Below are 72,089 nucleotides of genomic sequence, written 5' to 3'. Positions count from 1 at the left end.
TGGTAGTTTAGGGGAAGGCCTAAAATTTAATTTTCAAATATTTATGTTATTAGTGGTCCTATCTTAATAAAAATTGGTATGCAAAGTTGGCGAATTAACCACTACAATCTAGGGTGTACATCATTTTATTCACACTGAATTAAATGGTAGTTTAGGGGAAGGCCTAAAATTGAATTCTCAAATATTTGTGTTATTAGTGGTCCTATCGATAAATACTACATAGCCAAAGTTATACAGAATCAAATTTCTGACCATTGTCTTATACATTTTTACCATACTGGCTACAATAACTCAGATATTCATGAATTTGTGTTTTAGTTGCTAAGTCCATATCGACGCCGAGCCAAGAGAAAAGGGGGTAACAGAATTTAATGAAAATCGGTGTATAGAGTCGGGGAATAAGAAACTACAGTCTAAGCTATAAACAATTTTATTCACCTTGGATGAAATTGTAGTTTACCAGGTGAGTTGGCCGTGCGGTTAGAGGCGCACAGCTGTGAGCTTGCATCCGGGACACAGTGGGTTCGAATCCCACTGTCGGCAGGCCTGAAGATGGTTTTACGTTGTTTCCCATTTTCACACCAGGCAAATGCTGGGGCTGTACCTTAATTAAGGCCACGGCTGCTTCCTTCCAACTCCTAAAACTTTCCTATCCCATCGCCGCCATAAGACCTCTCTGTGTCGCTGTGACGTAAAGCCACTAGCAAAATAAAACCAAAAAATTGTAGTTTAGGGGAAGGCGCCTAAAATTTAATTTTTAAATACCTATGTTTTTGGTCCTATCGAAAAGTACTACATAACAAAAGTTACAGAGAATACAATTTCCGATCATTTATGTTTTATTCAGTTTTACCGTACCGACTACGATGAGTGGTATTTCATATTCGGAAGAAAACTAAATGTGAAGGCCTACAATATCGAAAGCGCATAACATTGATCAACAATAACATTACATTAACCATTGTTTGTTGTGATGTTATTTGTTTCTAATGCTGCCTCTCAACTCTGATAGATGGGATTACTGCTGCGTACCGAGTATAACAGCCTGACAGAATATTGGCATGAAATAGCCGGGGAGTTAGAAAACTTTCTTCTTTAGCATGTCATTCCTCTGGTCCATACATTTTCTGATACGGCTGGTACGTAACACACTGGTTCTTCATAGTATTCCAGTTATTCAATCCCTACTCTGATGTGCTGTTTTGAATGAGCAGTGTGCATACTTAAGGCAGAGACTGACTTAGTAGTAGTAGTAGTAGTAGTATAGCCTGGTCTAGAATAACAAATTAGGCATATTCCAAGTTATAGAGTTTTGTCTGTACATTACTCAGAATTTAAGAAGGATGGTATTTCTGTACCAGTTGTGACCACAGAAACAAGGAAATGCACTTCTTACTTTTCCGTAATTTCTGTCTGTCTGTCTCTGTGTATGTATGTATGTGCATCACGAGGAAACGGCTGAAGAGAATGTAATGGAAATCGGTATACAAAGTCGGGTAATAAGTGGCTACAATCTAGGTCATAAATAATTTTATTCACGCTGACTGAAATGGTAGCTTAGGGGAAGGCCTAAAATTTAATTCTCAAATATTTAAGTTATTAGTGGCGATATCTTAATGAAAATCGGTATACAAAGTCGGGGAATAAGTCGCTATAATCTATACCATAAATAATTTTACTCACGCTGAGTAAAATGGTAGTTTAGGGGAAGGCCTACAATTTAATTCTCGAATATTTGTTATTAATAGTCGTACCTTAACAAAAATCTGTAGGTGAAGTCGAGGAATAAGCCGCTACAATCTAGGCCGTAAATAATTGTATTCACGCTGAGAAAAGGTATAATCTAGGGGAAGGCCTACAATGGAATTCTCAAATATTTATCTTAATGAAAATCAGTATGCAAAGTCGAGGAACAAGTCGCTATAATCTAGGCAATAAATAATGTTATTCACGCTGAATGAAATGGTAGTTTAGGGGTAGACCTAAAATTTAATTCCCAAATAATTATGTTATTAGTGATCATATCGATAAAGACAACAACATTTTAGTTATGTAATATTATATTTCCGATCATTTATGTATTATGCATTGTTACCATAGTGGCTATGAACAGAGATATTCATGAATTTGGATTTTTGTTACTAAGTCCTTACCAGCGCTGAGTCACGAGAAAATGGGTAAACAGGATTTAATGAAAATCAGTATGTAAAGTCGGAGAATAAGGAATTACAGTCTACACTATAAATAATTTTATAAGATGCCCTAATACCACAGAGTCGAAAGAAAACTAAATGTGAAGGCCTACAATATAAAAAGCTCGTAAAATTGATCAACAATAACATTACATTGACCACTGTTTTTTGTGATGCGTTTTGATTTCTGTTGCCACTCATCTCCGATAGATAGGGTTACTGCTGCGTTCCGAGTACTTTTTTTAATTTGCCTTACGTCGCACCGATACAGTTAGGTCTCATGGCGACGATGGGATAGGAAAGGGCTATGAATGTGAAGGAATCAGCCTTGGCAGCATTTGCCAGGTGTGAAAATGGGAACCCACGGAATAACATCTTCAGGGCTGCCGAGAGTGGGGTTCGAGTCCACTATCTCCCGGATGCAAACTCACAGCTGCGCGCCCCTAACCACACGGCCAACTCGCCCAGTCGTACGAGTGTAACAGTCTGCCTAAATAATGGCGAGAAGTAGCTGTGGAATTAGGTAACTTTTTTCTTTAGCATGCCATTCCTCTGTTCCATAAATTTCCCGATACCACTGGCACGTAACACACTGATTCATCATAACATTCGAGCTATTCAATCCCTATTCTGAGGCACTGACTTTAATGAGAAGTGTGCATATTTAACGGAATATTAGCAGAGGAGTGTTCACGGCTGCCTGCGGCATGATCATTCCAGCTCTGGAACTTTGGACTGTTAGATTGGCACCATAGTATTGTTTGTTAAAAGTGAGAAAATGTGTAGTTTTTCATTTGATCGAGTATTTTATGCGATAACATTGCTTTTAATCGCTACATTCCTACTGACGTTTTTGTAATGACCTATGTTGACTTCAGTTAGGAAAACCACAAATCAGTCTCTCTGAGAATCCCGTAGCGAAGCACGGGTACATCAGCTAGTATTAAATATAAATCAAATAAATTGCTTTACGTCCCACTGACACAGATAGGTTTTATGGCGACGATGGAATAGGAAAGGGCTAGGAGTGGGAAGGAAGCGTCCACGGCCTTAATTAAGGTAAAATGGGAAAACACTGAAAACCATCTCAACAACTGCCAACGGTAGGATTCGAAACCACCATCCCCCGAACGCAAACTCATAGCTAAGTGACCCTAACTGCATGACCAACTCACTTGGTCATCTAAGAAAATATGTCTTTTTCTATCAGCAGAGGATTTTTTAAATCAACATATTTTGTATAGGCTACCTGAGATGTACAGTAGCTCACTGATTATCTATATCAACATCTTTTTATTCAAGCTATTGCATCAGTCAGCTCACTTACTCACTGTCCACATACACCAGTGATCTTGTGATTCCATTATTGAACTATTGTGCAATCATGTGACATAATATTCATATTATGAACTGAGAGAATACTGAACGGTTCTTCCCAATATGAAACAGACAGTTTTGAGTGGTCATGGGCATGACTCATAGTCATAAGGTAGGCTAGAGAGCTGAGTTGAATTAATTGTCGACTGTAAACTACAGTAAGTTATATTACTAAGATTCATTGAACTAATAAACAGAATAACCTAATAGCCTACCTACTTACTGTCGGTCCCATGGTGTAGGGGTAGCGTGCCTGCCTCTCGCCCGGAGGCCCCGGGTTCAATTCCCGGTCAGGTCAGGAATTTTCCTCTCGACATGAGGGCTGGTTCGAGGTCCACTCAGCCTACGTGATTAGAATTGAGGAGCTATCTGACGGTGAGATGGTGGACCCGGTCTCGAAATCCCAGAATAATGGCTGAGAGGATGCGTCATGCTAACCACACGGCCCCTCGTAATCTGCAGGCCTTCGGGCTGAGCAGCGGTTGCTGGGCAGGCCAAAGCCCTTTCAAGGGCGTAAGTGCCGTAGGTTTTTTCCCTACCTACTTACTAGCTAGGTACTTTGGAATTATGTTTTGACTATCTTTTTAACAATGCAAATACATCCATCTATTGTTTAAACCTCCCTGTAAGAAGAGGACAGTGAATGCAAATGGGTATTACCTTCAAATGACTGAGAGCGAAAATCCGTTATAGAATATGATTCTTTCAGTATGCCATGATTCTGTATGTCTCGCTGCAGTGGAAGTTCGGCTCCCCGCCAATTTCCAGTGTTAGGCAAAGATATCAAGGATAATTTAATATCCTTGATATCTTTGCCTAACGTCATCTTCAATACAGAACAATAATGAGAGTCGTTACTTGTAATTTCCAGTGTACCGATAATGAACCATGTGTGTGTTGTGTCTCACTGATCCACGATTGCGTACGATTGTTTCAGTGTGCTATGACTCTGAATGTTTCAGTGTAGCAGAAGTTCGGCTCCCCGTCAATGTCCAGTGTATGGATAATGAACCGTATATGTATTGTGTCTCACTGATCCGTGAGTGCGCTACTCAGCACTGTCTACTGCGAGTCAGCTGAATCCTGTGCCGTCAGCTCGTCGTTCCCGTGAACCAAATCATGCACTCAGTAGCGAACACTACTCAGGAGAGCATCAGCGACAAAAGAGTCAATAAGATGGTCTCGTTTACACTTATTTCAGCATGGCACTTGAGCAGAGTTTTTGGGCTTCGTTGTGCCATGGAGTGAAGTGCTCCGGGGATGACACTGTACTGAAAGATGTCCCTTGAACAGCAAGAGCTCGATGTGTTGGACGTGCTGGAGGGCTGTGTGGCCAGCCAAGTTAGCGAGTACAAACTGCAGAAACAGAACACTCAAACTAAAGAGCAATTGTAATAACTGTACATAAGTCACTTGTAGTAACTGTTAAGTTAGTAGTTTTAATAAATTGAGTTAAAAGTAAATATGCTACTTCCCTCAGATGTAATTTTGGTTTTCAGGACCCTGATAAATTGTGACAGTATACATAACAGCTAATTCCTCTGTCCACTACCCAGATAAAAATATTTCAACCGGGCGAGTTGGCCGTGTGCGTAGAGGCGCGCGGCTGTGAGCTTGCATCCGGGAGATAGTAGGTTCGAATCCCACTATCGGCAGCCCTGAAGATGGTTTTCCGTGGTTTCCCATTTTCACACCAGGCAAATGCTGGGGCTGTACCTTAATATAGGCCACGGCCGCTTCCTTCCAACTCCTAGGCCTTTCCTATCCCATCGTCGCCATAAGACCTATCTGTGTCGGTGCGACGTAAAGCCCCTAGCAAAAAAAAAAAAAAAATTTCAAAGACTAGAAAGACTAGAAGGCTTAGAAAGCTGCAAGTTTGCATGCAGGTAGCCCCTAATTTGCACGGATGTCAAAGTATTGGGTAACCAAAAAATTCACATGGCAGTTCCAAAAAGGGAGAGTATTTTGGGGATAAAAAAGACAAAGAAAAAAGGACTGTGTACTTCTGCATCATGTACGAGCAGTCTTTTAAACAATTATTTTTTGCGATGAGCCCCAACAACTAATTCATCTTTATCAAACATTTCCTTAGCAGCTGTCTTCTGTAATGGCGCTTCATAGTTTTGATAACTGATTGGTCCATTGGTTGCACCAAACTCATTATGTTGGGCAGTACGAAAAGTGTATGGAAATGTCCATTTTCTATTCGAAGAAGATTTTCTATGGGGTGGGTGCATTATCAACTATTAATAACACGTTATTGCCTTCTTTACTGAGGGCGTTTGGATGTTTCTTTACTTTTGGTATGAAAACTTCATTGTAGTATTTGGTAAATAGAGCAGCAATCAACCAGGCCTTTGACTGATTCTTGTAAAAGACAGAAGTCTTTTCACATTTCTGAAAATGCTGGTGTTTTTCAATTAGATTATCAATAGAAGGGGTATTTTGTGTTTTCCCATAGAGTTAGCACAATTTAGCAGGTTTACACAGTCTTTACTAACCTTATGACCAGCATTAGATTCCCTTTCAAAAGCTAAAAGTTGTTCTAAGCCAAGCCTTCCAAATAAGGCCTGTCTCATCTGCATTATATATAAATTCAGGGTCATAAGATTTTGTTTCATTTTTTAATTTTTAAATCAAGTTTTCTGCTGCTTTAGGGTCTGCTGATAGCTTCTTGCCATGTAAGTCTAACTCTCACATAGCGTGCCTTGCCTTAAAATTCTGAAACCACCCATTACTCACCTAAGACAAACCTATTTTCTCAGCAATAAGTTTTGCTTTCTTCTGAAAGATGATTTTCCAGTTCTCGCTACTGCAAAAACCACCTGAAAGCAGCCTCTTCCAGTTCTCTGTTGCCAGGCTGAGTGGCTCAGACGGTTAAGGCGCTGGCCTTCTAACCCCAACTTGGCAGGTTTGATCCTGGCTCAGTCCGGTGGTATTTGAAGGTGCTCAAATACGATAGCCTCGTGTCAGTAGATTTACTGGCACGTAAAAGAACTCCTGCGGGACTAAGTTCCGGCACCTCGGCGTCTCTGAAGACCGTAAAAGAAGTTAATGGGACGTAAAGCAAATATTATTATTATTATTATTATTATTATTATTATTATTATTATTATTATTATTAGTTCTCTGTTTGGACCATTTTCATAGCTTTTCTCAAAGAAATTGAATTAAACGTTCCTTGGAACAACACTACGCGCCGAACTGTTAAAAAATCCTTCAAAGATCTTAGTCACGGAGAAAATGTACTCATAACTTTTCTCAGAATCTACCAATTTAAGTAGTTATTACCTCAAAAGAAAGCGCTTAATCCACTAATTGTTTTTAGACCAAAACGAACTGTGTACCTGAATTAGAACGAAAGATATAAGTGCTTCAATGAGAAAAAAAGTTGAAGAAATGAGATGTCAAATTGAATGTGCACTCATAACTTTCCTCAGAATCAACCAATTTGAATAGTTAAGAGTTGAAATGAAAGAACTTGATCCACTGAGTGTTCTTAGGTCAAAATGAACTCCGTACCTCAATTAGAACCATTTATAGGCAACGCAACCTATGGTGTTCATCACATAAGTGTACTAACCACAGGGACTCATACTATCCCATGGTGTTCTTCATATAGTGGGTACTAATCATAGGCAAGCCAGAACCATGGTGTTGCTTATGGTACTAATCACAGGTACTGTAAACGCTGACAGCACACTCTGTTGCTACTAATCACAAACCTATTTTTTACCTAACATAGTGGTACTCCACGCAAGTAAAAGTGACCCATGTTATTCCCCGCGTGGTGGTACTAATTACAAGTAGTCTCATGGTTCTAATTCGATCATCATTTGGTCACCTCATACGACAGGCAGGGGATACCATGGGTGTATTTTTCGTCTGCGTCCCCCACCCACAGGAGGTACAAATAGGTCTTATGGCAATGATGGAATAGAAAAGGGCTGGGAGTGGGGAGGAAGTAGCCGTAGCTTTAATTAAGGTAGAGCCCCAACATTTTTCTGATGTGAAAATGGGAAACTACGGAAAACCATCTTCAGGGCTGCCGCCAGTGCGGTTCGAACCCACTATCTCCCCAATGCAAGCTAAAAGTAGCGCACCCATAACCGCACGGCACTAACTCAGTCAGTCCGATTCCTTAGCTTTGTACATAGGCTACTATATAACGGCTTCCCTATAATCACACATTAAATACAATAATCCTTCTAATAACAATTAAGAACACTGCCACTACAACTTCAAACAATACAGGAGTACTGTGGTATATATATTGTAACACATTGTCTCAAAACCCAAACGAGGCTACAAGGCTAAAAATTACATATATCTATTCCCTCACTGGAAGTATGTGCGTGAGATGATGGGTATCTGATAAGCCTTCCAAAAACAGTATGAATTCATGATCCACACGTGTGAATCAGTCATGCACTTAGATGCCATTACTTAGCAAATGCATAGATTAATATATTGCATCACGCGCCCACACAATTATGCAAAACGCACTGCTATTTATGAAGTAATGAATTAAAATTTGCCAGAATTGTCTCCAAATAGCTCCTAAAATCTCTAGAAAAGTCACTAGTTGCTATCTTTGAAATTGTCACTAAATCACTAAAAAAAGACTCCAAATCTAGTGACTAGTCTCTAGAATCGACTAGACTAATGTGAACGAATACGAACATAGCACATAAGAACGAGAGATTGACAACATATGCGTCGCAATATACAGGTATCAATAAATATCGCACATTCGCGCACATTTCTCATATTAATAAACTTGATATTTCATTTGAAAACGCCAATGAGCAAAGGACTTCCGGCCACTGGCGTACAAAGCTGAAATGGCAGGATTTGAAAACAAATGAAGTTCACCAAAAAAGTAAGCTAAAATCGGGAGAAATAACAGAATAATTGGGAGGCGGGAAAAACTCTTGAAAATCAGGAAAGTTGGCAGGTATCTACTTACATCATAGGCCAATGATTTGTAGATGAACATAACAATCAAGAAGAAAATTCTTTAATCCATGTTAAACAGCAGCAGGCATGGTGAATAATAGTTTGGAGCATACATAACAGGACTTCCTTGATAAATTAAGTAGATCTTGGTCTTCAAAATAGAAATAGGCTCCAGAGATTCATTGGACATGCATGATCTGAACTCTGTTCTATTTTTCTTCACAAGGCTGAAAACATGTTCACATTCTGCAATGCTATGGGGTATGGTAAGAATAGAGAGCATTACTCTAGAAATTTGGTTTTACTTAAGAAGTCCATCGGCTCCACGAATTCTTGATATTTGTGCCCAACTGGAATCACTTGCAGCATCTTGATTTGTAGCCAAATTGTCATCTACCTGAAGAGCTGTGATCTGCCTCTGAAGGTCATTCATCACCCGATCTGTAGTTTCATTCTCTTCCTTGCATAACATGACAGGAAACTTTTCCAAGAAAAACTGAATGGAAGAAAACTGTGCATCAGTGGAAAGTTGTTGATGATGTAGCCACAGGCAGTACAAAAGCGTTTCCCACTAATGAAAAGAAAAGGGATTTATCTGTATCCTGGAGATCATTTACTATGCTCAAAGTCTGAATGCCATTAACTAACTCATCATCACTTAAATCGTTTCTTCCACCATGTGCAATATTAATATCACACCCACATACCATGCAAAAGGCAAATTTTTTTCCTTTTTTTGATTTTAATATGCATGGAAAATAACAGAATATGATTCTTTAAATGTCTGGAAGTACCGTTTCTTATTGGATTTATTCATGATAATCTACAATAGGAATGTAGCGTAGGAAAATGTCGAAGAACAAATGTCTCGATATGTACTGAAAATCGAAATTGACCTGGATCACTGAAAGTCACATAAAATTATAACAAAAACACTCAAGGCAGTCAAACACTTCATTAAAACATGTCAAAACACACAAAGTCTTAAACCACTAAATGAACACGACGCCAACCTCGTGAATAAAGAATATGCACGTGGTAAAAAGCATACACACACATGGAACGAATGTAATTCTTCTTCATCTTTATAACTTAATAGGCTTCGCTAATAGTGGTATACCCAGTCACTGGAACGAATGTAATTAGTCCAACGAATACAGGAAACTGCGAAGCACGAAGTTATAACACAAAAACTCGAACACTTCATTAAAATATGTTGTAACCTTAAAAGGCCAAAACTTTCGAGGAACGCAAACTTCGTGAACAAAGTACGTCAAAGAATATAGGTTAAATCACAACAACCAAACGGAGCGGAACAAAGAATTTTCGGAGCAAAGCCTGTCGACACCTAAGATTCACACAGAAGAACTGTTATCCCGGCTTTAAATTCAATTCCAATAACAACACAAACTGTCACAGGTGAAGAATGCATTGGAAGTGGAAAGTATGTTTATTGAAGACTTTATTTGTAAACCTTCCGCGTAGTACTTACTGTATGATCTGAAGTGTGGTGATAGAATATTTTATTTGTATTCCTGTCAGGTACCTAACCTGTACAGTGTAAGAAATATTGTTGTACATAGGTTGGTTGTAACTAGTAGATTACATTTCTATATTGACTGGAACAGTCCAGAAAATTTGTGAGGCAAATTTTTGAACAGGGTTTGTTGCCTTTTGTTGGTTATGTATTCTAGAAAGTATTTTCTGACTGTTCTGGAAATGGAAGATTTGCGATTGTGTGTATTCGAGAAAGTATTTGAAGTTCGCGACTGAAGTAGGAGTTATGATTGGTGAATCTGGGTGGCGATATGCGGACTCATGCATTCTGACTGGCTACTCCAAGGCCAGGGTTTCCCTTATAAAGAGAGCGAGGCAGCATTCGTGGTCTGTCTTGGTCTGTCTGTGGTCAGTCAGCTGTCTATCTGGTTGTCGGAAGTTTTCACGTCGTCTCGCTACCGGGATGGCCCACCTTGTGGGTAAGCACTCTTGATTTCCGTTCCAGTTTAAATTTCCTGTAATTTGCTTTTTCATATAGGAGTCTGCCCTAACCTCACCTAGATTCGCCACTTAATTATTTATGATGCCTTAGCTTTTCAGCTGGGCTTGCCTATTTGTTTTCGAGACATTCCCCGTTTCTTGTTTCACTAAATATGTAAATTGTAGTTTAATACATTTACCTTGGGGTTTTGCCTCTGGTAGTTCCGTGTCACTTGATGTACGCTAGAGTTTGAAAAGTACGTTTAACTTCAATGTAAATTGTAATAGCGTATTACGTTTCTTCTTACCTACTAAATTGCATTGTACAACTGGATTTGTAACTAGATGTATACCTTTGAACTTATAGGAAGCCATTATCAAAGAACATCGAATAGTTGTGTGTATCACTAATAATAATGTTATTTTGCTTTACGTCCCACTAACTACTTTTACGGTCTTCAGAGACGCCGAGGTGCCGGAATTTAGTCCTGCAGGAGTTCTTTTACGTGCCAGTAAATCTACCGACATGAGGCTGTTGTATTTGAGCACCTTCAAATACCACCGGACTGAGCCAGGATCGAACCTGCCAAGTTGGGGTTAGAAGGCCAGCGCCTTAACCGTCTGAGCCACTCAGCCCGGCTGTGTGTATCACAGAACATGTAGTTCGTAATTCACAAGTTGTGTGTCGGTACCTTCCGCATGACTGAAATTGTTCAGAATTCATTTGTAAAGTCCATTTGTAAATAATATTTCTCAAAATTAAGGATCACGGTTGATTATTTCTGAAACTGCAACCTAAGCCATGTCCATGCCCTCGGTAGGTTCCAGCCCCTTCCCACCTTCCTGGTTTATTGCCATCTAGTTGGCCCTACTGATATTTACTAAAGTTGTTATCTGCGGAGATCCGCATAGTTTCAACTGATGTTTCACTGAGTGTGTAGTGGTTTTTGGTACTGTGTAATTGCACTTACTTTCCTCTCTTTACTGTGTTTAGTCTTTGTTTAGTGCAACTGGTGTAGTAACGGTTACACAAACATCACACGGTTAAAAATACCAGCGCATACCTTGCTGAGGCCTGGACTGTCTTACTCAACCAGTGCGTGGCTCAGGCTAAGATATCAGAGAAATGGAGCTACTCCATCATAAAACTCCTATACAAGGGCAAAGGCAAGACGGATGATCCAAATTCTTATCGAGGTATAGCTTTGGAGAATACGGGGCTCAAGCTCCTGTCCACTCTATTACTTAATCGACTAACAGCTCTAACGGACTCAATGATACCTGATGAACAATTTGGCTTCCAGAAAGGGCACTCAACCACTCATGCTATTCAATGCCTAATACGAAACATTATTGAAGCTCTCCGTCTTCCCAAAGGAAAACTTCATGTATTGTCAATAGACTATGCTAAAGCATTCGACTCTCTAGACAGGAATGTACCAACAAGTAAACTAGCACAACTTATAGGTCAGGATCACTACCTATACAGGATAATTCATTCACTCCTATCGAAAAATTTTATATACATTGATGACAACCTGTCTAGGTCAGAGGCAATCCAGCAGACGACGGGAGTGTTGCAGGGAGATCCTTTAAGTCCGATATTGCTCAACATTGCCACAAGGAACGTAGTTGAATCAATCACCAGTGAGGAGGTGTCCATTTACATATATGCTGATGAAATGGCGTTAGACTAAACATCACATAAAAAGCTACAGGAATCGTTTGATAAACTTATTACTTGGTCGAATACAAACAGTCTAAGTATTAATTTAGAGAAAACAGTCCAAATGACATTTACAAGAGGTGGGAAACTACCAGCTGCATAGTGCATAAAATTCAAGAATAAAGATCTTGCCAGGGTCAATTCCTACAAGTACTTAGGCATGACTTTACAAACGGAAAAAGCTTCACCAAGCACATCAGAGACAAAGCAACCTCAGCAGTCGCAGCAATGAATGACATCAAGGTTCTTCGATAATTATCTATAGAGACAGCAATAGCCCTATTCCACATCAAGATCTCCCCCAACATGACATACGCATTAGATATTATCCGGGAGTACCTAACAAAGGACAACCTAGTTGTACTAGAACGAGTGAAGGCCATGTATCTCAAGAAAGCTCTCTGCCTGACAAAGAACGCTCCTTCGAGGTTAACATATGAGCTGACAAGACAACCCTTCTATATAGAAGATCTACGATTAAGATTATCATTGCCTTCCACGACACAATACTAAGCCTTACTTCAAGAGCTACAAGATAAAAAAGGCAATATTTGGATAGATTTCTACTGAACAGATGCCATGATCACATCCGAATGGAAGAATTCCAGCTATAACCTGCAACACACCATGACACGCTTTGCGGTCCATGGGTTTCACTACAAAATGGGCAATAGAAAGTACTTCCACGAATCAGATGGAGAATGTGTTTGTGAACTGTGTGGAAAAATTTGCCAACTGTATCATGCAGAGCTGTGCTCCAAAAGAACAGTATCTCTAGTTGAACTATGCAATTAAGATAATTTATCTTTCCTATATGCACATTGTGTGCTATCCTCCTATAATAAAAATACCAATCATATCAAAGAATGAGTTATTAACTATCGTGGACTTGCCTTCGACCAAGACCGAGCATGCTTTGACCCACACAAACAATTGATTGTACAGAAGTGGAGCGAATATTGAATGTTAACGTTTCAAATTTCTGTCCGTGAAGTCGTAAAATGACACCATTTTATGGATAAACCGTAAAATGTATACAAGAAAACATTTATTATTTTGCCACCTATTCAATACAATACAAAATGTTAACATATAAGTTAAAACATTGTTAAAATATAATCATATAATGATCACCAAAACAACGGAAATCTGGTGACTTGGTTCTCCATGATGTGGCCATCTGCTTGGTTTCTTCTTTCTTCTCCATGACGGGGGATCATTATATTTTAACAATGTGTTAACTTATATGTTAACATTTTGTATTGTAATGATTTTCATTACTTGTAATAAACCGTAAAGGTTGGCAGGTATGCTAATTACATTGTGCATACTAATTTTGACTTACGCACCAGTCACTTAATATCCAATGCCTAGTTTTCAGCAGTAAGCGGTGAAATGTACGTGCTAACCGGACATCAAGATGGAGAAGAAACCAAGCAGACGGCCACATCATGGAGAAGAACCAAGTCACCAGATTTCCGTTGTTTTGGGAGACAACGATACGATGGCCTAACTTAACCATGTAGCAACTCGGAGGGGTCGCAGTGGTCAACATGGTGCTGATCAAGTTAAACTGTTTTATATGCATGAGGGCCTTGTAAATTACAGTAATTGTAAATAGTAATGTTGAATATTTAGCCCTCGAGGCAATTTCTTTTCATTTCATTCCTTGTATAATTTGATTTAAATGTGTTTGGGCCCATAGTAACGTTCTTCAGTGATTTATTTATTTAATCGTATGATGATTATAACTACAAATTTATAAGTCCAGGTCCAAGTGTTACAGCCACTCTACAGCACTTTCTGAAAGATGAAACAGGTCGCTGGGGCTTCCGGAGTAGGCATGAAGAGGGCAGCGCAGGATGACATGGTCTATGGTCTGCTTCTCTTCACTGCATTCACACACTGAAGAATCCATCCAACCCCATTTATGGTATAAGAAATTGCAGCGTCCATGCCCAGTTCTCAGTCTGTTGAGGCGACACCATAGTTTTCTTGAGAGGACGAATCCCTTCATTTTCTGGGTTGGATTCAGGTCATGAGCATATGTTCCAGATGTTGAAATTGACCACTCATACCGCCAGCTCGCATTTAGATTAAAATTATCCCTCAAGAGTCGGTCAGCAAGTATACTAGCTGGTCTCCTAGATCAAAGTCGTCGTGGCGATGGGTAACAATATTCCTGGAGAACTGGTAATGAGGGAGATGACCAGATCTTCTATGCTTCTCTCAGCAGAGCTTCCGCTCTTCTCAGATGGGGTGGTGGGATATGACTAAGTACGGGTAACCAGTGGTGAGGTGTTGACTTTACAGTACCAGTTATGCAGCGCATGGTATCATTCAGCTTAGTATCCACTTTATGCACATGTGCACTTTCCAGCCATACCGGGGCACAGTATTCCGCTGCAGCGTAGACAAGACTGATACCCGTTAATCGTAAGCAGTCAGCCGAGGCTCCCCAGGAACTGCCACAAAGCTTGTGCAGGATGTTATTCCTTGTAGCGATTTTGAGAGAGAGCTTGGTGAGATGTTCTTTGTAGTTCAGAGTTCTGTTCAGTGTGACTCCTAGATATTTCGGGAACGAGTTATACTTTAGTTTTACACCAAGGAAAAAAACAGATGGCTCGTAGTTTGCGAGTCGGTTGCTGAGATGAAAACATGAAACCTCAGTCTTAGAAGCACTTGGGATCAAACGCCAAGACTTGAAGAATGTTGCCATTTTGACCAAATCTGCTGAAAGAATGCTTTCTCCATCCTCAAAATTTCTGCTTTGAGCTACCAGTGCAATGTCGTCTGCATAACTTACTAGCTGTGGTTGATGGTAAGTCATGGATGTAGAGGTTGAAGAGAACTGGGGTCAATACTGATCCGTGTGCAGACCATTATTTAATTTTCTTTTGCGACTTTTAGAATCACCTAGGAAAATTACAAACTCTCTCTCACAGAGCATGTTGGAAATTAGGTTTGCAATTTCCAAGCAGGGAATTACTTCCAGCACTTTAAGAATTAGTCCATGTCGCCAGACAGTATCATATGCACTTGTCAGATCAATAAAAACAGCTGTTGATTTTAACTTCTTTTGGAAGCCTGCCTCGATGTGAGTGGTAAGAGACAAAACTTGATCAGTGAAGCTACGATTTCTTCTGAAACCAGCTTGCTCTGGGGGGATTACAGCGTCAATGAGTGGTGCTATCCTAGTGAGGAGGACTCGTTCCAAGAGTCTCATAAGTGCAACTGAGAAGTGCTATTGGGCAGTAGTTTTCAGGTCTCTGCTCCGACTTTCCAGGTTTAAGAAGGGCGATCACCTTTGACCGTTTGAACTGCTTCGGCAGGTTGCTAATCTGAAGGATGTAAGTAAAAAGAGAAGTGATCCAGTTCATGCTATGTGGACCCATATTTCAAAGGAATTCGTTGAAGATATTATCAGGGCCAGCAGCCTTACTGGTTCTCAGCATTTTGATAGCAGCTTCAACTTTCTGAATAGACAATGGTCTAGACAGTTCTTCATACTTCTTTGTTCCATGTCTGAGCTCGGTGAGCTTACGTTTCACATTTTTCGTATGGCATTTCTCTCTCTTGGCTCAGGTGACTTCAACCATTCTATTTGCAATGGCATCTGGGCTCAAGTAAGTGCACTGCTTTTTAGAATAATGTTTTCCAGTAAGTCGATTTAACCCATGAACGCCTAGCGTTGCATATGTGCAACGGCATGCAGGAGCTCTTTTCTTTCAATGTATGAAGTTGTTTTCCAGTAAAAGAATGAAAATTGCGCCCATGTTCGTTAAAGGGGAGTGTTGTGCTTTGTTACGAGTTAGTTAATCGATAGTCACCGCTTGATTGTTGACGAGGTGTATGTTCGAAGTTCGCCGTGTGTTCCAGCTATCACAATGGCAAACTGTAATCAATCAATCAATCAATACTGATCTGCATTTAGGGCAGTCGCCCAGGTGGCAGATTCCCTATCAGTTGCTTTCCTAGGCTTTTCCTAAATGATTTCAAAGTAATTGGAAATTTATTGAACGTCTCCCTTGGTAAATTATTCCAATCCCTAACTCCCCTTCCTATAAATAAATATTTGCCCCAGTTTGTCCTCTTGAATTCCAACTTTATCTTCATATTGTGATCTTTAATACTATTATAAACGCCATTCAAACTTGTTCGTCTACTAATGTCATTCCACGCCATCTCTCCGCTGACAGCTCGGAACATACCACTTAGTCGAACAGCTCTTCTTCTTTCTCTCAATTCTTCCCAACCCAAACTTTGCAACATTTTTGTAACGCTACTCTTTTGTCGGAAATCACCCAGAACAAATCGAGCTGCTTTTCTTTGGATTTTTTCCAGTTCTTGAATCAGGTAATCCTGGTGAGGGTCCCATACACTGGAACCATACTCTAGTTGGGGTCTTACCAGAGACTTATATGCCCTCTCCTTTACATCCTTACTACAACCCCTAAACACCCTCATAATCATCTGCAGAGATCTGTACCCTTTATTTACAATCATATTTATGTGATTACCCTAATGAAGATCTTTCCTTATATTAACACCTAGATACTTACAATGATCCCCAAAAGGAACTTTCACCCCATCAACGCAGTAATTAAAACTGAGAGGACTTTTCCTATTTGTGAAACTCACAACCTGACTTTTAACCCCGTTTATCAACATACCATTGCCTGATGTCCATCTCACAACATTTTTGAGGTCACGTTGCAGTTGTTCACAATCTTGTGACTTATTTATCACTCTATAGAGAATAACATCACCCGCAAAAAGCCTTACCGTGATTCCACTCCTTTACTCATATCATTTATATATATAAGAAAACATAAAGGTCCGATAATACTGCCTCGAGGAATTCCCCTCTTAATTATTACAGGGTCAGATAAAGCTTCACCTACTCTAATTCTCTGAGATCTATTTTCTAGAAATATAGCAACCATTTCAGTCACTCTTTTGTCTAGTCCAATTGCACTCATTTTTGCCAGTAGTCTCCCCATGATCCACCCTATCAAATGCTTTGGACAGGTCAATCGCGATACAGTCCATTTGACCTCCAGAATCCAAGATATCTGCTATATCTTGCTGGAATCCTACAAGTTGAGCTTCAGTGGAATAACCTTTCCTAAAACCGAATTGCCTTCTATCGAACCAGTTATTAATTTCACAAACATGTCTAATATAATCAGAAAGAATGCCTTCCCAAAGCTTACATACAATGCATGTCAAACTTACTGGCCTGTAATTTTCAGCTTTATGTCTATCACCCTTTCCTTTCTACACAGGGACTACTATAGCAACTCTCCATTCATCTGGTATAGCTCCTCTGACCAAACAATAATCAAATAAGTACTTCAGATATGGTACTATATCCCAACCCATTGTCTTTAGTACATCCCCAGAAATCTGATCAATTCCAGCCACTTTTCTAGTTTTCAACTTTTGTAACTTATTGTAAATGTCATTGTTATCATATGTAAATTTTATTACTTCTTTGGCCTTAGTCTCCTCCTCTATCTCGACATTATCCTTGTAACCAATAATCTTGACATACTGCTGACTGAATACTTCTGCCTTTTGAAGATCCTCACATACACACTCCCCTTGTTCATTAATTATTCCTGGAATGTCCTTCTTGGAACCTGTTTCTGCCTTAAAATACCTATACATACCCTTCCATTTTTCACTAAAATTTGTATGACTGCCAATTATGCTTGCCATCATGTTATCCTTAGCTGCCTTCTTTGCTAGATTCAATTTTCTAGTAAGTTCCTTCAATTTCTCCTTACTTCCACAGCCATTTCTAATTCTATTTCTTTCCAGTCTGCACCTCCTTCTTAGTCTCTTTATTTCTCTATTATAATAAGGTGGGTCTTTACCATTCCTTACCACTCTTAAAGGTACAAACCTGTTTTCGCATTCCTCAACAATTTCTTTAAACCCATCCCAAGGTCTGTTTACATTTTTATTTACCGTTTTCCACCGATCATAGTTACTTTTTAGAAACTACCTCATGCCTGCTTTATCAGCCATATGGTACTGCCTAATAGTCCTACTTTTAAGACCTTCCTTTATATCACATTTATTTTTAACTACCACAAAAACAGCTTCATGGTCACTAATACCATCTATTACTTCAGTTTCCCTATGGAGCTCATCCTGTCCTTCGCATGACCAACAAATGGCAAATAAGTCAATATGGGAAGGACAGCTGATTCAGAAAGTAATTTTATGAGTTAGAAATAATTACCCTCATTTAGGAAATCCAGGAAGTAAATTCATCACAGTTTGAATGTAGCACGATTCGTTTAACAATTAATAACTCGTGGGTGAGTGAGATCCACATATCCCCGGCGTTGCATATTCGCAACGCTAGGTGGATCCGTTGTCAAATCACTTCCTTATGTACCAATTTGATATTGAAGGGTTTGTTATTGACATAACAACCCTCTGTTGCTGTGTATGCAATTCAAACACATATACCAGTTTTATGATGCTTATTATTAGGCTATTATTATTATTATTATTATTATTATTGGTGGTAGGAAATTTTATATCGCATATATGAGGAAATAGTAGTTAATTAGCACCATTTATTTGATTCACATTTATTTCAGGAGCTTGACATCAGCAGAAATTCTCAAGGAGGTAGGGAAGTGAGATGAAGGAGTAGATACTATTTATATAGAACCTCCAGAGCCTACACCCCTTTCGGGTGAAGACTTGGCAGATGAGGACGAGGGAGGGCTTATTGACAACCTAAGTCATAGGCAGCTTGCTGCGGGAGCTGAAGTTGTTCTTTCCAACCAAGAAAGACTGGAGGAAGATTGCAATGATGAGTGTGATATTGTCGCGCCTAATGATAGTATTGCTTCTGCAGCTGCTCATTGTGTTTCTAATCCAAATCCGTTCATACCTCAAGTTACACGAAACTGGACTCTAAGAGACTTTTCACCCCCTTCCGTTATCTTTCCTGATAGTGACTTTGCGAAGTATAGTGACTTTTCCCCTGTTGAACTATTCGAATTGTTCTTGGAGGCGTGATAGTACGTCAAATCCTATGGCACGGAGCTCAGGGGAGCGGGGCGCCGATCGCTCTTGCGCGCGGGGGAAGGTCGCGTACATGAAGTTGTATGGTACGACGGGCGAGACCATCTTGTGATGTATATCCCAGACAATAAAAGAAGACGGTGTGCACATGAAAAATGCTCTAGCATAGTCCGTACAGTGTGTGTAAAATGCGACGTTGGGCTCTGCGTAAGTTGCTTCATTCCGTTCCACACAAAGGGATATACAGATCAGTGAGTCTTCGGAGAAACCCACAGCAAATGATCACACCAGTAAACTGAAAAACTCTGAATACCGTGTCAGTTTTCAATATAATTTCCCAATAAATATATTTATTTTGATTACCATATATATATAAGTACTGTAAATAATGTTTTATAGTATGTGTGTTTGAGTCATCAGTCCATAGACTGGTTTGATGCAGCTCTCCATGCCACCCTATCCTGTGCTAATCTTTTCATTTCTACGTAACTATTGCATCCTACATCTGCTCTAATCAGCTTGTCATATTCATACCTTGGTCTACCCCTACCGTTCTTACCACCTACACTTCCTTCAAAAACCAACTGAACAAGTCCTGGGTGTCTTAAGGTGTGTCCTATCATTCTATCTCTTCTTCTCGTCAAATTTAGCCAAACTGATCTCCTCTCACCAATTCGATTTAGTATCTCTTCATTCGTGATTCGATCTATTCATCTCACCTTCAACATTCTTCTGTAACACCACATTTCAAAAGCTTCTAATCTCTTTCTTTCTGAGCTAGTTATCGTCCATGTTTCACTTCCATACAATGCCACGCTCCACACGAAAGTCTTCAAAAACATATTTCTAATTCCTATATATCAATGTTTGAAGTGAGCAAATTTCTTTTCTTATGAAAGGTCTTCCTTGCTTGTGCTAGTCTGCATTTTATGTCCTCCTTACTTCTGCCATCGTTAGTTATTTTACTATCCCAGTAACAATATTCATCTACTTCCTTTAAGACTTCATTTCCTAATCTAATGTTTCCTACATCACCTGCCTTCATTCGACTGCACTCCATTACTTTCGTTTTGGACTTATTTATTTTCATCTGGTACTCCTTACCTAAGACTTCATCCATACCAATCAGCAACTTCTCGAGATCTTCTGCAGTCTCAGATAAAATAACAATATCATCGGCAAATCTCAAGGTTTTGATTTCCTCTCCTCGGACTGTGATTCCCTTTCCAAATTTCTCTTTGATTTCCTTTACTGCCTGTTCTATGTAAACATTGAAAAGGAGAGGGGACAAACTGCAGCCTTGCCTCACTCCTTTCTGGATTGCTGCTTCTTTTTCAAAGCCCTCGATTCTTATCACTGCAGACTGATTTTTATACAGATTGTAGATAATTCTTCGTTCTCGGTATCTGATGCCTATCATCTTCAAAATCATAAATAGCTTGGTCCAATCAACATTATCGAATGCCTTTTCTAGATCTACAAATGCCATGTACGTGGGCTTGTCCTTCTTGATTCGATCCTCTAAGATCAAACGTAAAGTCAGGTTTGCTTCACGTGTTCCTACATTTCTTCTGAAGCCAAATTGATCTTCTCCCAACTCAGCTTCAACTTGTTTTTCCATTCTTCTGTAAATAGTACGTGATAAAATTTTGCAGGCAAGAGATACTAAACTAATGGTTCAGTAGTTTTCACACCTGTCAGCACTGGCTTTCTTGGGAATAGGTATAACAACATTCTGCCGAAAATCGGATGGGACTTCTCCTGTCTCATACATCTTGCATACTAAATGAAATAACCTTGCCATGCTGGTTTCTCCTAAGGCAGTCAGTAATTCAGAGGGAATGTCATCAATTCCAGGTGCCTTGTTCCTACTTAGGTCACTCACAGCTCTGTCAAACTCTGACCTCAAAATTGGGTCTCCCATTTCATCAGCATCAACAGCCTCTTCATGTTCCAGAACCAAATTATCTACATCTTTACCCTGATAAAACTTTTGGATATGCTACTGCCATCTTTCTGCTTTGTCTTCTTTCCCTAGAAGTGGCTTTCTATCTGAGCTCTTAATATTCATACACCTAGATTTTCTTTCTCCAAAGGTTTCCTTGATTTTCCTGTATGCAGCATCTATGTTTCCCAGGACCATACAGCCTTCGACATCCTTGCACTTCTCCTTCAGCCATTCTTCCTTAGCTACCTTGCACTTTCTATCCACTTGATTCTTTAATTGCCTGTATTCTTTTCTGCCCTCTTCATTTCTAGCATTCTTGTACTTTCATCGTTCATCAATCAGGTCTAGTATCTCCTGAGTTATCCACTGATTCTTAGTTGATCTTTTCTTCCTTCCTAACATTTCTTCAGCAGTCCTACTGCATTTTTCATGACGCTCCACTCTTCCTCTATAGTGTTTCCTTCAGTCTTTTCATTTAGTCCTTGTGCCACATGTTCCTTGAAACAATCCCTCACACTCTTTTCTTTTAACTTGTCTAGATCCCATCTTTTTGCATTCCTTTCTTCAATTTCTTCAACTTCAGATGGCATTTCATGACCAACAATTCGTGGTCAGAGTCCATGTCTGCTCCTGGGAAAGTTTTGCAATCCAACACCTGGTTTCTGAATCTCTGCCTAATCATAATGAAGTCTATTTGATACCTTCCAATGTTGCCAGGTCTCGTCCACGTATACAGCTGTTGTTTGAACCAAGTATTGGCAAGGACTAAATTATGATCAGTGCAGAATTCAACCAGCCGACTTCCTCTTTCGTTCCTTTGTCCCAATCCAAATTCTCCTACTGTACTACCTTCTCTTCCTTGGCCTACCACTGCATTCCAGTCTCCCATCACAATTAGATTCTCGTCACCTTTTACATATTGTATTAAATCTTCTATCTCCTCATATATTCTTTCGATTTCTTCACCATCCGCTGAACTAGTAGGCATATAGACCTGCACTATTGTGGTGGGGATTGGTTTGGTGTCTATCTTGACGACAATAGTTCTTTCACTATGCTGGTCGTAGTAGCTTACCCACTGCCCTATTTTCTTATTCATTATTAAACCAACTCCTGCATTTCCCCTGTTTGATTTTGTGTTGATAATTCGGTAGTCACCTGACCAAAAATCTTGTTCTTCCTGCCAATGTACTTCACATCTAACTTTAGCCTATCCATCTCCCTTTTCAGATTCTCTAACCTACCACAACGATTCAAACTTCGAACATTCCACGCTCCGACTCGCAGAATGTCAGTATCCATCTTGCTGATGATCGCCCCCTCTCGTGTAGTCCCCACCCGGAGATCCGAATGGGGGACTAGTTTACCTCCGGAATATTTTAACCGGGAGGAAGCCATCATCAGTACACCATTCGTACAGAGAGAGCTGCATGTCGTCGGGAGGTAGTTACAACTGTAGTTTCAGCCATGTAGCAGTATCAACACAGCTAAGCCATGTTGAGTATTATTACAAGGCCGTATCAGTCAATCATCTAGACTGCCGCCCTTGCAACTACCGAAAGGCTGCTATCCCCCTTTCGATGAACCATTCATTAGTCTGGTCTCTCAACAGATACCCATCCGATATGGTTGCACCTGCAGCTCGGCTATCTGCATCATTGGGACACGCAAGCCTCCCCACCGCGGCAAGGTCACATGGTTCACAGAGGAGGCTATTTTATTTTGTCTCTTAATATATAATCAACTCAACAATAACTGATATCTTCTTCTCCACGCTCATTGTCCTCTTATTTTCATTATTTTCTCGAAGAAAACAACATATGTGTTGGTACCTTGCAGACTACTACTTAAGCGCCTTGCGTTGCATATATGCAACACCCTATATTTCCGAAACTAAACATGTTTGCTTCAAAATAATGGATCTTCCTTGAATAATGCCCTATCCTAAGAATGTTTAAGAAAAATTGAACATATCAAAAAATAAAAATTTCGGGCGTTAAAGGGTTAAGGCTCTCCAAGCGTTTCTGTTCAATTTTGCAAAGTCCATGTCTTTCACTGTTGCTTCCCACTTTTCTCTCCTATTCTTTCTAATGACCGTAGAAGCTGTGAACCTACTTCATGGCTGCCTGTTGTTTGATATTCTTCATACAGGGCCTCACTTTCTGGATTCCAACCGGGCACATAATAATTTCTGAAACCTCTCGGAATGTTTGATTTGGCAGCTGAAATGACTAAGCTGACGAAGTCATCGTAGTTACTAGCAGTTGGTTCTAGATTTGTATCACACAGCTTCTGATCAAGATCTTCAGAGAATTTATTCCAGTTTGCACGATTAAAATTCCACCTGGGTAAAGGTACTGAGGTCACCAGGGGTATCTTCATACCTGCTTCCAACAGGACTGGTCGATGCTGGCTGTTTGGGAAACTCGACAATATTATACGTCTAATACCGAGAGGTTGATCAAAGCAATCCTTGGACACAAATGTTAGGTCGGGGTTGTAGTCTCTTCTCCACCGAGCAGAATTGAAAGTGCCCTTGACTTTCGCATCAAAAACTAAGTGGAGATCGGATATTTCAGCCCACTGAGTTAATGCCTCACCATCTTCATCAAATGTGTCATATCGCTAGTTAGTATGACGGCTGTTAAAATCTCCAGTGTAAATGCAGGGATGGCTAAATGTTGGCAAAATGCTAGGAGGCCATCTGATGCTAGGAGGCTTATACACGTTAACAACTGTTACGTTATTAACCTGTATTACTACAGAGAAAATGAGATCCTTTACACTTGACTCAACAACCTGAACTCCTGTAAGACTGGATTTGGCATAGGCAGCAATTCCATACTGCTGATGGTGGATAGCATCGACTAGGGTATAGCCCAATATTCATCCTCTTCTATCAAAGTCCTGTTCATCTGTTCTGTGCGTCTCCTGAATACTGACGATATCAATGTCGAGGCTATTCAGCTGTTTTCTAAGATATTCACACTTGGTATTATTATTTAGTTGGAAAATACGGACTGAAGGTCCAATTTCTATTGTTGAGTGGTTATTTCCAAAAGTTTGATACATTATGCCGTTCAATTGAATCACCTTATGTCGCTGTTGTACGCATTAGGAATTATAAGCAGTTATTGTCAGGTTTTATTGAAGTGCATTTCTTATGGTGTCAGGATTACACGTGGAAGATTGTGTGTAAAATTCTTTAAATAAATCAAAGTTCCAATTACCAACATTGAATTGGGAACTTTTGGCTGAAGATTTAGAAATAAATTAGAATTAGTTATTTGCATGGCATGTGTGGGCATGAATTTCAGGATGCTGCTGGTGATGAAAGCTGTGTCACTGCTGTATTAGTAAGGGTCATCAAAATTGTGGATGGGATAAGCAAGGGTGCGCTAAAGATATGAAGGTGGATATACAGGATGTGAGGCCATGAAGGGCCAGTGCAATTTTATATTTGAACTAGCAAATGTACCCGTGCTTCGCCATGGTATTCTACATTGTATACAGATTTCTCTGTAAATTACTGTAAATGCAGTGAATAAGAATATATTTGCACCTACAAACGGACTTCACCATCAGACGACTCGTTCAGTGTTCTACATGGTTGGTCCTGTAACATTTTTGCGTATCTCCTATATTTATGGGTTAGATTCAGTTATTCATTGAATGGGGTGAAATTTGGTACAGTCTTTACATACTACTTTATTTTTTTGATACTCATGTGACCCTGGCTGGAATCATAAAATTTTGCGAATATTTGGCCAAAGGTCATGTCAATGTGCGTGCCCAACGTCATGATTGCATCTTTCCTATAAGTGTGCCAAACAATAACATACACGTGTAAAGAGCACAACATTAACTTGAACTCAAGAAATGCAGTACTATTTAACCAATAAGGGACAGAGATACGACAAAATGTCATAGGCCCAAAGTTGTAGATCTCTCCAAATTGAAACGCGATCTTTTGTGATACGACTTACGGTTTAGCCACCAATTATTCCGAAAGGAAGGTCTGCACCGTCGTTAAAATTGCATCCATATTTCAATATTTTCCAGGCCCAAAAGTTATACATTTACATGGTCTGGAAGATGTATTTCCTCCAAGAAAAGATTGTCCAGGTTTCGGGATTAGCACTTGCTTACATACGGAGTAATTAAGGAAGAAAGTAATACAGTTGAGAAAGGTGAAATTGATAGAAAATAGGATTATAACTGAGGACAGCGGGATGAGTACAAATATATAAATTCTAAGTGAATGTATTGGAAAATCAAATGCCCCTCAATAAATTATGCTGCTATGAGTTATGGATATAACAAAGCAGTAACAGAGGAGAAATTTAGGCACAGGAATTCTTAGGTAAATAGATAACAAGATGACTAAAGGTGTTATTACTTAAGCTATTCGAGGATGGTTATAACCTCCAATGATATTCCGCCAATATCCCGCAGAATGTCTGATTGACCCCTCTCTTGCTTTCTACTCGAGGAACAACCACGAATTTACAGGAATTACGACGAAAATGGCAATACGTTACTTCCCTGGTGGCATGCTTCACAGAATTTGCCATGGTAACCAGTAAGTTCATATTCGATCTGTCAGTCACTCAATGCAGAGCATGATACCTGCAGAAAATTAAAAATTTCTCCGTCACTTGAAGAGTAAAGTAAATTTTGAACATGACAAAAGTTGTTTATAATGAAGGGGCGTTTCACATAAAATTCACGGAGTTTACAGAAAATCAATCGTGTAAGAGAAAATAGAGGAAAACCGTTCTGGTTTAACAGTTTTCCTGTAATCCCACCCCCGTTTATTCAAAGATTTTAAAACGATACGCATATCAAAACCGTTGCCGGGATGAGTATATACTAAATATGACGTTTGCTCGAGTTCTATCCAGCTGTTTCGCTGTGATGGTGGAAGAAACAGACAAACAAACAAACAGACACGAAAAATAAAAACCACCAATTCGGTCTTGAGTTGACCTAAAACGGATAAATATCTGAAAAATTGGCAAAATTAACGAAATTACAGACAGCGGACCCCCTACAACTTTATTTATATAGATAAGCATGGACACGTCTAGCAGTGCAGACCTTTATTTCGAGAGTTACTGCTTTGAAACTGGACAACATATCTACAAACGGACTTCACCATCAGTGTTTTACATGGCTGGTCCCATGATGTCTTCTCGTATCTCCTATATTTATGGTTTGATTGAGTTAAGAGTCATTGAATGGGGTGAAATTTTGTACAGTTTTCACATACTACTTTATATTTTTGATACTCATGTGACAGAATCATAAAATTTGGCTATCATATGGCTACTGGTCATGTTAATATGCAAGCCGAATGTCATGATTTTACCTTTCCTATAAGTGTGCCAAATGATAACATACGTGTAAAAGTACAAAATTAACTTGAAATCGAGAAACACAGCTCGATTTAACATATAAGGGATAGAAATACGACAAAAAGTCATAGGACCAATGTTGTAGATCTCTCCAAAATGAAAGGCGATTGTACTTTCTGATTTGTGATACGACTTACCGATTAGCCACCAATTATCCCGTAACGAAGGTCTGCACCATCGTTAAAATTGCATCCATATTTCGATATTTTCCAGGGCCAAAAGTTATACATCTGCATAGCTTAGAATATTTCCTCAAAGAAAAGAGTGTCCAGCTTTTGGGATTAGCACTCACATACATACGGAGTAATTAAGGAATCAAAATAATACATCTAAGAAAGCTGACATTGATAGAAAATGGATTATAACTGAGGATAGCTGGATGACGACAAATATGTAAATACCATATTACCATATTCACTTATAGCTGAAAAATGATTGTACTTGAGAGCACTGTGATGTTCGGCGTATCTTATGACAAAATTCCTGCCTGTTTGACCTACATAGCTGGAATTACAGGATTGGCATTCTAATTTGTAAACTCCAGAGTTCAAATATCTATTATTAATGTTATTATTGTTATTGTTGACAGTGTGTGGATTGAAAATTGAGTTTGGAGTTGGTGTGGGAGGTTCTAAACGCTATTTTGATGTTGTGTTTCTTAAAAATATTAGAAATTTGGTCAATGCTACTACTGTTGAAAGTGAATGTGGAAAACTTTTCTTTAGGAGCAGAATCTTTTTCTAGGGTATTCTTGGGTCTATTCTTATATCTACTGATGATTCTCCTGATGAAGGTTCTACTGAAACCATTGTGTTCTGCAATATTGTAATTCTTGCGAGATAAAGGAACAATTAATGCTCAGAGTACCATGCTATGGTAAGCTGCTTTCTTATCTAAGTATCCAGTATTCGGGAGATCATGGGTTCGAACCCCACTGTCAACAGCCCTGAAGATGGTTTTCCGTGGTTTCCCATTTTGACACCAGGCACTGTACCTTAATTAAGGCCACGGACGCTTCCTTTCTACTCCTAGCCCCTTCCTTCCTCATCGTCGCCATAAGACCTATCCGTGTCGGTGTGACATAAAGCAAATAACAAAAACTTTCTTATCTATGTCTGGGTGCACAGAAGTTTGTTGGATGGTATTGATGGTATGGGTGGGTTTCCTGTATATATTAAAGGATAAAGTGTTGTTGCAGTTGCACATAATGGTTAAGTCCAGGTAATTGAGGGCTTTATTGTTTTCTGACTCTATGGTGAATTTTATAAGTGGGTCAATGGAGTTGAGAAATTCAAGTACTGTGTTGCTGTTAGTAACACGGGAGTCTAAAATAACAAACGTGTCATCTACAAAGCGTGTCGAATGCCATTAATCTTACCAATGATGTGAGAATGTTCCAAATGATCGATGTAAATATCCACAAGGATCCCTGAAGCTGGTGACCCCATGGGAAGACCTATCTGTTGGTAAATGATATTACTGAAAGTGAAGAAATTGTTATTCAATGTAAACTTCACAATCCAAATAAATTCATCTATTTCGCCTGTACTTAAATTGCTGAATTTGGAAAGACCGTTCTTGATTAATTGTATGGTGTTGTTTACGGGCACATTAGCATACATGTTAGTAATATCAAATGAATGAAGAATGTGGTGTTTGGATAAATTAAAGTGTATAATTTTATTGCAAAATTCTATAGAATTCTTTACTGATGCATTGGCTTGAAAACGATAGTGTGACATGAGGAATTCGTGATTGAACCGAGATACCTCATAGGTCGGAGTATTTCTGAAATTGATAATGGGTCTGATGAGGATGTCAGCTTTATGGATCTTGGGAAGCACTTTCACTGTGGGAAGCTTCAGATTCATAACAATCATTTTGAATTTTTCAAGGTCATTAAACAAAAACGAAACGTTCTTAATTATGGTTTTTAGGTCTCTGTATTTTATTAGGTGGATCATTTTTAGAGGTTATGAAGTTGTTTTCTGTAAAAACCGTTTGTGCTTTATGGAATAATTGCTTTTGTCCATGATTACGGTAGCATTCCCTTTTACAAGTGTTAAATGATGTCTCTGTCGGTTTTTGTTATTATTAAGTCATTGTGTTTGACGTTTTTTCTTTAGTTTGTGGACGTTAGGTATGTGTTCTGTGTTAGGTTTAATGGTTTGTTGTTGATCCTTTGTAAGGTGAGAACAGTCAATACGGAATGATTCTAATATCTTGTAATAATAAGCCCTTGCCGTGTCACAAAGTATTCTAAGACCCATTAATGCATGCAATCACTTTGATTCACAGTTTAAACCTCTCAAGTGCCATGGAGAAAACTATTTCCGGAAAGTATCCAACAAAGTGAACTGACGGTAGTACTATTCAAATATTATGCACTAGGATAAATCACTGGCAAACAAAACCTCACGCAACGAAAAAAAAATCCACACGATTCAAAGACGACAAATATTGCTGGCTCCCCTGTGCAAATGCTTTTTTTTTAAATTACTTTACTGTTTGCAGTTTTTAGATGCCTTGTACTTGCATAGAAAGTGCCCGATGCCCTTAAAACATCGTGGCTTATCAAACTTTCCTATGACAAGGGGAGGAAGTCTCTCACTTCCATGTGCATTACAATTTTCAACACAGTACAATGACCCCCACCCTTGTTCGATTTTCCAGCTGGCACTTCTCTTGTTTAAAACCTCAAGTCCATTTGGGTTCGGTATTTAAAGAAAGCGCAGTTTCATCGACAATGACGATATAGTTCGGTGCGTACGAATTGATTACATGAGCCACTCTTTTTCGCCAACTGTCGGCATCGCCTGTGTTCGCAGATTCTGCTTCTCCGTACAGTCTGCTACGTGATACTATGGCACTCCTTAAAATGCTGAATACAACAGACTTACAATTTCACTTGAACTTAACAAATATGAAGCACGCTGTACTATGTATTGAATACATACGTAATGAATTAGGATGATACATTTAATTCTTTCCTTGTAAGGAGAAAACCGTCAATACGGAATGGTTTTAATATCGTGTAAAGCACATTTTAGACACACTGAAGTGAGTGAAAATGCAGTTAGTTACCACTACATTTCGGAAGACGCATTCTATCAGGACGCGGATAAATTTTGAATTTAAATTACTCTGTAAAATACTACTTTTTAAAAACTGAAAGGCAGTTTTGAATTAAGTCTGAATTTCGGTAATGGGACCGACATTGTTCTTCGAATTACGAATTATCCGTATTTTGAATTAAACAACTTAAATAATGTACAAAACCGCACCTGTTTCCGGGAAAGAGAACTACTTCAAATTAGGCGTGATTTTGAATTAACCGATTTTGAATTATCAAGTTTCTACTGTATTTATTGTATTATTTCTTTGAAGTGACGGTATTTGATTTTTCTTGTGAGCAGTGATGTCCCATATGCTGTGTGTTTACACTGCCATTTATCTGTGTGTTTTAAAAAGGATCTGTAGCCCGACTGCTACGTTATTGGTTGCGAGGCTTTTACACCTCTTTATTTGCAATTGACATGAGCCTAGTATTAAATTCAGTGTATTTTGGAAGGAATATTTTGGGCCTCAGGGCCCAAACAAGTGTTTATATTTGTGTAACATATGTTTTGGATACTTATAAATAGAGAAATAGAGACCAGTGTTGAATCTAGCTATATTCTCATGTAATTTGGATGGTTTATAAACTAGGGCATAGGCCATGTGCAGTTTTAACTTGACTTGACGAGCAGTACATTGTAACCGTACCACAGGGTTACAGATTTCACTCAGCATTTATTATTACTATCATTAATTAACCTGATTCTTTAGATTTTATATTCTGATTTTCATCATTTAGACTGTAATATAATTAGGTATCATGCATATTCATTTAATCATTGGATAAGGGAATTTTGTCTGTAATTATTCTGTATATAAATGAGATTTGTTGATTTGAAGTAGTCATACTTTAACTTGTAACTGCGGGCAGATGGGCTGGCATGACATTGTGCAACCAAGGCTATGTTTAACTGAGGTTGCATTAGGCAAGAGAATTTTCCGCAGACGCATCTAAGTGGTAACCATTTGTGCCCGTGGGGAAGCTATTTAGACACATGACTGATTTTGTAAAGTGGGTGGCCACATGGTTTCAATCGAGTGTCCATATTTGCTAGCTACCGTGTGTTGATATGGAAGTGATGACCAAGCAGTAGGGAGATGAGTGGCCGTCATGAGTATATATAAGTTGATGTAAGGATAGTTGTGTCGTCTAAGAGATGGTCGAAGAGTTCTAAGTGGTCTAAGAGGAGTGGTGATTAGTACTGGTCTGAGACGTGTGGTAATTTGTACAAGCTCTCATGGAGAAGCTGCAGCATCTATTTGCAAGGTAGAACGTCTTTATGCAAGTTTATTTCAGTAGATTCACCGGACACTTGGTGATGTAGTCTGTAGATTTATAGGCAGTATATATATCGAATTTAACCGATATATGCAGTTAACAGTCGTCAGTGTACTTCAAATTCTTTATTGAATTCGATTATGCAATTCACAAACTTTGTTCGAGAATTGAATTAAACGTAGATACATCTAACATTGCATAGAACTGTTGTGTTTATTTCAACAGTCCCTATATTAGCTATCAGGACGTGTGAAACTAGACTAGATATCATGCCTGAATATTACAGGTTCTTCGGTAAAATTTCTTACAAGAAATACTGAGTGGATGTAGCTGCATCGGAGGTTACCAGACTCGGCCAGGGAAAGTAGGTCAACTCCAGGTTACATAAGATTAGATAACAGAAGACTACTGCCGACTTCGACCCAACAGTTTATCCAGGAATTTCAAAACAGTGGTGTGTGCAGACATCAGGTAATTACAGCATCAGACATGTTATGCATAAATAACATGAAGAATTTAATCAGCAGCGATCTCACAATTAATTCACACTGAATGCCTATAGCTCTTTTAAATTTAGATCAAGTTTTATGTAACAACAATTCTCACAGGGTATTTTTCATAATATTAAATTAAAGTATGGCAATGCAAGTTCATTGTGATGTAAACTACAGTACAGTCATGAATACAGTTTTCTTTCAATAATAATAAGTGATTCTATTTCAAAGTACAATCCTCAATTGTGGAAGTACAATCATAATCTACAATTCTCCTGATCAATATTCCTGTATATTGCCAAATGTGAGTTATCACCTCACGCCTAGATAAGGCATGCTCTCCGAATTTTGTTGCGTATTACAGCAACTGGCGCTCAACCAAGTTATAGTATACTGTGTGAAGGAAACTAATAGCAATAGTAGGGGTAGCAGTAGTTACAACATAGGCAACATATAACTTTTCACCTGTATAAATGCTAGTGGCTTTACGTCGCACTGACACAGAAAGGTCGTATGGCGAGGATGGGATAGGAAAAGCCTAAGAGTTGGAAGGAAGCGGCCGTGGCCTTAATTAAGGTACAGCCCCAGCATTTGCCTGGTGTGAAAATGGGAAACCATGGAAAACCCTCTTCAGGGCTGTCGACAGTGGGATTCGAACCCACTATTTCCCAGATGCAAGCTCACAGCAGCGCGCTCCTAATCGCACGGCCAACTCACCCGGTCCTGTAAAAATGGATACAGATTGTGGACAGAGGTAGTTTTACAGCACACCTTCAACTGTACAGTCAATTAAACACATATGCCAGTGATGCCTTGTTTTTTTTTTGTTAACATAACATATGACAAAACATTTAGCTAGGCCGAATTAGATAGGAAATGGTACAATATGTAGGCCTAAAAGTCATGTGTTCACCATTTATTGTGTTTTCTTTATTTTTTAAATTTAGAAATACTGTTTTTCAACAAAGGTAGCCTGTAAGACTCAGAATACAATCATAAATTTGTTAAAGAATAGTGTAGAATACATAAATGTACAATTTATAGTTCTTTATAGCCAGAAGTCATGTGTTCACTGAACAAAACAGGAGGCTATCACGTACTGGACCCTATCCCCGTTACTTTTTGAGGCTATAGTTGCGGGAGGAGGAAAAGGGGGTGGGGGGTCTAATACACGAGGAAGTACAGGAAATAGTGTGACAAATGTGTAAATGACTATCATATAACAATAACAAATCAAGTCAAAAGAAGGAAACCACTAAGCTAAAAATTATCACTTTGTTTAACTATTACATGAACTATTACAACAATGAAATTAACTATAAAAGCTCGTTACTTAGATCCATCCTAACCAGAAGGGATTGAACTATTTGAGGAAGATTGTGAAACTGTAACCTAATATCTAGTTAAATATTACCTATATTACTGAATCTCAATGCATTTAGTAGTGACACTGAAGAATTCTGCTAATAAGGATGTCATAATGTTGACTGAAAACTTTATCCAAATTTATTCCTGTGGTATCAGTACCACCATATTCAAGGTCTTTATCTGTCTGAGAAATGTTGCAACTTCATGGTAAATTTCCTGGCTCTGGATGAAAATACTGATTAGTGTAACACAATGCAATTTGCATTTTTTATGTAGAAAATAAAGATCTTGAAATCAAAGAACAACTTCTAGATCTGATTGCTATTAACAATACATCAGCTAGGGTCAATACTGCAGTAAGTTCAATTTTATTAGAAGCCAAATATGACACTTTTGATAATACACGAGTTCTATCACTGTAAAGTATACTATGTTTCTCTATAAAAATAACATGTCAGTATTTTACACTACTGGCACTACATGTTAAGATCCCCCAAAACTATGTTCTATAAAGAAAGGCAAGTAAAAGCCAGCTTGCGAGAGCCAAGTCTGCCAGTCACTCTAATCAAGGAAGGCAGGGTTCTAAAAACTTCAAGAAAGCCACTCTTATAACTAGGGAGCAGATTTTTATGTGCTCAAAATGTAAAAAAAATTTATTTTTTATGTGCTGAAGAACTTTAAAATATGTGATAACAAATTAAAATTATTTTCCTTTGAATATCACATAACTACTCACGCTCAAGAAGTAAATAAGTATAACGTTTTGTATTAGAACATGGTGCTACCAAACGTGCTTCTTAAGGCAAATTGGTGTCTGTGTATGGAAACGTGCAGTATGGTATATTTTTTGATATGCCAGAGTAGATGATATGAATGGTTATTTTTTTTAAAGGTAATGTTTTGTTTAAATATGGCAAAAGCAACCTATCATCTTTGAAAAACTGGTACCAGTTCATACTCACCCATCACATGTTGGAATATTAGTTGCTAGAAGTAGTCTCAGAATTGCAGTGACCAAGCTCGATAGCTGTAGTCGCTTAAGTGCGGCCAGTATCCAGTATTTGGGAGATAGTAGGTTCGAACCCCACTGGCGACAGCCCTGAAGATGGTTTTCCGTGGTTTCCCATTTTCACACCAGGCAAATGCTGGGGCTGTACCTTAATTAAGGCCGCGGCTGCTTCCTTCCCACTCCTAGCCCTTCCCTGTCCCATTGTCACTATGAGACCTATCCGTGTCGGTGCAACGTAAAGCAACTAGCAAAAAAAAAAAAAAAAAAAAAAAAGTATTGCAGTGAACAACAAAGGTCATCTCCAAATTGTCCATCACAAATGCAAGCCGATTATCTCCAAAGAACGCCTTATACTGCAAAAACGATCGCTCCATATCACAGGAAGTCAGATGTGCATAGTAAAAGAGAGGAATGTCACCAATACTAGAACGCCATCAATTTCGCCAACATGAGCACCCTCTAATACATTAGAAATTTGGCACCTTGTTTGAAATTCTCTGTTTTTCCTGAACAAATTTTGATATTTGACCTTTAAGAGTCCCTGTACCTGCGAAGCCGGGGGTGAATCTAATTTATTTTCAACAGCGCGCACTTCCTTCACTGTTTCAGAAAACACGTTAGTGGATTTTTCAAATACGTCTATAGTTTTACACAAGAAGCTTAGATTGGCAGATATAAATGCCAAATCGTTTTTCAAAGAGCTGTCTTTCAGTATCTCTTGAAGAATCTCAATTGACGACACGTCGTTTTTATCTAGTGCATTCACAACGGATGCAAAACTTACGAAATTGTCTGTGTAGTATACCACAGTGCTAAGCCAGGTACCCCACAGTGTAACAATAGGCAGAGGACGAAGCGCAAGATCCGCGTTATTCTCTTTAAACAGATCGATTCTTGAGGGTGCTTTTACGAAGACTTTTTTGCCATTAGACACTAATTTATCCACTTGAGGATACTGAGCCCACACAGTTTCATATAACCTGTTTAGAGCATGAACAACGCAAGTTACGTCTATCATTTTCGGAAAGCTCACAGAAAGGCCTTCAGCTGCCTTTTTCATGTTAGCTGCACTTCAGTAAGGAAAAGCAATACATGGTTGTATTTTATACCTTTTGGCCAAAGTAAGTGCATGGCTTCATTGAATAACCTAGCTACAGTGACATGGTTTGCAGCAAGCATTTCTTTACATGCTAGCAAATAAGAATGTTCACAAGCAGTTTTATCATTCTTCAACACACCAACTACAACATTTCCTACTTTTCTGCCACTTGAATCAGTGGTTTTGTCAATGCTCACCAACAGTTTTTCGCCATCACATTCTGCCCGAATTCTCTGTAAAGTTTCTTTGTAACATTTTGGGAGATAGTTTCTCCTTAATGTGGATTCATCTGGGGGCTCAAAATGAATGTACTTTGTTAGGAAATTTGTAAGTCCCAGATTATTTATTTTGCAAAGAGGAATGTTGGCACTAACAAATGCTCTGCACACATCTACAGTAGTGTGCAAATTAATTGGGAGAAGCTCATATTTTACAAAGAATATAAGTTGGTTAGCTGTAACCGATTTTATCTGCCCAACTGTTGTACTGTTGGTGGACTATTGTTGCCTTGACCATGAACAACAATTGCTGATCCCCTCCAATTCAGTTGAGCGCTTGTATTGTATAACAACAGTGTGTGTTATTTATGTGTTCTCGAGAGGAAAACTTTGCGTTTGTTTTAAAATGGACATTTCACCAATGAAGCGGGCAAAAATAGTTGCTCTTCGTGAAACATCTATGACTATAAGAGACATTTCCTCTGTTGTTGGTGTGGGAAAATCTAGTGTTTCAAGACTTCTTAGGGCATATCATGACACTGCCTCATTGTCTCCAAAGAGAAAAGGCAGATGTGGTTGGAAACGAAAAACCACCCCTAGAACTGAAAAAATTATACTTAGAAACAGTAGAATTTATCCTCACAAGACAAGCAAAGACCTTCAGAGAGATTTATTGGCTACTGGGGTTGAAACTGATTCTTCAACGGTACGGCGTAGGCTTCTTGATTGTGGGCGGAAGGCACGAAAGCCAATAAAGCAGCAGTTGTTAACGCCTGCCAGGAAGAAAAAACAGTTGGCATGGGCCAAAATATATCAATCTTGAACCTCCAATGTCTGGAAACGTGTAATTTTCAGTGACGAATCACATTTTATTCTTCAAGGTTACAGAGCACGGGTGCGAGCTGAGCATCTTGAACAGACTGTAAAACATCACCCCCCCCCCCCCAAATGTTTTGGGGTTTCTTCACTGCAAATGGTCCTGGGGCTCTAGTTCCAGTTGATGGCATGATGAATTCAACCAAATACATGAAAATCCTTACGAGCAGGATTGTGCCATTCCTACAGACCTTTGCAGATGGTGGAGGAACATTTCAACATGATCTGGCCCCGTGTCATACTTCTAAAGCAGTCAAGACATTCGTGGAAGAAAACAACATTAATGTGCTTCAGTGGCCTGGTAATTCACCAGACTTAAACCCCATAGAGAATTTGTGGAGTATTGTGAAAAAGCGCCATGCTAAAATGAACTGTTCAACAAAGGAACGCATGTTAGTAAATGTGGTAAAAGTGTGGTTCCATGACGAGGAACTACGAAATATCTGCTCTAACCTGATCGAATCTATGCCACAACGTGTTCAGGTGGTCAGTAAAGCAAAAGGAGGACACATTAGTTATTAATATTCAGTAAGCTCCTAACTGTATTATACATATAGTAATAAATCGTCTTGTCCCAATTAATTTGCACACTACTGTAAATATTACTGGGAATATTTAGATGGGCCTGCATTTGAAGTAGCTGGTTCAGCTATTAGTAACTGTCGCGAACACACACGCGAAGCAGACGCAGTATTCTTATTTCCAGACAAATGTTGGGTTACTTGAGAACGTTGATCTGCATTTACTGTTTTACCACACGGTTGGCAAAATAATACTTTTCCATCGGTACTGAAAATGCTTTTAAATTCCACTACATACTGTTGAAGACGCGACCTTGTACTCGACTTCTCTTTTGACATAATTTTGCAGGTTACGACACACGCATTTACGGTGAATCACTGTTTCAGTAAAAAGAATAGCAGCGGACACTGAAGGAAATATTTCTTAGACATCCACACAAAATCACACGACCGCGGGAATGATATATGGACCCGAACAGCTAACCTTACTCTTACGAGTGATGAAATCCCACTATCTAATGGTGGGGCAATATTCTTCCCAGTCTCCCATGTCGTAACAGTATTACATCACATTATCTCTCCATAATTGCCTTTAGCTGATATTCTATAAACAAAACCTGAGTGGGCTGACTCATAAAAGCGAGTTGGAATGATATCATGCAAGGAAACATCTTGTGCAGCTAATCAAATCGCTGTCTAAATGTAACAACATCGCCAGTGACCAGCAAGTCTTAGAACTTCTGGAGGGAAGTCTATAAATAGCCGAAACATTCAGATAGGTACATGATGTTAAATACACCGTTAAAAACAATACCGTAATCGTAAAATGAAAATATGAGCATTTTAAATTTTGCCGATTTATGTGCTTATTATAGATTTTCGTAAAATACATTATGTATTTACATTTTTTAAATGTGAAAATATGTGTTTAAGTTTTTACACTTGGGGATGCACAATAGGAATAATGAACTTCGTAACTTGCATTAAAACGCCAAAAAAATGTAATTATAATTACATAAAAATTTGCTCCTTACTTATAACTAAAGAAATATTTATACAAGTTTATGCTGTAAATTACTAATAGTAAAAGATAAAAATAATAGTCTTCAGGAATACTAACAGTAATGGCATAATCCTTCTGAACAGATTGAACAATTTGGTGCAGTGAACTTCTGAGCTGCTTCAAAAACTAAATTTCCTGGATTAATGGAGAATATGATGAATGACGACTGGTAGACTAAGCATGAGTACTTCAAGAGCAAGAATTCTGCACTTCTCTGGAGTCACCTGTCAACGATGCTTTCTGCAGGCAAGAAAAGAATTTTTTTATTATTATTATTATTATTATTATTATCATCATCATCATCATCATCAATAATATTTAAACTAAAATGGCAAAGAATGAAAAACACAAACAATCGGAGAATTCTAGTTTTTGGATATAGAGAAGTAGTGGAAGGCACTCATTTTGATCAGATAAACAGAAAATTTGTAGTCACATGTGGCCAATATTATTAATAATTAATTGATCTTCCAGCAAGAACCATGTCAGTTTAATAATAGTATTTACTGTGTAACAAGTTTCACACATACATTCACAGATCCTAGTCTCAGATAACACCACACCATTGTATGGGTGAAACAAGTGACAGAGTAAATGATGTTAATAAGGAGACATGGTCTATGTTGAAGAAGTATTAAATATTAAAAAATAAATTTGAAACAACTGAAATGTACCAATACCTACACATAAATCATCAACTTCCCTCACCCAGCTCCTGCCGGGTTGGGATGTTTATGGCACCTTTCCATCTTCCTCTATCCAACCACCACTGTGCCTTCTTAACTGTGTTCCAATCCAAGTTTCTTCTAAGTAGGCCTATACTATTCTTGATAGTTTTCAGCCACCTTGGTCTGGATTTCCCTCTCACCCTCCTTCATTCTATCTGGGTCTCCATCATCTGCTTCAATATATTTCTTTCTTCCATTCTCTTAACATGTCCAAACCATTTAATTTTATTTTCCTCCATTCTGTCATAAAGCTTTTCCACTCCCAAGTTCCTTCTCACTCTGCCCTTTCTTGTCTTTCCTATCATCTTTGAAATTTCATATTTTCACATCTAATGGGTACCAGTTGTAGCTCCATCCCATCTGCAGCAAAAGACATTCAGTTTCTATTCAGACGACAAGTTGCTATAGTCATCCCATCCAGTAAGAGTTTCATTTCAGTCACTACTGATCAGAAAACAGCATTCTATTACCATACCGGTTAAGCACCATGTACTTTTAAAAATTTATAATATTTCTCATTGAAAAATCCAGCCAAAATGGAAAGGGAAAATTGTAATCTATATACAGTATACAAAATGGAAGTCTGTTTGGAGTGATCTATAAAGGTATAAAAACAAAAAAGACATGAATTAATGAGGCACTTTGAGGCATCTTAGAAACTTAAAACTTGGGCCTCAGCATAAGAATGCCAGTGTCACCCAGTGGGGTATATTTTTTTAAGTGATGATGTATTCAAAGTTTCTAACTCAATATAACCCATAAATATAGGAGATATGAGAAAAATGTCCTAGGACCAACCATGTATATCACTAAGAGAGTCTTATGGTGCAATCAGTTTGTCGATACAACATACAGTTTAGCAGCAGCAGTTAATCTTGAAATGAAGGTCTACAATTATAGATGTGCACATACTTTCGTGTATATATATTACATTGAAGTTGATTTGTAGCGATCTAGAAAGGGGGAGGGGCCTGACATAATTAAAACTCTACAAATTGATAGTGACTGTTAGTAGAAGCGCCTGCAATTGTAATCGAAACTCCCCATACCAAGTGTGACTGGCAGTAGGAAAGGGGACCTGTCATTGTAATGAAAGTTTCCCTTCTCTGTTTGACTGGCAGAAGGCACGGGAGCATGCAATTTTGGTCAAAACTCCCCTACTCATTTGTGATTGGCAGTAGGTAGGGTGCCCGCCGTTATACACAACATTCCCCAACTAGATTGTGACTGGGAGTAGTCAAAGAGGCCCGCTATATAACAGAAAATTGCTGGCAGTAGGAAAGATGATCTGCCGTTACAATGAGTACTCCCCAACGCGACTATGGCTGGCAGTAGGAAAGTGTGCTTTCATTATAATGAAGACACTCCAATTTGATTGTAACTTGTAGTACGCAAGGGTGCCTGCTATTATAACAAAAGCACCGCAACTCGATTGCGACTGGCAGTATGCAAGGAGGCCTGCCATTATAACTAAAACTCTCCAACTCAACTGCGAGTGCCAAAGGAAAAGAGGCCTGTCATTATAATGATAACACCACAACACAATTCTGACTGGCAGTAGGATAGGCAGCCTGCCATTGTAATGAACCCAAATAGATTGCGACAAGACATGGACAAGGGGGCCTGCCATTATAATGAAAACTACCCAACACGAATGTGAATGGCAGTAGACAAGAGAGCCTGCCATTATAGTAGAAACTCCTGAACTCAATTGTAAATTGCAGTAGAAAAGAGGTCTGCCATTATCATCACAACTCCACAACTGGCACCTTACATGGGGAAACAACATACGGGGACCTCACCATGGTGTTTCTCGGATAATACTACGAGACATGCAATGTAATAAAATCTTATTCACTGTGTGTACAATAATGTATGTAGAAATCCGTACACCATGTAGAATACCGTAGCGAAGCAGGGTACATTTGCTAGTAGTATAGTATAAAAGCTATTTGTTTGTTTTACGTCGCACCGACACAGATAGGTCCTATGGCGATGATGGGATAGGAAAGGCCTAGGAAGGAAGCGGCTGTGGCCTTAATTAAGGTAGAGCCCCAGCATTTGCCTGGTGTATAAAAGAACCCACGGCACAACAGACTCGAAGGACGTTAGCCTACCAAGTGACTTTTGCTCAGCCCAAAGGCTTGCAGACTACAAGGTGTTGTGAAGCCAGCATGACAAATCCTCTTGGACATTATTCTTGGATTTCTAGACCAGTGCCGCTATCTCACTATCAGATAGCTCCTCAATTGTCATAACATAGGCTGAGTGGACCTTGAACCAGCCCTCAGATTCAGTTAAAAATCCCTGATATGACCAGCAATCAAACCCAGGGTCTCCAGGTTGGAGTTAGGCACGCTACCCACACACTGCGGGACTGGTTATTGTAGTAAAGTATAATATCCCTAAAGGGAAAAGCAATTGCTTCAGTTTCTTTCAGTTTTTGAAAAGAAAAATCAAAACTAATGATAATATGCTAGCTACAGAAACACAACCAAGAATAGTATGCTAGCTATATGAACACAACCCAACTTGAAATACAAGTCAGTATAGGCCTACATAGGTTGATTCATAAGTCATGGCAACTATTTTTTATCTTGTAAAGTAATTATTCTTTTAAATGGAATGTTTTATATTTCCACCTGTTCAACACTTACAGATTTACTATAAATACAAATGGTAGTACATGTTTCAGTCAGCGAGACCTCCTTCGACTGAAGAACCAAAGTTGAACATAATTTTATGTCAAGATAGACATTCTCTGAAAATGCAATGCACGGGAGTGTCATGCAGTTTCATGAGCAATTGACTGACTGTGCTCTACCCTATCATACCATGGTAAGATGACTAGAGCCCTTTAAACACTACTGAACTCCTTAGTGTGTATGTTCTGTAACATAAAAAGATGTATTAGTGACTGTGAACGAACAGTATCTAATGGAAGACGTGCTGAACAGGTGGCGACATTCTACGATGAAAGCACACAAAAACTGGGGACCCTGTATGACAAATGCCTTCATAATGGTGGTGACTATGAGGAGAAATAATTTAAGTGTGTTGAAACCTAAGAAAATAATGTTTCGTTGAAAAGAAAAAATGTTGGTAACCTACTTACGTAAAAGCCATGCCTCGTATATTATTTAAACCAATTTGAGTGTGCATCATGTAAATGTTGCTTCTGACATGATATAAATAAATAAATAAATAAATAAATAAATAAATAAATAAATAAATAAATAAATAAATAAATAAATAGGGCCTAAATAAATAAAATAAATAAATAAATAAAATAAATAAATAAATAAATAAATAAATAAATAAATAAATAAATAAATGTTGAATGTCCCATAGAGTGCTCTTCCTCTTATTTTGAAAAATCTGACAACTCACATCTCCAAAATCTTCCTCCCAACATATTCACTTCTTTCTTAATACTGACAATACGAGCAGAAATAAATGCAAATTAGAAGAATAATTTCATAACTTGTTAAATTTAAGAACAAGCGTTACTTGAACAAACAAGGATATCCAATCGCGAGAAGCTGAAATAGACATTCCTAAGGTAGAGAGATGAAAGAGGGAAAAGTTGTGCGAATAGTAGTAGTATCATGCAGACTGATAAAGAGTATAAGGAAAAAAAAGGGAAAAAAAAAAAGGCCCCAGAAGATTGGCAAAACAGAATGAAATTTACATTTTCAAGAAAGAATGTAATAATTACAGAGGAATCACAATTTATAACCTACCAAGTCAAGATGCCGTAATGGAAATGTTTCTTCGCTACTCATGCGTTAATCTGGCTTTGTATCTTTTTATCCTCAACTTCTTGCATCAAGACTGAAGATCTGTTAACCCTTTCTGTACTAGTGGTTTCGCAGTGAAACCATGTTTAGAAGTTCACTTGCCTGGCTTCCTGCTGGTTTTCATAAGAAACCGGGTTGCCTCTCTGTTAACTGGAGCCATCTGCTGGCTGTTTCACGTATCTAAGGGAGTTGAAGTTGTTTTGCAGTTGGGGCACAGTGTTTAGTTCATGGAGGTATTCATGTAATGGCGTCTTGCCTACTTGCTCTTCATTACGATTATAAATAACAACTTGTGTGCTAGTGAACCGTAAGTATTTGTTCATTTTCTTATTACTAAAAGCCGAATTAACAAGTTTGTGGGTATTTCAGTTTATAATTATAGAAATATTTTCTATTTCTATGTGAAATATACGTGGTTTCAACCTGAAACCAGTGGGTCACTGCCAAGCTCGAGGGACGTAACCACCAGGTCTACTTTGACAATTATTTCACCTCCGTACCACTAATGCAAACTCTGCAAGGAGAACATTTTATGTTTGTGGTATGGTGAAGAAGGGCAGAGTACAAATGTCAAAAGATTTAGTAAACGAGAAACAACTGGAACGTGGTGCTTCTGATTTTAGATATACTAGTAGTGGCATTGTGACACGTATTTGGAAGGACAAGAAAGGAATCCTTTTTCTTTCAAACTTTCACGACCCGTCGCAGCAAACTGCCGTTTCACGAAAAATGAAAGACGGAACAACAGTTACTGTCAATTGTCCGGTAATGGTTTCAGATTATAACTCGAACATGGGGTTTGTGGACAAGGCTGACATGCTGACGTCGGTATATGAAGTAAACCGTAAAGGTAAGAGATGGAGGTTGCGCATATTCTGGCACTTCGTTGATGTATGCATTGTGAATGCTTACATCCTGTTCAAGGAGAGAAGTAAAGGTGGTACCACACTAACTCTGAAAAATTTCCAAATGTCAGTGGTTGCGGGAATGATTGGGGCCGGATCAACTCCAACTAGAGGCAAGAAAACCCCACGCATGGAGAACAAATTCAAGAAGTACGTGGCACCAGAAATGCGATTTGACAAAGCTAACCACATGCCAACTAAATGTTAATCACGACGCTGTGCCCATTGCAGTACTACATCAAATCCCCACCGAACCAAATGGGCATGTCTTGTATGTGACGTAGGTTTGTGCCTGAACAATGAAAGAAACTGTTTTGGCGAGTACCACAAGAAGTGCAAAAGTGTACTATCTTCCCAGTGGTTTCCTGATGAAACCACACCTGGTATGGACACCCTATATTTGTGACGAACAAACTGAGTGTGCTTTATGATTCTGTGTACCTATTGTATAGTCATCTTGAGAATAAAATAAATTTTCAACTTTAACTTCTTTTCATGGGGCTCAAAGGGTTAAGTGAGAGTTGATGTCCACCCTCTAGACAAAGCTGGGAAGCAGAAACAAGCTAGCAGGGAGCTAAGAAAAAATAAAATGTAGTGGTGGTGATTTTTGTTTTAAGAAGAAGAGCAGAAGAACAGGGAATTACGACAAGAGAGCCCATCTATTTGAAGATAGCAGTGTATGAAGATGTAGAGGATTGTCAATGTCCTTTTGTGTTTTCATGTTTGTCCTTGTCTCCTACCTCTATTGCTTGCTCTCTCTTTCCACAATGACCTGCCACTGTGTTTATCTTAGTATGTGTTCCTCTTATATTTGATTTGATACTTGTTTGCTCTTTTCTGTTACTTACACTGGAAAGAGAATAAAAGTGATATCACAAACAGAACTGATTGGTTTTAGAACAGAAGATCAACAGTGAAGACCATTTTTACTACGAAGAGTTAGGGAAGGAGATGGTCAAGAGAGCATATAGGCCTATTTACTCAGTTTAACAAAGGTATTTTAAGGAATAAAAATGGCAGAAACAATGTATCTGAAGACAGTAGAGCTGTCAGGATGCAAATGGGTGAAAACAATAATAGAAATTAAAACTAAAATAAGACAAGAATTGGCACTTTCACTGCTTTTGTAGTTACAGATATCAAGAAAGCAAAAAAAGGGCAGTCTAAAAAGGTACAAGAATGAACATAATGCTATTAGCTGATGACACAGTGATAAAAGACTGGAAGATAAAAGTAAGACATTGCTGACAAGAGAAATGAGAGAAGGAAAAGGAGGCAAATATCTGAAAATAGGAGGGTTCAATGACCTCCAAGTTAGGTCTCTTAATTATCGTCATCGTCTCAAAATAGGGGAGAACTTCAAATACTTAGGAAGTGAATCAATGAACCTATTACAGCAAGACAATGGAGGCAGAAACCCAGCCAGAGACAAACGAGGATGTAAATCAAATATAGGCACCAGAAACATAAATTCCCAATCGAAGAGAACAAAGAATGTAAAGGAACATAAGACAGAGTTCACAAAATGTACAGGCCAATAAGAAACTAGCTCCATCTAACAAGGCTGGCAAATTAATGTATGAGCAGTCAGGCAGCAGACATGCTGTGGAGGTAAGAATTCATTTTCATTTGCACTCATAAAATTTAGGCATGCACAAAAAAGAGAAACTGGAATAGGGAGATAATTTTATTCTGAAGAGAACTGTCCAAGAACCACAGCTCAATGTCAAGGGATTCTTGAGCTATCAATGTTTCTACAGTAAACTTACGTTAGAGCAGGAATTATTGCTTGCTTGTTGTTTTAACGGGCCTAACATCAAAGGTCATTGGCCCAGCAGGAATTCTAAGGAAATCACATTTACTTCTTGCGTGTCCTTTTCTTTCTTTCTTTCTTTCTTTCTATTTAACCTACGATTATACAGCATGGAGAGAAGGACACACCCTAAGTATTAAGACATAAACAAGCCCAAACAGTCAGACCTGAGAGTGCAGCTTCCATCAGGACCTTTTCATGTTAAAAGTATAGCCATGAAAAGGCTCTGGTTGTGAAGGAAAAGCTTTTTTTTTTTTTTTTTTCTGTATTATAGATATACCTATTCTGTCCATGAATAGTTACAAACTACCATTTTTCCTGGAACACCATTTAGAGGCAAATAGGAGAAAAAATCTGTAAACAGTCTGCATTAGTCTCCAAGATGACTCTGATTCATCCTGTCCCTCATATTCATCCCAGGTAAGTCTTGTTAAACAAATCTAACTGTTCTAAACAAGCACATAATCTTTGCAATAGCAGGGAGATACATCACAACTGGATGTAATCTACATCAGCTTGGCCAAATTTAACATACACAGCTGTCCTCTCTTCCTGTCCAATACATAACAGCGAGTGGTGCTGCCAGGATCTATATCGACCTGGCTTTATGTATTAGGCCCTATCAGAAGTATCCCAAGGCAGCATTCTTGGACCTATCTTCCCTTTGTACTCTACATGTACTATATTAATATTTGTACCCAAGATACCTTGTGTTCCCTTCTGTACACTGATGATTTCAAGATTTTCGGACAAGTTTCCAGTGCCAGTGATAGTGCTATACTACAGAAAGTTGTGTGCTAACTGGTTCATAAAATGGAAACTATCTCGTAACACTAAAGTGTTTCACTGTGTCTCTTTCATTACTGAAATCCGGGATAGATACATTTTATAAAATACACTAAACTGCACAGAAAACAGCTTCTCAGGTAAGAGATTCAGGCATTGTGCATGAGAGTGAACTCATCTTCTCCCCCAACATTGAAAACAGAAAATCTTGCGCTATGCCTAGTCTTGTAGGCATTCTATATAGATTTACAGAAATTAAAGCTCTTGGGCACTTGTCCACAATATTTGTTTGTCACCCAGTTAGTACCTCATAGTGCCACCTCTTGCAATTATAACAGCAGGCACCCTGTCCAGCATGCTCTCCTCAGTGGTGTGTGTGTGTGTGTGTGTGTGTAGGACATCCACTGTTATTCACTGCCATTCCTCTTGCAACCATTCCAAGAGTCGACCACAGATTTTGATCACTCCTCTCAGGACCTCACCCGGCACTCCAATTCATCCCAAAGATGTTCTACTGGATTGAGATGGGGACTCCAGTAGGGCCAGTCCAATCGGCGAACTTTTTTTTTTCTTTTCCAATTTGCTTTACGTCACACCCACATTTGCCTGATGTGAAAATGGGAAATCATGGAAAAACATCTCCAGGGCTGCTGACAGTGGGGTTCAAACCCACTCTCTTCCGAACGCAAGCCTCACAACTGCGCGATCCTAACCGCACAGCAAACTCGTTCAGTTTGGCAAACGTTGTTGGTATACCACTGCTCTTAACTTAGGAGCATGGGTTGGTGACCACGGAGCCCTTAGCTGAGTCCTGACATTGCTTCCACTTACTTGCGCCAGGCTTGTAACTTTTATCTATTGTATCCAACCTCCCTTGGTCAGCTCTTATTCTCTCCTAACCCTGATGATATTAGGTTTCGAGGCCTAGGGAGTCCTTCATTTTCACTCCCTTCATACCCCTTGTGTTTCTTTGGCTGATAACTTCATATTTTGAAGTGTTGGATCCCTTCCATTTTTTCCCTCTGATTAGTGTTAATAGAGAATGATTGCCTAGTTGTACTTCCTCTTAAAAGAATAATCATCATCACCACCACCACCACCACCAGCCACTCATATCCGATAGATGGCATTACTGCTGCGTGCAAAGTGAACTTAGGGAGATAACTGCCCGAGTAGAGCATACTGCCTGAAGATTGGCAGGAAGTAGCTGGGAAGTTAGATAACTTCATTCTTTAGCATGCTATTTCTCTGGTTCATACATGTTCTGATAACTACTGGTACATGAGACACTGGTTCATCATAATATCCCAGCTAATCAATCCCTGCTATGACGCGCCGATAGGAATGGAAAGAGTGCACATTTAATGAGAAATGGCAGAGCAGCGTACAACGCAGTCTGTGGCCGGGTCATTCCAGCTCTCAGCACTGTTAGAACACGGCGTAGTACTGTTCATGAAAAGCAAGAAACCGTACCGTCTTTTATTGGATCAAGCATTTCATATGATAGCACTACTTTTAACCACGACATTTTACTTGGTTAATATTGAATTCTGACAAGAATTTACTATACAGATGCCACTGTAATGACCTACTGTATGTCAAGTTTTAGTTTAGTATTTGTCTATGTCCGTTACAGTACCACCAGAAAATGGATGGGTGGATTTTAACAAAACTTGATGTTTCTAGAGTAAGGCTGAGTAGCATTTTAGTTCTATAAGTTATTCAAAAAAATTCAGTAGGAAAGGGTGCTTTAGAAGTCCTAAAGCATTAAACTATGTCTTTCTGTTATGGTTAATTTTAAACCAAAATAGCTCATGGCTAATTTTTGTTCTATACCTTCTTCTGATACAGATGGGATACTGATTCAGTGACAGCTGTGTGAAAGCTGAAGTCCAAGAGCCAGTAACTAACTCTATAGACTGTACAGAGAATTGTTATGGAGATCATTCTCATAACATTTTAAAGGGTTTGTGCATCTGTCAGTATTTCTTTTCAATATTAACCTGATTACTTACTTAGCTTTCTTTTACACCAGAAGGAAGAGTTCAAATCAAGATCAGCAATAATACACAACAACAACAAAAAAGACAAAACTGCAAAAGGCCACTGTGGGTTGGCCCTGTTTTATGGGTGAATGCCCTTCCTGATGCCAACCATATATGGAGGGATGTAATCACTATTGTGTGTTTCTGTGGTGGTTGGTAGTGTAGTGTGTTGTGTTGTGTGAATATGAAGAGGGAAGTATAGGGACAAACACAAACACCCAGTCCCCGGGCCAGAAGAATTAATCAGAGGCGATTAAAATCCCTGACCTGGACGGAAATCGAACCCGGGACCCTCTGAACCGAAGGCCTCAACGCTGACCATTCAGCCAATGAGTCGGACATAATTAAAAGGTATTATTAGCATTAACTCACAGTCATGGACAAGGCCTACATGAAACATAGTTACATTTAATATTATTCAGAATTTAATTTTACTATACTTTTTAAAATGATAAATATACTATTTAATTGCAGGTTTTTCATGGTATGTGAACAGTCATCCTGAACAACTGTGTCCCAGGTTAGAAACACTTAACCCTCCCAGTGGCAAACGCCTGACATCAGGCATTTTATGCGTTTACCCAGTGGCAACGCCTGATATCACACGTTTTGACATGCTCTTTATTTTATTTCGGTAATTGAATTATTATTTATCGAAATGTGCTAATTACAAATCAATCGAAGGAGAAATGTGCGGTCATAATAATGAAATAGTTTATATAATAGCATGTTGCACTAATCTAGTGTAAATCTTTGCCAAAGTAGCATCAAAATCCCGCTGCCTTGTGCTAGCTGCTACATACTCAGTGGCCGGGCAGACGTATGTCTCAGCTGAGCCAGCTATATTTAGTAGCCAGTTTTCCTTCTGATATCCATCTGAAATTTTGATATGCACTCATGTCAGCAATACTGAATCATTTCCTCAAGGAACAGTGAATAAATCTTCAAAGGGATATGTCAGATTGTTTTAGGTACAAAACTTGAACCAAGGCAAACTGTTTGTTTACTTTAGGCAAGGTGATGTTCTACTGGTTGCTTATAAAGAGAAGAAAACACTATGACCAGTTTACTGTCTCACAACTGGATGTCACGCTGAGGACAATGTTGTAAGGAGTCGAAAGGGAAATGAAGGGTTGAAACCACTACTGATTCATAAGTACAATATCTTCATGGGAGGTGTAGATAATAAAGAAAAATGCATTTACCATACCACTTGTTCCAGACGACCAGAAAGTACTCGGAGCAAATTTTCTCAAATCTTCTGGATATGACATTATTTGATGCATAGGCCTACATCCTGATAAGGATCACTGATAAGTGATAAGCAAGACGAGACTTCATGGTCAGGGAATTGCTAAATGAAATGTTCCCAATTCCAGTTGTGAGGCCAACAGGTCATGCAGGATGCCCCTCTCATGCTCTCGAAAAATTGACGCATAACAACAATTGCCTATGTGTTGTGTGCTTGCAAGAAAAGAAGAAGTCCACATTCTAGTGTCCAAGGTGTAATGGTGGTATTCACCAGGGGTGTTATCATAAACTAGTGCACTTTTAGAGGCCTGACTATCGTGGAGTAAAAAGAAAGACCCACCCAAGTGACTCTGAGTGAAATGTACAAGTGGTAGCATACAATTGTTGTATACATTGTTGTATAATTTTTCCATCTAAGAACAGTGTTATAAGCTATATACCGGTACGCAAATATTTACTATGAACTGGTGCTCCTTTTGTAGGCCTATATGTCATTTTTATAAATTTACCTAAATATAAATATGTTATATATAACAAAACTTTTGCAAAAATAAATAATATAATCAAATTCAATATATTTTTGTCTTACACTTTTTGGATGATAAATAACAGCTTTAGTATCATCAACATCTTATTTCTTGTACTTTTGAGGATAAAAGGGTGTGCTGTTTATATATGTATAACATGTCAACGATTTTTAACACAATTTATATTAAGAGTCTGCAACACCGGTAAAATATCGCTGCCACTACAGGATAAATGGCCGCCACTTCGAGGGTTAATATAATGTGTCCATTACCAACATTATGGTTAGAAAGGTATCTCTGTATGATGTGATCTCATATTACAGAACAATTCAATTCAATTGAGTCTATTCAATGAGAATGGAGTACTTTGAGATATTGCATATCTGTGTGTAGTAATACCAATCATAAGTGTTACAGATGTGTCTTTCAGGGCTTATGAGAAGAGTTTCCATGCTTGCTTCAATATATATGCATGGTATAACCCAGTGTTTAGTGTCTGCAGATTTTATGCTTTGCTTGAGTGCTCTGATATTTTCTGTACATCATATTTGGAAATTCTGGTTGGTATGTCCAATTCACTGCAATTAATGCCAAGTAAGGTATTCCTGTGGAATTTAAACATATTTCTTAGCTTTGTCAACACATATTTATTCGTCATACTAATGAACACTGCAGCCCTTCAAGCAATTCTAGCAGTAGCCCTAGTACGGTCAAAAGGATAATCCTCCAAATAGGCCTATATGCAAAGTGTCTGATAAATATAGGATGAAAATCAGTAAATCAAAGAAAGATGTCAACATTTCCATTCACAGTGAGACACTTGAAGAGATATCTTCCTTCAAATATCTGGGAAAAACAACATCCGAGAATGGCTACTGTCAACAAGATGTTCAAGTTTGGCTTCGAATGGCAAGAGCAGTGTTCCACAAATTCCAGAAAATGCTGACCAACAGCACACTGAGCCTAGAGCTCAGAAAGAGCTTTGTCAAGGTACTGGTCATTGAGGTTGTACTTGGAGAAATGCAGAAACTTAACTCCAACCTAACAAGTCCTATTCAGGTGTCTGAAATGTGGTGTTGAAGATGCCTGTTCCAGATACCCTGGACGGATCGAGTAAGAAATGTGGATGTACTCAATTGAATAGTTGAAGTAAGAGTACTTCTTGGATACGTCTGCAAAAGACAATGACAACTCGCATGGATTGGGCATACTGCAGTTTATAAATCTCATATTTGCTGTTCCATATTGACACCAATATCATACAATGACCTCAAAAGGTTGATCCAGAACCATTTCCTTTCAAATTATATGATGGAGGCTGACTTACGAGATATAATGGAACATAGACTGGAGGGCTAGGACGGAAGGCACAGCGAAGAAGGCCACGGCACACTTTCACAGACCAACTGAAGCAAAAAGTGGGAGTTCACACTTTTGGACTATTCAAGAATAAGGGATCTGTCGTGAGAACTGAAGTGCTGTTGTCAGATGAGCAAACCAGTGATATAGCTGATACACTGCAGACAGGCGAGCGGATATTGAGTAGTCAGCCCGAAGGCTGGTCAGATCCTCAACAGTTCAGCCATCAACTGCCACGGATGGCCTACGCATCACTGAAGAGGCATACAAGGAAATGAGGTAGTTTCCCGTTGCTTTCCTTGACAGGCCGGAAGTTGCTATTACATATCAGTCTGCCAAGCCCACTGAAATATACACACCAACTGACTCTATGAGCAATATTTTCACATCATAACAGGCACTGGCTGCATAAGAAATTGCATTACTTGCATTGCTCATACTCAGTCACTTTCATCTTGTCATAGCCAAGGGTGAGATTGAGAGAGGTCAATCCTTGGCCATGGGAAGTGATTCATCATGCCAACAACATGATACCTTGTAATCTGCAGGCCTTCAGGCTGGGCAGTGGTCGTTAGGTAGGCCAAGGCCCCTTGAGGCTATTGAACCATGGGGTTTGGTTACAATTAGACTGTCAGCTACTCTATGCAATAAACAAGCTTGCAGAGCCAGCCAGATGAACTGCTTGCATCTCCTACCTTTTAGGAATCTGCTAAAAGGAATAACTTGGTTTTCCAAATGGAAGTCCAGAGGATCAGCAAAAATACTTGACAGAATGACTTAAATTACTTAACAGTTCCTCAACTGATGCAGATCATGGTCATTATACGAAATATAACGTTAATAACTTTCATACATCAAATGTCCGCCTCCGTAGCATAACTGTTAGCACTATTAGCTGCCGTCCTCAAGGGTCTGGGTTCAATTCCTGGTACTGCCAGAAATGTAATAATGGCAGGAAGGCTGGTACGTGGTTAAAATGGTACATGCAGCTCACCTCCATTGGGGGTGTGCCTGAAAAGAGCTGCACAACCTTGGGTCGAGGACACGAGTTTACATACATCAAACATCCAACTAAAATATTAGCATTAAAGATACACTTTTTGACAAAAATGCCAAGACTGCTAGTTTGAAGATGTGGGAAAATACGAAAAGAAGTGAAGCATGAAAATGGAGAAAGGGAACAGTGAAAATATTGCCTTCAATGTTACTCCACGCATTCTTCACCCCTTTCTTTCCAGGCTCATCTTGTATGTATTCTATGTTTTTCATAACTATGCCAACATATCCTGACCTTGTTTCATGCAAAAAAGAGCAGTGTGATATTTTTATTATAGATCAACTTGACTAAAGTTGGTAACTAAAAGACTTGGCAAAGTGTGCTAGACCTACAGTACTTGCCACTGCAACACATTCCTCTTCTACTGCTTTTCCCACTCCCTAGTAGGGGTGTAGGTACGAACTGTGTCGCACAAGTGGATCTGACATATTTTTTTATATATATATATATATATATTTTTCTTTTCCCAGCCAGATGCTCTTCCTTATGCTAAACTTATGTACAGGGATGTATTTACTATTGTATGTTCCTGTGGTAGTTGACAGTGTGGTGTGTTATATGAATGAAGAGGAGTGCATTGGCATTAACACATACACAGTCTCCATGTCAGAGGAATCAGACAAGATTAAAATCCCCAACTCAATCAGAAATTGAACCCAGGATGCTCTGAAGCGAAGGCCTCAACTTTGACCATTTAACCCAGGAGCTGGACTGTTATTGCAACACATTAGTTCTTAAAAAAGAATCTCTTTACCGGTATCTTCCTTTAGGCACCTAGTAAAAAGTATGGAGAACCGTTAGTCAGAAAAGATGAACACAGATCTATTAACAGGCACTAAAATGGTCATTTTATATCACTATTAACATGGTTAGAGAGAAAGAAATTAGTAACTAATTCAACTGAATGCATCGCACAGTACAATAAAGTAGTTTTGATCTTCTATATATAGGCTACACTACACAGCCTTTAGGCCTAATAGAAAACCAATATTTCTTCACTAAAAGTTTGGCTTTCACAGACAAATAATTTAATTACTATTAGCAAATTCAAAGAAGAAACTTAAGTTGAGCCTACATCAAACTTACCTTTCTTCTGTACAATTGGTTCTATGATCCTCCTCCTACCTACAGTTGTATCTACTTGAGCTGTCACTATAGTTCGATCTCTTGTACGGTTTTTCATCAGATAATTTCTTGTATTTGCTGTTCTCTGAACTTATTCTTTTGCTTTTGTGGTTTTTACCTTCTGAACTTTCACTAGAGTGTCTCTTTCTACTATCCCTGCTCTCTGAATGCTCGTATGCTTTACGACCTCTGTCTTCAAAGCTATTGCCTGCCCTCCTATCTTTGCTTTTGTTATTATGCAAGTTATTACTATCATTAACTTCACGTAGTTTACCGTTACACTCTCCATTTTCACGTCTTATCTTGAGTTCCAATTCAGCCATTTTATCGATTTTACCATGCTTTTCTCTTGAATAAGAGGACCTTTCAGTCTTTTTATGCTCAATTTCTGAATTACTATCAGGCGAGACAGACAACCTTTCACGTTTAATTTTTCTCTTAATACAATCCTCCTCATTGTTTTTGCATCTGCTGTGATGTACTTTTCCATCTTTCCCAACTCTGTTGTTAGCTTCTGATTCATTATCAGACGATGAACTAGAGAACTTCTCACGTTTTATTTTAATACTTCTTGAATCCTCCTTCACTCGTTTCTTAAGTTTACTATGACGTTTACTTTTGTCATCCTCAGAACTGCCCTCTGATTCTGAATCACTATCTGATGAACTGCAGGACTCCTCACGCTTAATCTTCTTTCTGGACTCCTTCTCTTCTTTATTCTTATGTTTACTTTGATGATTTCTTCTTTCATCCGACAAACTGTCTCTACCACTGATAAATTCCCTAGACACTCGCTTGCTTTCCTTCTTAGCCTTCTTCTTCTTCTTCTGCTTTCTGGAACTTTTCTCAAGTTTTTTAAACTTCTTGAGTAGCTTTTGTTTCTGCTTTTTTGAAAGAGATTTAAGAAGTTCAATTTCACATTCTTTTAATTTACCATTATCTTCATCACTCTCGGGCAGCTGCTCTGAAACAGCTAAATGAAGACCAAGAGCGCTCTGTTTCATAGCAAGACCATCTTCGCGCATCTGCTGGACGAGCAACGAAGGGTCCATAGAACAACCACCCTGGTCTGTACTTGAGGATTGGTTATACATTGGGCACTCTTTATCAGTATTAATATGTCCCCATTTATGACATTTAATGCATCTCACATTGCGAACCTGAATGCCGAAAGGTTGATCTCTAATCTCAGAGTCACCCTTACAATAATCCTCCCGCGGTGCGTTGAACTTTCTTTGCCACTCAAACTTGTACTCTGGTTCATCATCTTCGCGTTCGCGCTCTTTCTTCGTCCCAGGAGGGGGTTCATACATGAAATTAACGCTTAATTTATCTTTGCTCTCTTTGCTGAGCATAGCCTTGTTAGTATATAGATCTTGTTCTTTCTCATACTGTACGCGCAACTCTTCTTGTTTCTTCTTATATGATTCTGCTTTCTGTTCAGCCATCCATACTCGTTTAAGATTGTCCCTCGACGCTGGATGGAAGAATTTCTTGCACATATAATTATTAAATCCCTTGCCCATTTTGAAAATTTAACGAAAATCACTCGCAATGATCAATTAACCTATGATAAACACCAATGCACACAACTTATGACACAAACTTCTACAAATACAAAAGGTTACCAAAGATGTTACATATCATATGATTTGCCGATAGTCATTTGTAACAGAAGTTCACACCATACCCAACCAAACAACTTCAAATTGAAATGCAGATATCAAACCAGTCAAAGCGAAATTATAACTCTAGTGTTTGAATTCAACATGGCTATTATCATGTATAGTAAAATAAACTCTAGTTCATGTGCACACGAGTGTGTATAAAGATAGTCGAAAAGTAGTAAATAAAATTCAACTTCGGAGGAAATTAAAAGCAATCAATTTCATTCTATAAAGATCGGCCAGGGAGTAAAGAATACAACGAGATGCCTGCAGCTCAGATAGTTAAGTCCGGTGACAGTGCTCTACTACTGCCTTCGTGAAGTACAGGCCGTACTGTAGAAAGCGCAGGTAACAATCAGCTGATCGTTAGGGGGAAATGTTTAGCACGAGTTAGTTGAGTTACATGTGAATTTCTTCGCTGTTTTATTGAAATCTTTAACGTTGGCCGCATGTTTACTCAGATATATGTTATTCTGAGTCATTATCGACTGCATTATTAAGTGAAAAGTCCTAACTTAGTGAAGAAAACTTAGTGGGAGCGTGTATGCTTGTGAGGCTATAGGTTAAGAATATCGCTCTGCAGTGTTTTAATTCTGTACTGTGTTTGTGTAATGTTATATCCATAGTATAAAATGAATTGAGTTAGTGCATTCAGCGTTTTATTATCAACTACGATGTGTATATAATTCAATTAAGGTTATCAGTGAGAGAAATCACCATAGGAAGGTACCCTCCAGTATTTGTGATGCAAGCATGTTATTTCCTATCAAAAAGATAATAATAATAATAATAATAATAATAATAATAATAATAATAATAATAATAATAATAATAACAGAGCTTGTGGAAATTCTAGTCAGGATCACTATTGTGCTTAGACATTAGTTGGAATTCCCATTGAATGGGCTTGTTGGTCTTGTATCTTGTAAAAATTTCTGCTTCTTTTGAGTATCACCAAAAAAACTGTAACATTTTTACCTTTATCTTGTTGCCAATTTTGAAAATACATAGCATCAAACCCTTCGGTTGTTTCCAAAAGAAAAGGGGATATTTTATTTCCCCTGTTCTTTCCAATGTCCATGTACCTATCACGACTTTGCTTTTTGGGTTTGCCCCACAGCACGGCCCACTGCGCGTGATTAACTCTGCTGAATTGCTGTATAGTGGAGGGTTGGGCACTTTATTCGGAAAGTAACTGGCATACTAACCACTATTATCGCTTGCTACATCAAAATCACCTGACAGCTGTTCTGAGAGCTCTTGCATTTTTGTAGTGATAAAGTTGTTAAAACCTATTGAAATTGTTTAAATTTTATGTGTGTGTGTGTTCCATTTAGTGCTATTTACATATTGGTGTTTAGTGCTTGTTGGTAGAAATTGGGAGTAGTGATATTTATTTGAATTTTATAACAAGTAATTTATTTGGTGTGCAGTAGTTTACGTTTTCTAGGTTAACTTAGGCTAGCTAGGTGTACCTTGTTCGAATTTTAGGTTTAGGAAATACTTTAGGTAATATTAACTTTTAAAACAATATTTTTAAATATATGTAGGTTCGTTGGTATAATACTTACAAAGGCAAATTATCATAAGCAGTTGTAACTCATTGTAAATTCCGCCACAACAATTTCGATATTTCGTATAGATATCCGTTCAAACTATCACGATAGTTATAATTTATTAAATTAAATAACACGATTCGCCTGTAAACTTCGATTTAAAAATAAGTTAAAGAGAATACACGGTAATTTCACTGGATAATTACGGTACTTAACAATTTTTGGATTGTTGAAGATTCTATTAGAATTATTGACGATTGTTGCTACATGCACATGGTAGTTGTGTAAATACAAAATCAGCTGATTACTATATTCCGATAATTTTGTAGTCTTAGTTCCCTGCAAACATTGTACTTTCCACCTTCGTTTATTAATCGAGTAAAAGTTAATAATCAAATTCCTATATCCCAATAATATTGAAGTTCAACCCCCGGCTTAGTTTTGTCAGAAATTATTGTAGAAAATCTCATATTTTTCAGCATCTAAGGACACTTTTATTCTCCGTCCCGCGTAGTAGGCAAAATAATAGTAATCCACCAGCGGTAAAAGATTCATATAACCACATTTCAGCTGAGAATTGTAGTGTAGATAGAGTATATTTAGATAGTACCGTATCATGCCTGCTATATTCGTGTGTATATTTCGTGTGAATGTATTAGAACATAGTACTAATAATAACCTGTCTAAGTATTTGGCTTTGTTCGTAATCTTTGAGTACAGCAGTTCTTGCAAATTTCAAACTTGCAATTTTCATTTCTGTTTGTGCTTAGTAGTGACACACGATACCGGTATTGTAATTAGGATACGTCTGAACGTAGTTTAAACTTATTGTAGTGTATTGTACAGTAATATACGAGTAATATCTTATTAGAATTTAGCGTGCTTATTTTATCATTGTAAAATATTTGTGTAGTACCGATATAGTAGAGGTATCTGTAGAAACTCTTTTTACTAAAACTCCGTTGTTGTAATTAGGATAAGCTTAATTGCATTTTAGATTTGTGTAATTCTTCTGTGTTCCTTTCGGTATTCGGCAATTAACAGGTGTTGCAGGATAAAAATAGAGTTCGACTAAGTAGTACTGTAGTGTAGTCATATACTAATAACCTTATTGTCGTGCGATCTTTGAGTACGGTACTATCCCTCCGTTCATTTTTTGCACATAAGTTATTTTATATTTTCCTTTTATTTTGATTTTCCCCCCTAAGAATGGATTAGGAGTGCAAGTGTAGGGACTGGGGGTGTGGTGAGGCATTGAGGGGTATGAGGGAGGAGATGGAAAGTTTTAGCGAGATAATTAGGATACTCACGGAAGACAGGAAGGAAGATAGGCCCGGCACTGCAAGCTCATGGTTATATGATTGCTCTGTATATTGATCTTGTTAATAAAGCAATGGAGAGGGGTGTTACCCTCTCGTGGCAACCCATTGCCTCTGCAGCCAACCCGGCTGACGCCCCATCCAGGGAAGTGCTCAATTCGTTACACGCGGACAAGGATTTGTTATTAATCAGGGGCGCTCCCTTGACGAGCCGTCAGTCTGAATCGTGCTGTGGAGGGAAAGGGCTCGCCTTATGTAGCCGAATGGCCTGGCGTGTGTAACATTTCATTTATCCACACCGTGACGAATAGAATGGGTCCACAACAAGTAACAGCAATAAGTGAATATATGGATCGTGGCACGGTCGACTCTAGTGGAAAGTCGGAAGGCTGAGACTTGGCAACATTAATGTACGACTGGTGATTGTTTAGTGCGCCCTGTCAATATATTATCAATATTTGATTTTCTGCAATGTTTCACACGCACATATTTCGGAAGCCTTAACTCCCTTCATCAGTGCTTTCTACAGCAAGATCAATCTTCCCCAAATCCCAAGATCTAACATCACTCTGTTTTACATTAAATATTGCTATCTATAATATTAACTCGAACCCATATATATATATACTGTTCATTTCTTGTTAATGTATGCTGCAATGTAACACATTCACACATACTAGAACACTTTAAAACACTCGTGAAAAGTTCGAAAATTCCTACTATATTGTACAACTCTTAAAATATGTATCATAACCTTAGATGGATTTACTAACCGAGTCGGCCACAGATAAACTGATTCTTGTCACTATGTGAATTGTTGTTGACATTTAAGCGTAGGCCTATTAAAAATCAACTATCTTATCGTCAAATTTAAATCTTGTTGATGTTAAAATCCTTTGTATGAAGGCCACGGCCGCTTCCTTCCCATTCCTAGGCCTTTCCTATTACATCGTCGCCATAAGACCTCTGTGTGTCGGTGCGACGTAAAGCCACTAGCAAAAGAATCCAATAATGTTAAACAACACATGTTTTTAAGTGCAAAGATCAGAAGAGTTAATACTTGTTGTCTATAAAACGATGATGTTTGGTGATACAGGAAACTCAAATTATGTGTGCCTGTGTGGAGTACAAATTTTTAGGCTATATTATGTGAAAAAATACTGTCAATGATTGCAGAGGTTTTGTTAAATAATATTCAATGGCAAGGAATGATGCTGTTGATATTGGAAAATTTGTGTATGGGATGAGAAAGTCGGAAACAAGGTCAGCAAGATAAATAAATATCATTTCATTTATTAAAGGCTACCAGTAACAATGGGAAATTGTTATACTGCTAGTAAATTACATACATGTAGTGGATGTGTGATGACTTCGAGGGTTTAAGGCCAACCCTATAACAATGTAATGAACATACGAATCACATAAACCTCCACAATTCGACCTACACAGATCATAATACACTGCTTATTTTTATCAATCAATCAATGACTACTGATCTGTATTTACGGCAGTTGCCTAGGTGGCAGATTCCCCATCTGTTGTTTTCCTAGGCTTTTCTTAAATTATTGCAAAGAAATTGGAAATTTATTGAACATCTCCCTTGGTACCGATAAGTTATTCCAATCCATAACTCCCCTTATTATAAACGAATATTTTCCCAAATTTGTCCTCTTGAATTCCAGCTTTATCTTCATATTGTGGTCTTTCCTACTTTTAAAGACACCACTCAAATTTATTTTGTCTACTGATGTCATTCCACCCCATCTCTCCACTTACAGCTCGGAACATACCACTTATTCGAGCAGCTCGCTTTCTTTATAATACATTTTAATACTCGACAGCAGCAATATATGAAACAAAAATAATATAGGTTACATATTACACAGTATGTTAAACATGTGTGCGTGAGAATATTAATTCCATAATATCACCGATCCTGGTTTTCTTTACAGATGCCTGTGTGAATATGATTACGTACAGGGTATATTGTTTATTTAGCTAGTAGCCTTTATTACTTGAGAGTAAAGTATCAAAAGAAACTTGCGAATTTGTCTTTAATTTGATGAAGACATTTATCTTGATCACATATTCCTTTCATGCTCGTCAGTCCTGCTTGGCTCTTATCACATAATATTTTCACGGGCATTTGCACGTTTTTCATAATTGCCGATTATAGGAATTTCACATGTACATAATGATACTGAAACATCGAATTTCTCTTTACTTATGCTAAACATGTATATATGTTTTCCATTAATAATTCCATAGTATTATTACTTGTCCCTTTCCTTGCAAACAGCTGTTCAGTTCTCACGGCAAAATATGAGTGACAACAGCAATAGCTACAGGGTTGTTAAGTCTAACCTTTCGACCTTCTACTAGAGTCGACCATGAGTTTAGGTTAAATACGAATTGAGGAGCTGGGTGAAATAACGACTTAACTGCAAAAACATGGTTCTGGGATATTGAGGTTGAAAGTTTATCTTTACATATTTTTCAACTATTTCATCATGCAGGAATACCAAATTCTGAAAATATATATGTAGATGACGTTTATGTTACATATGTGACAAAATGAATCGCACAAAACTGCATATTCTGTGCATTGAAGTATTCTTAAGCCATTATTCCATACAGCCATCATCGGATGAAGAATATCATTATAATAACACATTTGGTAAGTGAAACAGACTGAAATAAATATTATTATTATTATTATTATTATTATTATTATTATTATTATTATTATTATTATTATTATTAATATTATTATTATTATATCAATTTAGGAAGGCTCGGCTTGTGCCGGTGACATAATGGGCTGACTCGGCCTAAGCAAGGAGTCACCCTCTCGATTATGAAACTATAGGTACATACATCTACAAATATTTACAACAGAAATAATTACAACATATACATTTATACAATAAACATGCACAGATGATGTCACTAAACAACTTCTTATCTCCCCGTTTTGGAAATCTGTTCTTCAGTATTACTGGAACTGCAGCCTGGAACTCCATGCTGTTTGGCGTGAGTCAGAGGAAAAGTCGTTCCTAGATACTTTCTCACAATGTGGCAGGTGCTCAGGAGGGCGGCTTTCTGTAGTTCAGCTCTTAGTTAATTCATTTTGTGTGTATTTTAAAATTTTCATTCTTTGTTTTATGCACACGCGCGAGAGCGGAGAGTGGTATTTACCTATCTGTTCGTTTGGGCCTGTGTGTTTGTGAGTTTTGAGACGTTGCTCTTCTCAATCAATCAGTCAATCAATCAATACTGATCTGCATTTAGGGCAGTCGCCCAGGAGGCAGATTCCCTATCTGTTGTTTTCCTAGACTTTTCCTAAATGATTTCAAAGAAATTGGAAGTTTATTGAACGTCTCCCTTGGTAAGTTATTCCAATCCCTAACTCCCCTTCCTATAAATGAATATTTGCCCAAATTTGACCTCTTTAAATCCAACTTTATCTTCATATTGTGATCTTTCCTACTTTTATAAACGCCACTCAAACTTATTCGTCTACTAATGTCATTCCACGCCATCTCTCCGCTGACAGCTCGGAACATACCACTTAGTCGAGCAGCTCTTCTTCTTTCTCTCAATTCCTCCCAACCCAAACTTTGCAACATTTTTGTAACGCTACTCTTTTGTCTGTTTCTTCATCGTTTTGAATCATGGCTGAGCATTGGTATATTGTATGATTTGATGCTACGGAGTTTAATCCATGTTTGTCCAAGTGAGGCAATTTGGATGTCCCGCGTGGTGGGCCGACGAAAGTTGTGATTGCTACGATTATATTTGGATCAGCCTTGACTACTTTTGCGGCAGTCCAGCATTGTATCTCTGGTGTTCGAACCAAGCTCATGAGTCCATTTTATCCGTCGCTATCCTGCGCGTAAGTATACGTCGCGTGCCTTGACACACCGGCCTGGTCTGGGTCGATTTTGTACTGGGTCTCTCTTCTTGTTCATACGTGTGTGCGCGTGCCTGCACTGCCTGCCTGTGTATGGTTTATAGTACTCTCCGTGTCTCGTAATTTTAATTTTTCATTTTCCGTTTTCGTTTTTGTTGGTCCGTTTGGGCCATGTGTGGTGTGCTATTTTATATTTCTTAGTCGTTATCTACTCCATTGTCGGCGATTAGTTTTTGTTTTTTTAACTGTGGCATCTTTTTGTTCATTTGCTTCTGCTACTCTGGGAGGCTGCGCTTTGACATTGTTGTTGTGACACGCTATCATCGATTGGACGCTCGTTTGGAACGCAGTTATGCTAACTGTTGATATGTGCGCGGTCCACATTTGTACGACTGCATTATCCCTTTCGTGGTACCATTTTCTGATTCCTTCGATAACGTGTTCCACGTCACATTCTTTTTCTGATACGAGATTGTATTTTTATGTGGTCGTACGGAAGTAAATACTGCGATCGTATGAGCTGTCACCGTGTAACACAAACTTACTATGTCACTGAATGGAATTCTACTTCATGTTCTATTTTTCTGCAGTTATGTAAGTAATTTTTAATGCAGCTTCCCATTTTGCTCTCATTTTACATTATGTGTGTTGGTAGTAAACCCCTTTTTCTTTCGATCCATTCTTTTATTCATGGGGGTTACGGGTTCTTGCCTTTCTGTCCTTTCGCTCCCCTTTTGTCTACGCACGGATCCAGCTCCGAACTGTTTTAGTTCGTTCCAGTCTATCCACAGCAATTTATGAACAGAGGTAAGCTAGGTAGGTATCTGCATGTGTATGTCGTGTATTGAGTTGATGTGTTATGGTAGCAGGGTGTGAGTGATAGACTGCCTTAGGAGAAACCTGCATGGAGAGGTTATGCCGTTTAGAGTATAAGATGTATGATACAGGAGAAATGCCACCCGATGTTCGGCAGAATGTTGTTGTACATATTCCCAAGAAAGCCGGAGCTGACAAGTGTGAAAACTACCACAACTTTGGTTTAGTATTTCTCACCTGCAAAATTTTATCACGTATTACTTACAACAGAATGGAAAGACAGGTTGAAACTGAGTTGGGAGAAGATCAATTTGGCTTCAGAAGAAATGTGGGAACATGTGAAGCGATCTAGACTTTGCGTCTGATTTCAGAGGATCGAAGTAAGAAAGACAAGCCCATGAACATGGCGTTCCGTATATCTAGAAAAGGCATTCGATAATTCTGATTGGGCCAAGCTGTTTGAGATTCTGTAGGTGATCGGGATCAGATAACGAGAAAGGAGAATTATCTACAATCTACACAGAAATCAGTCTGCAGTGATAATAATCGAGGGTTATGGAAAGAGGCAGCAATCCAGAATGGAGTGAGGCAAGGCTGCACCAGTTTTTACGAGAAGTGGACCAGCATAGTTTATTACAATGTTAAGGAATGGGCGTGTTGGGGTTACACGAACCCTTGGCATATTTCACATTAATTTCTTGGCAGCATCAACATTCAACTTGCAACACGTATGACATGAATGAATGTGCTTCTTTACGGTTAGTCTTGCTGTTGGGTTCCAAAATATTCCTCCCGGAGATACGATTAAGAGCTGAGTGCCAGCATGAGAGAATTGAGAGAAAGAATTGAGAGAAAGAAGAAGAGCTGTTCGACTAAGTGGTATGTTCCGAGCTGTCAGCGGAGAGATGGCGTGGAATGACATTAGTAGACGAATAGGTTTGAATGGCGTTTATAAAAGTAGGAAAGATCACAATATGAAGATAATGTTGGAATTCAAGAGGACAAACTGGGGCAAATATTCATTTATAGGAAGGGGAGTTAGGGATTGGAATAACTTACCAAGGGAGATGTTCAATAAACTTCCAATTTCTTTGAAATCATTTCGGAAAAGGCTAGGAAAGCAACAGATAGGGAATCTGCCACCTGGGCGACTGCCCTAAATGCAGATCAGTATTGATTGATTGATTGATTGCAGTTTGTCCTCTCTCTCATTTTCAGTGTTTACATAGAACAGGCGATAAAGTAAATCAAAGAGTGGAAAGGGTATCAGATTCCAATTAGAGAAAATCAAAATCCCTGACATTTGCCGATGATATTATTGTTTTATCTGACTCAGCAAATGATCTGGGAAAATTGCTGAATGGTGTGGACAGCGTCTTGGAGAAGTAACACAAGATGAAAAGAAATAAGGCAGAAACAAAAGTAATGGAGTACGGTCGAGCAAATTCAGGTGATGTAGGAAATATTAGGTTAGAAAATAAAGACTTAAAGGAAGTAGTTGACTATTGTTACTTGGCTAGTAAAATAATTAATGATGATAGAAGTAAGGGGAAAATAAAATGCAGACTAACAAGCCAGGAAGGCCTTTCTTAAGTAAATAAATTTGTTCACCTCGAACATTGATATAGGAATTAGAAATATGATTTCAGGAACCGAATTAAGACAGACAAGCCTACGTACATGGCGTTTCGTATATCTGAAAAAGGCATTCGATAATGTTGATTGGACGAAGCTGTTTGAGATTCTGTAGGTGATCGGGATCAGATACCTGGGAAGGAGAATTATCTACAATCTATACAAAAATCAGTCCGTATTGATAAGAATCGAGGTCTATGAAAATAAAACTCTCAGCAATCCAGAAAGGAGTGAGGCAAAGCTGCAGTTTGTCCCCTTTCGTTTTAGTGTTTACAAAGAACAGGCGGTAAAGAAAATCAAAGAGGAAATTAGGAAGGGTATCAAAGTCCAAGGAGTAGATCTGGAGGGTGGCATTGTATGGGAGGGAAACATGGACGATAACTAGGTCAGAAATAAAGATAATAGAAGCTTTTGAAACGTGGTGTTACAGAAGAATGCTGAAAGTGAGATGGGTAGATAGAATCACGGATGAAGTTACTGAATCGAATTTGTGAGAGGAGATCGATTCGGCTAAATTTGACACGAAGAAGGGATATAATGATAGGGAACATCTTAAGACACCCAGGGCTTGTACAGTTGGTTTTTGAGGGAAGTATGGGTGGTAAGAATGGTAGGGGTAGACTAAGATACGAATATGACAAGAAGATTAGTGTAGATGTAAGATGTCGTAGTTATGCAGAAATGACAATTTTAGCATAGTATCGGGTGGCATTGAGAGCCGCATCAAACCAGTCTATGGACTGATGTCTCAAACAACAACAATGCCTATATTCTAGTTTTGTTCTATCTAACACCAGTTTTTACGAGAAGTGGACCAGCATAGTTTAGTACAATGTTAAGGAATGGGCGTGTTGGGGTTACGCGAACCCTTGGCATATTTCGCATTAATTTCTTGGCAGCATCAACATTCATCTTGCAACACGTATGACATGAATGAATGTGCTTCTTTACGGTTAGTCTTGCTGTTGGGTTCCAAAATATTTCTCCCGGAGATACGATTAAGAGCTGAGTGCCAGCATGAAGTATCAAAGGTGTTCTGCTATGATTATTAACTTTGTCAGAATATGATCTGGATGCAGAATGATCTGGTGCTGTGTCACTTCCGAAATTTTCACGCTGTGCATACTTATGCCCACGCGAAGAATGTCCCCTTGATCTATGATTGGGTTTAATGCCTTTATATGAGTTGACAAGTTCTTATTTACTGTATATTTCTCTTGAGCGATGGATGTTCTTGAGTGTATGCAAATTCTTGCATCATTTTAATGCACCATTTAAGGCGGAATTCAACTCTAATACAGATAGAAGACCTGAATTTCGCTCAGTGGATTGTTTACGACAATTTGAGATAAATCGCAAACAATAAACAACTACTCTTTGTAGTTTGTGTAATCTCGAACGTTTTGTTATGAACTGATCATCATCCATGGCGGTAAGAAGAGTTACCAGGGTTACTTGTTCTGGAAGATTAGTTGAACACCATATTTGATTGTGATAACCTAGAGGGATCTTGACTCAACAATTTAGGACCATTCCACCAAAGTGTTTTGTTGATTATTACTTCATTTGTAGTCCTCTGTATACTAAGTAAGCAGGATTGTCCTTGGACGGCACATGGCGCCACTTGGTAATAGGTGCAGCATCCTGAATTTTAGATAACCAGTTGGCAATGAATGTTTCCCACTTGGTAGGACAGGAACATAACCACGACAATACGAATGTGGAGACTGTCCATAGAACGACACGTGTTCAAACTCAAGAGTGCTTAATGTTTTCTTGGGTCGTCTTGTTAAGAGAGGGGCCCCGCTAAGCTCCAGACGTGGGAGAGAGATTTGTTTTAGCAGTGCTACCTTGGATTTGGCACAGAGCATAATTATCGTCACTCGGCCTTCATTGCTACAAATTACTGAAATATACACATTCACAATAGGCCTTCACAGAAGCATCACACAGCCATGGATTTGGATGTTCGATGGTATACATTCACCGTTAACAAGCCACAATATACTCATTTTCGTATTTATAGAAATAATTTGAGAATACAGAGCCTAGCATAGACTGGTGAGGTCTGTGTCCAATGGATCATCCCATGAATGACTTGATTGCCATAGTTATTATATGATTATCTCGCATAGTATTACAACTGGAGCTAGAAGTCCTAACGGTTCGAAGATGAATTAAATAATTAATAAAAACTTGCGTTTGGTTAAAGTGACCTTATGTTCATGTTCTTTTCTCAGGCTACAGATGTCTTGAAAATGATCCTGAGTTGATGTCCGTGTCAGCTCTAATATTTTAATACGTAATTAACGTCACAATCTATGAGTTAATTTGGTTGAGACACTCTGAGGTGAGCTGGAATTGAATTCAACAAGTCTCGGCATTTAGAGCTTCATTTCCTTTGGCTGAAACCTCCAAGACTGAGAAGAATTTGTAGTGCTTCACAAATTCCTATTGCTTCTTGTAATACATCCGTACCAGAAATACAGTCGTCTACGTAAAAGTCTTGATTTTATGACCTTTGTCCATGGGTGAACTCGGTCGTTTCTCCTTCGGTGAGTTTCTCCATGCGAGTTGTTGTTGTTGTTGTGATGATTTTTCTGCTTTTATCGAGGTAATTTCACCCAGTCTACAATCCCTTACTTGCTGAATAACACTAATACAATTGAACACATCAATCCATGAAAAGTCTTCGTTTTGAAGGAAATCACCCCACTGAATTCCACTATGTCACTGTCATCGAATACTCCAAAACCACCCCAATGGAATCAGAAGTATATGAACACGATCCAACAGACACCACTTAGAATTTCATAACACGATATTTGCTTCATCCAAGAACGTATTTACGACTTTGATTATATCAGCAGAAGGATTAAATAGCAAACAAGGAACATTGGTTGGAAAAACATACTTAAGCCGCGTTAGACTACTAATAAGCTTTCCACGAGGAGGAATATATATAGGACACTGATTGATTGTGATAACCTCGAGGGATCTTGACTCAACAATTTAGGACCATGCCACCAAAGTGTTTTGTTTATTATTACTTCATTTGTAGTCCTCTGTATACTAAGTAAGCAGGATTGTAGGATTGTAGGTGATTCGCATCTCGATCACTAGAACCACATAAACAGTTTGGCTCCTGTGTTAAATGGAATCGAAATTTATATTGGGGCGCAAGGGCATGATTAAAACGTAACCTTATGATATTTGTAATATGTCTTTTGGAATATGATCCTCTCATATACCGTGGCTTCACCAGGATAGTTGTTTGTAGTTGATAATAAAAGGTACCTTTGACTTGTGCAGTCTGGTGCCATTCGTGTTGCCATTCATTACGGACAGAGTGTTTAATCACAGCTAAATAATTTGACGAAGGAACGATATTATTCGAAAGCGGAACAGGGAGGCGAGGTGCTTATTTTGCTAAAAAAATCCGATTGTTCATTACCCAAAATACCCATACGTCTGGGCACCCAGACGAATGTTATATAAATACCGGAATATTATCAAGCATGTAAAGAAGGCTTTTGACTTTATATACTGTGGCCGTAATTAGGTCACAAGCTGACTGTACAGGTGTTGGTGTGTGGCTTGTGTTCGTTTGTCGGCGAGAGGGAGTGTGAGCGACCTTGGCTCGTGGACGAGAACAAGTTTTTTGACGTAGAGAGGGTGACTGGTCGACTAACAAAATAAAATTAAAAAATGAAGGTTGGCGAGAGAAAAAAATTTGCTAGCGCGTGTCACTTGTAATTGCGAGGAACGATAGAATGAAATATTTATAATATCTTTGGTGGAGTGACATGCACAATTACGGAATGCTCATGGATTAAATTAAAATAAACTGGATGAATAATAGCACGTTTGGATGATATAAATTAAAAACTAACATTTTGGAACTAATTTACACGAACTTTTGGCTAAAATGGTGATAAAATTATATATTCATACGGTAGAAGAATTCAGTATCTAAATTGACTTTACTTCCGTGCATGAGCACCAGACACGATATTTAAGTCATGTGATAAGAGTACTCACTCTCACATACTGACGTGTTCCCGAACTATCATCTTCAGTCGCTCAGAGTCCTGGTCAGCAAGATTTTCAACGTAGAACATCGTGAATATTGTCGTCAGGAATAGTGACTTCACTCCTGTGCTCTACACTTTTGATAATTGTCTACAACGTAGAACAGTGTTGTGATCAGACGTCGAATGTGCAGATATTAATCCCTTAAGTACGTGTCATTTCCAAAATACAGTTACGTGTGTGTTTGGAGTTTATTCTAAAGCACTTTGTGTAAGTTTCAGCTTTCGCACGAGTGAACGTGGAGGACCTGGACTTGATCATTTCCAGAAGAGGAGGGAACTTCGTATTATGGATTACCTGTGCTTCACCATGAAGTTCTAAACCATCGACCACCGTCGGCGGCGTCGGGATGCAGATTCTTTCATCCTAGAATGGCTGATTGAGAATCCAGACTTCCAGACGTGAAGATATCTCCTTAAGTCGATTACGTCTTATTTATATCTGTTCTAGGTAGTTTTGATCTATTCTTTCTTTCTTCTTAGTAATTTATTTTGACACATTTTTATGGTTGTATCTTTCGCTCGGATATGTCGTAAAATTAGCACATGCGATTGCTTAATGACCATGTGGCTATGAATTTGACAGCGAGGGTTCTGATAGAGTTATCCATGTGTTATCGAAACCATCTTTGCTTATTGAGTGAATTTCGTTACGAATATGAGTTAATTTACGTCCGATGGATTTGAGGAAAGATATATTGTCAATATTTTCAATATTTTCCTTGAAATGGAACTTCTACTTGTACCTCGTGTTTGAGATAACGTGTCATCGGGATATTAAGTCTGAATTCTATGTATGAATTTAATGAGAATATGTGCATTGTGGCATGTGATAATTAATTGGATTAATTAATCATCGAGACACATTTAAGTGGATATTATGTATTTGTAGGACGATGGTAGGTTCTTATATTTCGTGGCTACACATATTTGATATTAGGATGCGACAAGTTAGAGTCGTCATGGTGTTACACTGTACATGTAGAGTATGTGGAATAATTGCGCATGATATGAATCTTCGTGAAACTGAGTTTTTCACATGTTAATGTTGGAATATTATTAAGCCTGATATTGATTAGGTTGTAATGTGAATATGGATTATTCGAGACGAACGCAGTGTAGTCTAATATTAGTGTCTTCAGATGAAGAAAATGAAAGTCCATGTTAATCGATGCACTTCTTAACTCGTGAGAATATCCCAATTTTGCTCAAGTAATTTAATAATTTCAAGTTGAATGTACAGGTGAATGTTCGCGAAGGCCTTAGGTCTGAAGAACAGATCTTAGATGAAATATCTCAATAATATTTGATTCGTGACTAGGCAAGTTCATTCGTTAATGCAATATTTCGCTCTCATGTGGTAACTCGATCTTGTTGGAACGTAATAAATCTGTTAACAGGAGAGTGATATAGTTGATCGACACTCGTCGACATGTAAATATTGTAGATATTTTCTTCTTGATAATCACAGTCTTCTTGATAATTTCAGTAGTTAGCTGTAGATGTAGTAATTTGCTAGTAGTCAGAGAATTATTTTCTATGTGTTTTGTTCTGATAATGTGTGACACTTTGATATTATCGATGGATAGTGGATGGGATTTCCACATGGATGATATTCTCTCCATTTATGAATGTTCGTAAGCTCAGAAGGCGTTTTATTTTGTTCAATTATTGATCAGATGCTTAAAATTCAGTATTAATTCTCACGAAAAGAGATGTGAGACGACGTGAACAGATATATCCGACGTCTCGGATTAACTTAGAGAAAACAAAGGCAAATTCAACTTTTCATTTTATAACTACAAATTGTTGCTATAACGAATGTAAATTTTATTTTGCCATAACAGTCGAAATAATGAATCTTTGATGTTTCTTTATTATACTCGTTCTTACAATTACTGCATTTGTTTTCCAGATTGTTCGAGGAAGGCTTGGCCCAGACCTCATTTTTTGAATAACAATTTTTGATTCAACTTTAAATTAATAATTTAATGACTTAAAAGACGATGAAGAAAATTAACAATGTAAAATACTCTGTTAGAATATTAGGGAAAACAACTGCCGTGTACCATCCCATTTGTTTGCATTTGAGTTTGTTACATCAAGAGCTATATTAAATTACCTAAAATAGTGGTCATAGTCATAATCACAGACTTCAGGATGGCTAATATTTCATTTAATTCAATAAAAGTGTCATATTTGTTCTATACTTTGAACATGCTTATTCGATGAACCCTATGTTAATCCTGCCACATTCATTTATTCTTATAAGCCTTCAGCCATCGAACTGAGCACCCCTGGGGTGTCTCGTGTTCGCTGACTGACTACGTCGGGGACAATACATACCAGTTATGAGATAGAGCATAGGAAGTCAGGGACTGCAAAGCGCTCAGCGCATCCGTATATATCGTAACTCGTTTATAGTCGAGCTTCTCCATGTGAGGTGTGCTGAGTATGCAATTCCGTAGGTTACAGTGGCGAGAGGGTACATTTTTAGTGCTTATGGCCTTTCTCCCCAGAGTATACATTGCAATTTTTAATTATTAGGCTTGATGTTCACCGGACGTGAAATTATTTATAATTACACTGTGAATGCTACTTGTCGAATCCGGAATCGGATGGTTACAGAGAAGAGATCTTCTTGAATAGTTTGCCCTACAAGAAGGATATCGCTGAGACGTACGCCGATGTCGGTCTTGACCGGAGCGTCGAAAACAACACGTTTTGTGTTGTTGGACTCGAGTACTGTATGACAGCGTGATGTGGGATATAATAGTGAATTTCTTCCTCCGAAGATTTCACAGTAATTTCTTTCCTGTGGCCAAGGGACTTTTATTCCCGCATGAATTTAATGTATTATTGGCGAAGCGTTACATTACTGCCCCCTTTTCCAGGGCTCAGCCATTAGACATGAGACTATCCAGGCATGGATTGACCATGTGAACCGATATCTGATTTTCAGAGGCATTTTTATAAAATTTAAAACATTAGCATTAGGGGTTAAAATGATAGGCTTCTGGAAAATGACACATAATACAAATCAAATGTACATATATTGATAGATCAAAAAGTCAAAATAAAACGTCTTTGCAAACTTACAATGAAGCTACTATTTCTTCTTCTTGACAAATCTCACTTTTATAGAAATTTACTATTTTATGATTGAATGAACCGAGTTTCCACTGGAAATTCGCCATGAATAGTGCGTAACTGATAAACCAAATTATTCAGGCATTAGTGTAATAATCAAGATACGTTCTCAACTAAATTATGAAAAGCACGCCCTTAAATTTCCCTTAAATTAGAGTATTCTCAATTGTGTCTAAATTCAAAAAATAACCCACATAAATCTTTCTAAACTGGTTTCAGTATTTTTGATTGCCTTCGTGTCAGTTAATAAATTAATATCCATCCCTATGTGTCTTTACATATGTAGTATTTCGTTATTCGATATTCTAACTTCCATATTTTACAGAATATTATCCTAAGTGATTTTATTTAAAATAATTTTCAATTATCTTCTCCTATTATCTTTGAGTATGCTTTTGTTCCTTCATTGTGTTCAATTCCCAATTGTATATTCGCTATTGCAATTAATCAACGAGTTAATTAATTCGAGGTAATCTCATTACTTATGATTTACGAGTTTATCTCATCCTATTTTGTTGAATTTTATATTTTTATCTGGCCAATAATAATATGAATTATTTATTTTGAGTTGTTTAATTAACTAATTATTTAATTAGGGAACTCTTCAATCATCAAACTATAATTTGTCTAAATTAAAGTATTGAGTATTATATTAATTTAACATGCTTGATTAATATTAATTATCTTGGAAATACTTCAACTTTATGTTTGGGTTATCTAATCTTAAAATACGAGCTTGTCATCTTATTTCTGCCTCATATTTCATGTTGATTGTTATACCACTGTGCGTAGTTTCTTCTTCTCTACAACGTCGAATATATGAGTTTCTTTCTTCACTTTCCCTATTGTACAC

The 72,089-nt window shown here is 38.3% G+C and overlaps 1 protein-coding gene across 1 annotated transcript; it reads right to left on the bottom strand.

Moving 5' to 3' along the window:
- Positions 1-31,468: 31,468 nt before the first annotated feature.
- On the bottom strand, positions 31,469-54,716 carry LOC136856799 (corepressor interacting with RBPJ 1). The gene is made up of 2 exons (XM_067134912.2): positions 53,051-54,716; positions 31,469-37,933 (listed from the first exon to the last, which is right to left on the bottom strand). The coding sequence occupies exon 1, from the start codon at positions 54,613-54,615 to the stop codon at positions 53,086-53,088; it is 1,530 nt and encodes a 509-aa protein (XP_066991013.2). The 5' UTR covers positions 54,616-54,716; the 3' UTR covers positions 31,469-37,933; positions 53,051-53,085.
- Between the last annotated feature and the right edge of the window lie 17,373 nt (positions 54,717-72,089).

The sequence above is a fragment of the Anabrus simplex genome, chromosome 1 (genome assembly GCF_040414725.1).
Source record: "Anabrus simplex isolate iqAnaSimp1 chromosome 1, ASM4041472v1, whole genome shotgun sequence".
Taxonomy (NCBI): Eukaryota; Metazoa; Arthropoda; class Insecta; order Orthoptera; family Tettigoniidae; genus Anabrus; species Anabrus simplex.
This window is presented reverse-complemented; position numbering and strand designations above follow the sequence as displayed.

Bases quoted from the DNA above. Each gene is read 5' to 3' on its own strand.
- LOC136856799 (XM_067134912.2), bottom strand. From the start codon at position 54,615: ATGGGCAAGGGATTTAATAATTATATGTGCAAGAAATTCTTCCATCCA.